Source organism: Phalacrocorax carbo, chromosome 1, assembly GCF_963921805.1.
Source record: "Phalacrocorax carbo chromosome 1, bPhaCar2.1, whole genome shotgun sequence".
NCBI lineage: Eukaryota > Metazoa > Chordata > Aves > Suliformes > Phalacrocoracidae > Phalacrocorax > Phalacrocorax carbo.
Genome location: NC_087513.1, coordinates 120,854,959 through 120,926,202, shown reverse-complemented (window position 1 = coordinate 120,926,202; position 71,244 = coordinate 120,854,959). Strand labels below are relative to the sequence as shown.

The 71,244-nt window shown below is 47.8% G+C and overlaps 1 protein-coding gene across 1 annotated transcript; it reads right to left on the bottom strand.

The window, feature by feature from the left end:
- Positions 1-60,849: 60,849 nt before the first annotated feature.
- CRYAA (crystallin alpha A) lies at positions 60,850-64,215 on the bottom strand. The gene is made up of 3 exons (XM_009509906.2): positions 64,012-64,215; positions 62,941-63,063; positions 60,850-61,856 (listed from the first exon to the last, which is right to left on the bottom strand). Exons 1-3 carry the CDS (start codon positions 64,198-64,200, stop codon positions 61,650-61,652), a joined length of 519 nt encoding a protein of 172 aa, XP_009508201.2. The 5' UTR covers positions 64,201-64,215; the 3' UTR covers positions 60,850-61,649.
- Positions 64,216-71,244: the final 7,029 nt, after the last annotated feature.

Below are 71,244 nucleotides of genomic sequence, written 5' to 3'. Positions count from 1 at the left end.
CCAAACAGCGGGAGGAAAGCTCAGGATGTCAGCAGGGTGAGCCTATCTGTGCCTGCCTGACACCCCAAAAAGCAGAGATAACCTCTTTGGCTCTTACCTGAAGTCACCGGGTATGTGTAGGTACAGCTATGACAGGGATTGAGCTGCCTTCTCCCACTTTCTTGGGCAAAGAAAGAGACTTTCGTTGGAGAAGCTGTTTTATATGCCTTAGTAACCTTTAAGTCATGGTTTACTTACATTTGATCAATAAAACGTGACTGGAAAATGAGAAGTCAGACATTCAATTCTGAAAGCACTCAACAATGCTTTGAGGTTTTTTCATTCTGATTTTTTTCCTCCAGATTGTTTTAGCAGAGAAACTCTGCACTATTTTGGTTTAAATTTGAAAAAGGTTTTGTTTGACCTAAAAAGCCCCTTTTTTTCAGTGAGTAATCCATTCAATGCAAAAGCAAAATACATGGCAGCTTCCAGGCAGAACACCGTCCTCACACTAGCACGGCGCAGTGCCCAAACTTCTACCCAGCCACCCCTTCCCTCTGCTCCAGGTCTAGCAAACTGATGCATTGTTAGCCCACTCTGCATGCAAACATGCTTTTCTCCTCCTTCCTGCCCCCAGCTTGAAAAATAAAATCCCTGCCCTACACCCCGATGAGATCAATAGTGAACACCCCCAGATTAAAGATGTTGCACCCCCTGTTTGTGGGCTGTTTTGTGGTCCTTGGACCTCCCTGAGGGTGAGTTTTGGCCCAGGGGACTGCGACAGCCCAGAGCACATCAGGACAGAAGAAAAAGCCACAGTTATACACAGATGCCAGGCTCAGAGAGTATAAAAGAGATATTTTCACCCCCTTTGCTGGCTGGCCTTGGCCTTTTGCTGCCTGGCACTGGCTGTTCTCCTCCAGGTCTGTATGGCATTGACTGGCTGATGAAATTTAGTGAAATTGTGTTTACTGACTTGTACATGCACCAGAGGAAAGGGGAAGCTGTTTTATTATCAGCTTCGAAGCCAACATTTAGTTGCATGCATAAAATATAAATGGAAGTGATAACAGACCAGGATTTGATGAAAAACCTACCAGCAACCGTCCTGGGCAAGGCCACCCACAGCCAGGCAGCTCCACCTCAAGACCAGTGAGAAGGCAGGGAAACTTGCACCCTGAGGGCATCCCTGGTGGGCTTCAGCCTTTCCTGCCTTCCTCAGGCACACATGTGCACCAACCTGCTGCATGGCTGAGGATATTTCTGGTAGGTCATCCTCTCACTCAGTTAGCTTTTTTTTTTTTGGTTGGTTGAACCTTAGTTGTTACAGACTTCAAGGATATTGCCAGCTTTGCTGGTTACCAGGTATACAATCACATTCATACACAGCAGCTTCTCTAACGCAGACAAATCATCCCAGGAGCTAAGGGAAGGGGAGAAAGACCTCTTCTATGAATCACCTCTGTCTGTTTTCCTGGGTTTCTCCATCTCTCTAACTCCTCTTCCAGGACAGTCTATTTTTTTTTCTTTTAAAATTTATTTTAAACCATCAAGCTAAGTAAATAACAAGAAGTATTTTTAAGTGGGAAGATAGGACATTCATTGCTGTAAAAGACTTGAGGACCACCACCTCCCAAGGTATCTCAGATGTTAGGTGTACAAATAAAAGGAGTAGATAAACAGACAGATCAGGTTGTTTCACCTCACATATAACTATTTTACTGGGCCAAAAGGGAAAATACGAAAAATTGAGAGGAAGCCTGAACAGTTTGGTAATGCAGAAAGAGGCTGCCAAGACAGACAAATATGGAAGAAAACATATCTCCTTTTCTGAAAAGAACATCTTAAAAAAATCATTTTAGAAGCATTTCTGCATGAGACAGCCATTTGGCTCCTCGAGCTAGAATATGGGCCAGAAGTAATCAGGAACGGCGGGCAGAGGCAGCATACATAACGAGGGAGCCTGCATGTGGGCTCTTATCACTTGGAAGCTAATAGATGATGAAGGCAGCTTAATCCATGCAAATATAGAATAATGACAACCCTGACTTCATGCGTCATAAAAATAGGGGGAATAGAAAAAAAAAAGAAGAGAGGGAGAGTAGTAAAAAGCAACAACATTTGAATCGACGTGCGTCATTAATGGATGAGGCTGGCGAGAGAGAAATAATCAATCCCAAGGCAGAGCGGAGCAGTGGCTGCTGCTCATGTGTGCAGGGAAACCTGCGGGAGGGAAGGGGAGAGGACGACAGAAGAAGCGCCTGGCCAGGCATGGAGAGATGCTGACCCGTTTGGTGCCAACCCAATTTCTCAGCCCGGGTTCTGGCAGTGCTCCCTTCAGCCCCATGTCTGCCTGCCAAGCCCAGCCAGCTGCCAGCCCTTCTCCCTGCAGCGGAGGGTGAGAGCCCCAGCGCCAGTGGCATGGTGCGGGATTGATGAGCAGGTAAATGCTCACCTTTTCCCTTGGCGGCAGAGCAAAGGCTGTGTTTTGTGGGCATCTGGCAAAAAGGCAGTAACCGAAGCCCTGCCATGGTAACTATGGGATTAATTAATTACCATTGGAACAACTTAAGAGGGGTTGTTGTGGATTTAGTCATTGCTAGGAAATTTTAATTAGCCATCAGGTATTTTTTTTCCCAGTGATAATGTGCTGCCTGTGAAGCAGTACCTCCTGCGGGCCACAGGTTGCAGGAGGTCGGGCTGGGTGGCTGCGGGGGTCCCTGACACTGCAGGCAGGGACATGACAGGCTATGAGTCTGCAAGAGACAGGTGGCCACGCAGCCAGACGCAAAGCAGCATATCTGATTCCCGCCAAGACAAGCAACGACACGGAGGTGTCTGGGCCTTCATTTTTAGTGTAAAGGCTACTGTTGCTAATGGAGAGGGCTTTCAGCGCACTCTGTAGGCATCTCATCCTTGGCCTACTCCTCACGTCTTAATTCTAACTAACCCACTCCTCCACTAACTACTGGAGGGGGGGCAGCTAGATGTGATCCACAACATTTTCTTGTCTGGAGCCTCAGCTATTTTTATCAAAAAATACATTGAGTTAGTCAGGTCAGATCTATTTTTGGTAACCTCCTTGTTGCATTTTATACCATTTTCTATTAAACTCTTCATCTTTCATTATTCCTCCCTTCAAAATTAGTTAAATGCCTATCATACTCCTGAGGTTAAGCTAACAGATCAATTATTGCCTAGATTAATTTCCCTCCCCCTGCACCGTGTTTGAAATGTGCAGCCTCAGCTGTTCTCCAGCCTTGTGGCCCCTGCTTTCTTGCACAGACTCGTCCAAATTCTGGCTGCCAGGCAGGTAACGTCAAGTGCCTGCTCTCCTAATAGGCTGGAAGGGAGTTTACTGGTTGACTAAATCCATGGACGTCCTCTGCCTCCTCCTCAGATGTCAGTGCCCCTGCATACTGATGATCCCCTTAAACTTCATGCCTTTGCTACACGTCCCATCACATCATTTTGGTTCTGGTCTGCGTTATTGCTGCACCTTTCACCTCACCAGTATCTTGGTGTACCAAAGTCTTCTCCTTGGGATCTCAGTCAGAGGCCTTCTAACATTCAGCTTGGCATTGTCACATACTTTTCTTTAGCTACTCATGGTTCATCTGGTGAAAGAATTCAGACTTACTGAAGCTCTGCTAGTTTGTTTACGTTGAACTAATATACTTTGTTAATAACTATATTTTAATTACCCTTTCATCCAGTTTTCCTGAACCTGCAGTAAGGTTCACTAGGCTGTGTAGTCACACTGGCATCTTTTCTACAGAGGAGTGCAAGATTATCTTTTTCCTTTCTGGTTCTCTGATAAAATAATGCACTTTAAAGGGAGATTGCATATATTGTTATCAGTTTAGCTATTGCATTTCTTCATCCCTTTGCAAAAACTTAACCATGTATCATTTTTTCATAGGTGCAGTTTATCGATGTAACATGGTATCCAGTTCCTGGGGGATGCTTTTAAAAGTTCGGGTCCTCGCAAGATATTATTCAACATATTGGTTTGGGTCAGTTCCCTTCTTTTGATACCTCCATTCCTGCTGAAGCCTCATCCTTTTTTTACCTGAAAATTACATATCTGGCATGCAAATACCTCTCCAAACATCCTCTGCAATAAGCTGAAGAGATCCTTTTCTCTGCAGTCTCCTTAGCCTTTTAAATTGTCCTGTCAGCTCATTTACAGACCTGTAGTTCAGCAACCCTCTGGCAAGTTTCATGCTTCCTGTGTGCCTGAAATGTTCTTGTTTGCTTCAATATCTTCAGCACTTGCCTGTTCTGGACCCTTCTTGGTCATCAGAATTTTTATATCACATTTCACTTCACGTTGCCTGCACATCTCTCCATTGGCATTATTCACTGTAGGTCACTCCTTTCTGAAGGAAGGATTTTTGGGGTCTGACTTCCTTTTAACCCTCCCAGGGCTTCAGGTGTTGGTTATCATGGGTGGCACATACCAAAAGCTGAGCTGAGGAGAGGCCTGGCGGTGTCCAGACTGCATCAGATAGCCCTGTCTGCCCCTTGGCATCCAGCAAAATATCCAACCCCTTGCTCTGCCTGGCACAGGGTCTGCTATTCTAGAGCAGGCTAAGGAGCCAGGAGCAGCAGTTGCTTTAAAGCCTTCCAGGTCTTTGTACCAAATTTCAATAATCAGAGAACTGGGGAGGAAACAGAAACCAGAGCGTTACCTGGAGACTTTAACACCGGTCATTCCCCCTGGACTTTGCTAATACCAGAGATTGCGTCACCTGTCCCATTACGCTACTACAACTTCAAAGGCATTGCGTAACAATAAAATCTGCTATTCAAACAAGCTGCATTCACTACTCAGGACTTGCACTGCAAAATCATTTTCCTGCACTAACTCCCTGACGCTGCCTCTGAACCCTCAGCGCCAGCTGAGCTGCCTGCTCTGTGCACTGAAGGCCGCGCGGTCAGACGCGGACATGCAGACCTCGCTCTGGTTTCCACACCGCACTGCTCGTGTCCTGCTGTCCCTATTGGGGAGCTGTCCCTGGGGACACAGCAACACTGCAAGGCACTGGGAGGTATTTTAGAGAGGAAGGTGCTTTGGGAACACAGACGGCCCGCCTGCCTTCTCACCGACTACTGCAGGCACTTTTGAAATGGGGAGTCATGTTCGCTGTACCAATTCTTTTTGGAAAAAACATGGTCAGGGCAGTACTAAAAATCTTTTATTATTTCCCCTGACTAGTACCGGGCAGGCAAATAACACTGTAGAAAGACAGTATCAAGACTCTGCACCATTCAGTTTGACCTCTAAATGCTGTTGTCTCACCAAATAAGCACCTGAGCTCATTTCTCTGAAAAAGGCTTGCTTTGCTTTGTTACAGTGCCGAAGAAGGGCTAATATTATCCTGTAACTTTTCCTGTTTCTTTCACCCTGTTCCCCTCCTCTTACAGAGGGGTTTGCGGTAGGCATAGGAAGGCTGCTTTTTTGGGGTGGAGGCAGGCTGACTCCGTCACAGCTGGGTCCTGCCAGCAGTAGGGTGCAGATGGCCTGGCAGAGCAACGAGTATCTCACCAGCATGTCTTTTTCTAGTACTTCAGGGCTGGGGTTGCAGGACTGAGTTTATCCACTCCTTTCCCTGCCGCTCTCCCCCTCACCATGTCAGGTTTCTCCTTGGAAAGGCCACAAGGCCAGGAGGCACATGCTGAGAGCTGGACACACCAAAGCAGACCTGCACGCTAACCCAGCTCTGCCATGGGCTAGCTGCATGGCTGTCAGCAAGTCGTTGTTCTCTTCCCTTCCTTCACTGCCTACAAAACAGGAATAATCATTCTCAGCCACTCGCCTTTGTGAATGGCTTAAGTTATTGCTACCCCACGTTGTAAAATGAGACCCACCACTAACAAGCTAAGGGACAGTGAGGGTCTTCTCAGGCTGTGGCTATCCCACTTGCTGTCCAAGAGCAGAGGTAACATCACCAGCCCTGCTCCTGGGTGAAGACACAGCTTCTTCTTGCTCCTCTGCTCTGGCCAGCGAGGGTAGACCTCAGACCGCCTGAGCTGCCCATGTCTCTCCAGCTGCAGAGGAAGTGGGGCTCCTTTTTAACGTTTTGTGGCAAGCCAGAAGATGCCCCCTTTTTTCTGCCATTGTGCCTCAGGGTGATGAAGTCATCCTGTCTTCTGGTAAGAAAAGATCGGTTTCAGTTAACTGCTCCTCACACACACATCTGCATGTGTTAAGCAGTCCTCACAGCATTCGTGAGTAATGTCAAGAGGTGTCACCTCCCAGGGGGAGCTTCTGATGGCATAGGGTAAGCCATGAAGGCAGGCTGCTGCTGGTGTGCTTTCCACCACGTTAAGTCTCACTGACGTTTCACTTCACCCTCTAGTGCAGAAAGTGGCTCTAAGGGGATGGCTGTAATAGGCAGAGTTTTGGGGCATTCAGGTTCCCAAAAAGACATATGTGGTTTCCTTTTGTATGACGAAATGCTGCTGTGAGGTGCAGACTGGTGCTGCTAGAGGGATGGGCTATTGCACAGGTGGCTCTGCCTGCACCCAGAGCCGTCGCTCCCACCTTGGCACTGAAGTCAGGCTGATTTGGTTTAGAACAACTCTTTATTTTTTCCTTATGAAATAAATCTAACAGGTGGAGCTGACTAAAATGCTTTCCCGAGGTGGTCCCACACAGTAATGGCATTCATCCAACCTCCTGTGCTGGCTCTGTCATGTAAAGTGGGCTTCAAGCTTTCAGGCTGCCCTGCTGCCCCCAGTCCCTGCAGTCCCCTTTCATGGCCGGGGATGGGGTGCCGGCTGTCTTCATCCAGCTGTGCATGGCGTGGGGGACCAGCCTCTGCTTGGCAAGGGGCCCAGGGTCTGTTTCCCTGCCATAGCGATAGTGGGAGAAATTGGGACAAGTGGCTCTCTTCTGCAGCAGCACTTGCTGGGCAGCTTCTAGTCACGAGGAGAGGGGAGGCGAGCAGGTAATCATGCTCAGGGAGAACAAATCACTCTTGTGTTCCCAGCTAGGGCTTTGGCTCTCAAAAAATGCAGTCTCTGAATAACCCATCCAAGTTTTCACTTACGCGCAGCTCATGCTCAACCAGAGCATTTGGAAATGGTTCTTCACTTCACTAGGCACGTTTGGGCAGGCTGCAGTACTCAAAACAGCCTCCTGCTCTTTACCGTAACACTCTGGCCTTAGTGCTTTAATTTGCAAGCCGGTCAGTGGGCTTAACCAGGTCTCCTCCTTGTTTGCTCTTTACAGCCAAAGCGGTAACCCGCCATGAGGGATTTTTGATCCAAAGTCTCATACACACTTCTCCAATCTTTGGACATTAGGCTGAGTACACTGTCTGTCATCTGTCTTCTGCTCCTCCAAGGGAAAAGCTAAAGCCTGAGAGAAACAGAAAGAGAGACAGAGAAATCCTATTATAGTTTCACAGGCCTAATCTTCCAAAGCAGAGCAGGAACAATTTTTAATTTTATAAGCACCCACTTTTAACCTTATTCAGTGATATTACCCTTTTCCACAATCAAATATTAGTTTAAACTATCTTGAGCTTAACACCTTACTACACAAATCTTCTTAAGAACAGAAATAAAATAAATAGTCTCACACAAAAGAGTGTAAGACCAAAAGAGCTTGTGAATGCATGGATAATTCAAAGCCAGTGAGATTTCAGATGTAAGGTACATACGTTTATGAAGGTATTATTTTCCTTCCTCGGAAAATGTTCTTAGTTAAAATTTTAATCCAGCCGAGGTGGCTGTTGGAGGGGGCTTTTTCCCTGCAAGGTGAGATAGAGAATTTTCCTCTTATTTCAGCCAGTGTAAGGCTGGAGTCCTCCGACTGCAAAAAGTGGTGTGACAGGATTTTACCCTAATTTTACACCACTTTCATCCAGTATTTACCCTATTTTTTTTTCCAGCCTTCTGATACAAATTTTCTTTTCAGAAAGGTAATTAATCTGAAACAAAGAGCTGAATCGTCCTGTAAGCTCTACGACAGATCAGACCACTTCTGCATATCACTCCAGAGATAATAAGAGCTCTGGGAGCTTTTCAGGGAGTAACTTATTGGACATAATGAGGCTCCTACTGGGGCACCTGCCACAAGAGCTATTTAAGAGTATCTGCTTCCAAATATCTCTTGAAATTTAACTGTGGGTTTTTTTCCTAGTCAGCTGACGACTTTATCCCTCAGAGACATCATTGGAAATGGTTCTCTTTCAGAGTCCTACGTGGTGTTTTGGTCCATGGCAGACAATGACCTTTCACTCTGTGTCTATGAAACTCAAATGGTCCAGGCTTAGCATAAAATGTGCTGTCCCCCTTAGCTCCCCTGCAATGGTGGCACTGGAAGTGGGCATCAGAGGCCCTGCTATGTGTCATCAAACCAAGTGCAGAGAACCAGTTAAGTGTTACCAGCTCTGGCCCTGGGTTGTGGGCTACGCTCATGCACAGGACTTGTGTATGAGTGCTGTGAAAAGGGGAAGGATGTGCCCATGCAGCTGGAGACAGGCAAAGGAGGTGAAGGAGATCCAGAGCACTTAAAAAGAGCAGACAGAAACTGCTGTTAGGTAGTCTGCAGGGGTAAAGTGCAGCGATGCAAACACCGGATGAGGCAGCACTCTCCCCTTTGGAAAGGCACCGATTTAATTTGCTTTGCAGATGGCATTTCAGGGCTTACATTAAACTGCAGGCATCTTCCAGGCTCCCTGAGCACCTCTTCCCCAGCTCCAGGAAATGATTGTGTATATGCACAACACGGCAAAAATTACTAGGCAGCACTGTTACAGAGGGGTCAAATCTATACCAATCCCAGCAACTTGTGGGTATGCGTGAGCTGAGGCTAAGGTAAATCGCTGATGGTTGTCTAGGCAGGAAGGTGCAACAGCAAAGCCTTTGTTGTTGCCTGGGACAGTCCGGGGGGACTCTGCAATCACACACAGATGCCTGCAAAGACACAGCTGTGACTTTGCAGCGTTTTGCATGCTGCATCTTGTGTGTGGAGGACAGGCGGCATGGTGGTGCAGGTTCTGGTGTGGGCTCCCTCTGATGAAATTCTCTTCTTGAGGGGATATGTTTCCTCCCTGGGAGCAGGATTTGGTCTTTGGGTTGATGTCAGGCTGCTGTCAGCATTGCCTCCAGCCCTTCTTCTCTTTGCCTCTTCCCCATTAATATCAAGGATGTCTGTTGCAAATGATGCTGCCCATTCCTCCCTCCATAGAGCTCTGAATTCTCACTCAGTAACCTCAAGACCTGTGTATCTGGCTTGCCTCTTGCTCCCTCAAAGCCAGGGCTACTTTGTTTGCAGCTCAGTGCATGGCCTCTCTCACACCTTTTGACCCCAGACATCACCCTTGATACCTCTGCAGACCTGAGCCTGTCTGGCTGCTCAGGGTTTGGAGCTGGGGAACAGCCAGAGCACGATGTTGTAATGGAGACCAGGCTGTTTGCAGGGCCACTGCACTTTGACCAGACCCTGAAGACAACAGGCTTCCCTGTACCTTGGGGATAACCAAGTGATACAGCTCTCACAAGACCTGATGAGCCCAACACTTTCCCCCACACTTCACCGACCGTGGCATCATCTCTGCCTCGACCCAGGAAGAATAACAAACACCCTTCTGGGCAACCAAACACGCTGGCCCATCTTTGTATTTGTGACTTAGTCAAACAAGTTGTCCAGAAGAGGTGAAGTCTCCTTGAAGGTTTAAAGACTCCAGTAACCATGGTTCCATGGCTGAGCTGACCTCATGTTAGCTATAACCCTGCTTTTGGGCCAGGGCAGGGGTGGACTAATGGTCTTCATGGTTCCCATTCTGTGTCTCTTTATTGTTATATGGTCTATTTTAGCCTCTCCTGTATTCCTCACAGACAGAATGTTGTAGCCCTAAGGAAAGATTTAGCAGGGGAAATGATTGCTTTTGACAACATTCAGTGTGGCCTATTGCTGAAAAGAAGACGGGTGGGCAGTAGCTCTGTCTTTTTCAGATGACAGATGGGGATACTAACATCAGTGCCTTCAGTTTGCTTCATTTTGCGGAGAAGCCATTTGAAACTGCTAGCACCTCTCACACAGCCCTGAAATATGGCAGCCATAAATCCAGATATGATACTGTCTTCTGTGATGCTGCCTGAATTGTGCGCCTCTCTGCAGTGGCATCTCAACAAAGTGAAGGTTTGCATGGAGATAACAAGCGTGCCGTGCATTCAGCTGATTGCCCTGAAACGGTCAAGAGCGAGCAAGCACATGCTCTCCACAAGAATCAAATTTCATTATGGAAACTTTTTAGATGTTGCTGCTTTCAAATAATCCCCAACTGGGCCTGTCCTCCCTTTCTCCCCACTTATTTCATATCTGGAGCAAAGAAATTAAAAAGCCCATGTCAGAGGGAGAGGAGGAAAGCCCTGCTGCTCACTCAGTAGCCTAGCATGCTAAAAACCCCTGGCTTTGTCTTCCCTTCACCTTCACCGTGGGATGGGGTTTTTTTCCAAACTTCTCATGTAAACTCATTAGCATCACTTTTCCATCTGACCCACTTAGAGATCTGCGTCACTGGTGATGTTTCAGCACTAAGCAATCTCCCTCCACTTTTCTGTTCATATCCTAGGAGGGGGAGGGCGGTGCATGTGGGTCTTGGCTGAATGGCACTGCCTTTGCGTGGATCTATATTTATACATTTAACGTCTGAGCAAGCTCAGCCTTGCAAGGGTTGTCTAGAGAGAACCATGCCGTGTTCGTGTCAACACCTAATGGGGCCCTTTCTACCTCTGGATCCTTATGTGGTGAGCCTGCGCTGCTGTTGCAACGCCTGCTCTGCACAGTCAAACAATGCTGCTTTTTTTAGACTGACAACCTATAATACCGCTGGTGCTGTGGAGAAGTGATAAAGGTAACATTTCACATCGCCAGTCAGAAACTGCCTCTCTTAGGATAACTTGGCAGAAAAAAAAAAAAAAAGGAGGGGAAAAGCACAAAGCAGAGTGCGCAATTGTGAGCAGTGATGACGTCCGTCGTCATATAATCTCTCCTGAGTCGTGTTTCAAGCAGGACTGGGTGACACTGTTGCAAGGAAAATAAGAACCAGACACCGAAGGGATACTGGGGTCCCATTAATACAGTCCATCGTCCTCCAAGCTGGAATGCTACCCTGCAAGTCACAAATGAAAAGGAAAAATATTTCTAAAGCACTAGGTTGCTGTGGAAGATAACCAGGGAACATGCATTTTTCTCTGGCAAAAATGATGCTGCTGGTGAGGGGACCAGAGCAGGAAAGGGCCCCCAAAGCTGTGGTGTTTCCCTGGCTCCCAGGCCTGCTCAGCTTGCACTGAGGAGATGCCAGCGTGCAGGAGGGGAGGCTTGGCTCTCACTGCCAGCTTGGCAAACCTGCCCTGGGCTCCGACAGGCAATCTGGGATCATTCCATCTCCTGCATTATCACCTATAATGGAGGAGCAGCTGGCCAAATTAGACCCTCTGGCTGTGGTTTTGCAAGGCAAAGCATTAGCAAAGATATGTGCCAGGAGCACATTCACCACTCCCACCCTGAGCTGCGGCGCTCCCTCCTGCTCTGCAAGGGGACACCCCGCTGGCACGTGTCAGGCTGTGCCACAAGCCAGAGCAGAGAACCGATAGCACTTTCATTTGCAAGTTTTGGTTTGGGTGTTTGGTTTTTTTTCCGGTTGGATTGACTTCCTGGACCTCCATAACATGGCTCTATGGAGTGTGGTCCTGGCATGAGTTGGGGGTGGTGTGTTTACAGCGTGGGGATGGGCGTGCATCTTGGAGAGGGTTTGCATGAAGCTTAACAGGCTTTTTTTGTTGAATGTGTCATGTGGTGAAACCACCTTGGCGGTCAGACCAGTGCCCGCGGCAGGACCTCTTAGCTTCACCTTCCTCTGCCTCCGTGCCAAGCCAAGCTACAGGGGCGTGGCAAACCTTCCCCAGTGCTTCACTCCCCTGTGGCTCATTGCTAAACCACGACTGTGTCCAGAGGGGACCCTTGGATACTCAGCTTCCACAAGAACCTCTGATGTGCCCCCATGAAGGGTTGGAGCCAAAATTCATGGTTAGTTTTGTGCTGGGAAAGTCTCTTCATGTGTCTCAATTCACAGTGAGCTCTTCCCCAGCTGCCTGTCCTGCAGGGTCCAGACAGGTCCTTCAGCCCTACACCTCCTCCTAGAGGCCTGGAGCAGCTTCACTTTTGGACTTTTGGGAATCCCACATGCAAAGGCTTCACTTTCTCTTAGAGGAACTCTATTGGATGTTAAAAAAATTGGGTTCACCTGACATACTGGCTTCAAGGCACATTATGATTTTTTCCCCTGGCTTGTCCCCAGCAAACCACCTTACTCCAACCCCATCAGTTGCACCTCTCCCTGAGTACTTGGGCTCACCTCTCTTGCTATATCACGCCAGGTTCAACAACTCCTTTCCAAACGTGTATCATTTTACTTGGAGGTTAAAAAACTTTGATGCAGAAGTTTTCCCCTGATGAGCAAGTACAGGAACACCACTTACACAAAGCTGCCTTTGCAGGTAGTCTTCCCTCTTCACTCAGCCAGCTTTATTCCCACAAGTAATCTGCTTGCAGAAGAAAGGGCAACAGAAAAAGGTCCTAAGCTCAGACTCCTCTACATTATAAAATCACCTGGGAGATTTTTTGTTGCTGTAACAAGAGCTGTGCTGTGTGTGTTCTCCGCCCTGCTAGAGAAACTACCTGCTGTACAGTCTGGAGGATCTGAAAGTTCATTGCTTGGGGGCAAGGGGAAAGGGTCTTTTGCTTGCTTTTTGCTTGGTGTTTTGGAGTTGTTTTATTTTTAATAGGGCATTTTAACAAATGGATTTCCATCCCTGGATGCTGGATGTCCTCTTGCCTCCTAGCTGTTATGCCCTTACTTTGATCCTCCTTCAGGAACCTTCAATGCTTCAGGTCACAGCAGAAGGACTGATAAGCTTGTTTTAGGCTCAGGTGTAGGAGTGAAGTTGCAGAGGGAGGCTGTAGGCTATTGATCCAGTAAGATCTGAATGAACATGATATTTGACCTGTAATTATATAGCCAAAGAGGCTCTGCAGGGCAGGCAGAGACAGCATTTTTTATCGGGTATAATGTGCTTTTTTCCTGCTACTGTAAATTAGCTGCCAGCGCACCTTTACATCTCATCTTACAGGGCTCCCTATCAGGCATCTCTGACTTCAGCCAGTGGGAGAAGAGCAGCACCAAGCACAGAGGAATGAAAAAAGGGGACAAATCTTGCTGTGTCTCCTCCGGTGTCCTGTTCACATGCCTTTCTAAACAGCATGCGACTTGCTTTTTTGGCTAGGTTTGACCGGGCTGTTAAGAGTTAGCTATGTGCTGCAGTGGTACTTTATGAGGCTACAATATAATTTAGAAGCTAATTTATGCAAGTTATGCATCTATCCCTCTCTTCCATTAGAAGGCAGCTGTTGGGTCCACCCTGTGTGCAGCGGAGCAACAGCTATGGATAATTGATGAACTGGGAACTCACCACTGGCCTCCAATGCGAAAAGGCAGTAACAAGAGGTGCAAGCAAGGGTGGGCTATGAAGGGCAGATTTCAAAACACTGCCCAGGTGTGTAGGGCAGTGCCAGGAAAGGCAAAGCTCACCTAGAGTTGACACTTGCTAGAGGTGTCAAGGGCAACAAGAAAAGTCTGTACCCCTACGTGAGTAGTAAAAGGCTGAATAAGGAAAAGGGGAGCCCATTGCCAAATGGGGATAGTGATTTAGTGACAGCAGAGACAGGTAAGGCTGAGGTGCTCATTGCTTTCTTTGCTTCAGTCTTCACCAAGAAGGTCTTCCAGGCCTCAGTGCTTAGAGAAAGGGTTGAAGGGGGAGGGAAACAGCCATCAGTGGATGAGGATCAAGTCAGGGTTTGCTTGAGAGAACATCCCACACATGGGACCCACCAGGCTGCACCCAAGGGTGCTGAGGGAGATGGCTGTTGCCCTTGCAAGGCTGATGTCTATCATGTTTGAAAGGTTGTGGAGAACAGGGGAGACCTCAGCAACTGGAGAAAGGCAAACACTGTACCCTTCTTCAGGAAAGGCCAGAAGGATGATCCAGAAGACCGCAGCCCAGTCAGCTTCATGTCAGTACCTAGGAAAATCACAGAGTGAGCCCTCTTGGAGCATGTTTCTGGACATAGGAGGGAGAAGAAAGTGGCTGGGAACAGCCAGTATGGATTGACCAAGGGTAAACCATGCTGGACCAACCTGACGGCCCACTGGGTTAAAAATCCAGAGATATCTGTGAAAGAGGAGTCAGCTCCTCCATTGCCTGGAGACTGAGCAGAGAAGGATGACACCAGTGCTCATCCCAGTTAATTTGGGGTATTAGTAAGAGTTGGTTCACTGCTAGGCCATATGTTCCTGGGGGTGCTGAACTGCCAAAGTGTCTGGTTCAGGAGGTACTCTGGTATTCTGCATTTTATGGTACTAACCCAATAAATATTATTGCAAATCCTTTGGCTTTCTTGTTCGGTGTTAGAGAGGAAAGTGAAACAAGTTTGGCAGAAATTGGTCTGATCACATGTCCTAGTATTGATGCACCTCCTGATGCGGTCCTTAGGAAATTTTTTTTCTCCTAGGAAAAGTGATGCTTTCCAACCACTATTGCTCTCCTTTCCTTCCCTCTTGGTGGCGGTGTCGTATGAGAAGATCTGGCAGTGCAGTGTCAGTGGGCCATTTTATAAGGACTGTCCATACCTCAGTCCCATAAATTTATATTTCCAAGAGATTTGAGTTTCACAGCATCTAGGGAGCAGTGACACTGTCTGATTTGGCAAGGAGGCTTAACAGGCAGTGAGCTTGTCAATGAGAAATAACAACTCTGCCAGAAAATCTAGGGCAGCGTCACACCTTACCAGGGATGAGTGCTCGTCTGGTTGTGGACACATGAGACTGCAGCTCTCGGACACTCTAGAAAGCCTAAGAGCTGGGATTTCAAAGGGGATACAGCCCTATTGTCTTTCAGGCCAAATTTTCCATGAAAAAAGGTTCATCTAAAAATAAAAAGTTCAGACATGCAAAACAACAAAAAAAAGTGGTTTCCCCAGATAATTACATATTTCAAGATCAGAAGTTCTGTACTTGCACACAAAATATGCTCCCTGCAGGTTTTTCAAAGCTCAGTTTTCTCTCAGGAAACAGCACTTTTTTTGAGATTGTTGCTGCTGGTTTCCTACAAAGGGAAATGTTTGTTTGTATACAGCTGCAGCCTTTTTTACTGGCCATTAATAACTATATGCTAATAGACTAAAGAAGGTCTTAATTTTCAGAGTATGAATATTGATGTTGTAAATTCAAGTGGGGCGTTTGCATTTATTACTATACATTATTTGCATAGTGTCTGCAGAGTGTTCTGTACCCTTGTGGTGAATCTGTATGTGAATAAATCAGTGAGCATTAATTGCTGAGGCTTAGCCCGTGGGCCCTGGATTCAACTGGAGCATTACTGTCAAATTTATGAAGGCAGGGTCCAGCCCAAGAAGACTACTGAGATTAGGTTGCAGTGAAGAATTGTTGAAACTGGCACCATTTGACACTGAACTGTAGCATAAACTGGGGTTTAACAAGCAGTTTTGACAGACTTCAAGTATCTTCCAGGTTTAAAAGCTTCCCTGCGTGTCTCCAGGAGCAGGATCAGGGCAAAAAGCTGAAAGCATGTTACAGAAAAGCCAATCTTTTCTGTTCAGGTGCCATATATATCTAGCATTTGGATAGTGCTATTGCTGCCCTTGATATATTTGCAGGAAGGAAGCTGTTAGGATTTTTTTCTCTTGGCTCTGAACTTTCTCAGTAGAATTTCCTAATAGACGAAATGAATCTTGAAAAGAAATGAGGATTTTTTTTCCCTACGTTGTATTGTCCATGGGTGTGGGAAGTTAGTTTCCTTGAGCAGCCCATTGAAACTGTTTTCCCAACAGATTTACCAAAACACGTAGCTGTGGCAAAGATGGCTCTCACAAAGCAGTGAGGCAATTCCCAGGCTATCAGTGGAGCAGGACCAGTGATGGGGTCAGTGTCTCTGTACCATCTTCCACTGCTTGCAGCCTGAAAGAGAAGAGACACAGTGCTAGAGGATGAGCATATCTTGTGCCCTATGAGCCCAACTAGGATGATTGCACTGGGGGACACTCAAATTGGTACCCAGCACATAGGAGACCGCTGGAATCATTATAACATGCATTATTATCCAAAACCACCTTCCTGAGATGCCCCATCCTGTTTGCCTTAGAAACAAGCCTTGCTTTTAAAGCAGGTGTGCATGCAGTGGGAGGGGGGAGCTGTGAAATTCAAGCCCTGCCTCTGCAAACCTCTCCACTGGCCCCTGATGACACATGGCACACCCAGTGCAAAGGAGCAAAACACTGGCCTGCAGGCTGGGGGCTGGGAGGAAAGCAAACAAAATGCTGGTGTCCTGGCGCATGAACCAATGAGAAATTTGCATAATTAGGGCAATGCTGACGTAATGCTAAGTATCTCCTTTGGGTGCATGGCAGGCTTAAAAGGATCTTGCTAGAGCTTCTGGCTTTTTGGTAAGCTCTATTCCTGTCTTGCCCATGATAATTCTTTCACAGACAGATTTCTTTGTGTTACCTCTCACCTCTTGACTGAAAATGTTTTTACCACACCTCATTGCACACAGAAGCAAAGTTGCTTCTTAGATATGATGTGCAAAAGCTGTGGTCTGCTCCTCTCCTTTGTGCGGGGGAGGCAACAGAGATGAGGAAGGCATCTCTAGCCCTCCAGCAAACCCCGGGATCCACACAAAAAGGCAGGGCTATCTCAGGGACCACCTTCCCTTTCTGCATGTCACGTCTGCCTCTGGTGGCAGCACTGGGGTACGGCTGAAGAGTGAACTCATGGGTGAGGGAAACATATGTCCCCTTTTCCCAGCTTTGTGGAGGTTATCCACAACCTCTTTGCTTTATGAATTGCTCCAGCCCAACTGGTTTCTTATGTTTTCTAAATTTTTAAAATAATTTATAATGCCAATTGCTCTGTCTGTCACAAGGACCATGAAGCTTTGTGAAGATCTTAGTCCGCCCATGGTGTTCATCTCTTCTCCAGGCTGAGGAGTAGCCTGCTGCTGTCCTGAAGCACAGTCCAGCAAGGGACGCTTGAGAGTTTGCTTTTGTGTATGCACGTGGTACACAGTGGAAGGGTCCTGGCTCCTGTCATATTGCATTACCCTGTCACTTGGCCACTTCTGACTGGTGACAGAAAAAGCAGTTTGTAGAAGACAAGTCTCGAGAGGGATGATGATGGCATTGAATGCACAGACAAGCCAGTGGTACGGCTGGGTTCAGCTGCAAGTAATGTGAACCCTAAGAGAGAGAAAGAGGAGATGAATATGGGGAGGCCATTACATTTGGGCTTAGCCACCAAAGCTGGGACTGCAAGTCTAAGAGCACTGCAGTAGCCACTGAAAACCCCTCTACTTACTTCCACATGAAACCCCAGAACTCTGGGCCTGAAGATGTGCCACATTGGCTCTGGATTCATGTGCTACATGTAAGAGCAGAATAGTTGCATACCTTTGCAGGTGCATACCTTTAGCATTTTGTGTCTAAGTGAACAAACTAATTAATTAACTAATTAATTAATTAATTAATGTGGCTAGGCTAATGCCCCTGTCCTACTCCAGGACTTGTGGGTCTCCTTGCACAGACAGCAGTGGGCAGGGTGAGAGGAGGAGGAGGAGGAGGAGGAAGAGGAGGAGGAGGATGGCTAGCCAGCCCCAGAGCTGGAGTAGCACTCAGCCAGCCCCAGGCAGCGCCGGCTGCATGCTGAGCCCTAGAAGTGGTGCAAGCCGGGGCAAGGCAAATGCTGATGTTCGTCAGTACTGGGCTGTGTCCTTGGGCTTCCTGGTGCTCAATTTGCTCTTGAGTACACTCAAAACCAGGCTGCCAAGGGTTTATTGTTCCCCCCCACGTCTATGTAGCTTTCCCCCACCTGCTTCCCCCTGTGGGAGCTCAGACAAAGCAGGAGGAGGGCAGGGAGCGAGGCAAAAGGATGCTCACGACCTGCATGTGACCAGTGCCACAGCCACTGAAATCAGGTTTTCACTGACATCAGCAGGCACTGGATTATGCCTGTGGCCAACTCAGCAGTGATGGCTAAGATGGGGGTGATTAGCTGGGTTTGTAGAGGTGTGCTATCCAGACTCTGGGCTGCAATAGCCAAGCAGAGCCCCTTCAGGCTGTGCTGTTTGGTATTCAGCCCCCTCCAGGAGGATTAGAGCACATGGCAAAAATTTTTGGCGTGTGATAAGATTTTCTTCCTGAATTTCATGCTGAGTTTGAGCTCGCTAATCTTCACCTCAGAGCACGACAGATGACTTCTCATACCACTGACACAAAATTTTAATCCCATACCCAGATCCGGCTGTGCAGTACCCACTCATAACGCCCCTCTTATCATTCAGGAGGCTCCTGGGGAGCCTGTGCACCCCAGCCTGGAGGTGGAGGCGACCCCGCGGCCCCTCCTCGGCAGCTGGTCCCTCTCCTCCCCATCCTGCAGCCACTGACATCAGCAGACATCGGTGCAAAGCAGCTCAGGAGGCAGCATGAAAGGATCAAGGAGCAAAGCTGAAAATTGAATTAGCGCGTATTAGAAGGGCGGCTGGCAAAGCTGCGGAGCGGCCACGTGTGAAGTCCTGGGTCTCGCATGTTGCACACAAGCAGCTGCAGCACACAACGGACAGCCAGGAAGTGTCCCTATGCCTCCCACGGGCTGCTCAAACCCAGCCAAGGCACGAGAGTGGGATCCAGCCCTTCTCCTCCTCCTCTTCCTCCTCCTGCTCTGTGAAGGACACACGTCAGGGACAAGGCGGTGGCGTCTGCATCGGAAATTCTCTGCGTGGGAGAGGCAAGGCAGGCGATGGCATTAGTGAGCTGAAATACCCCGAGCAGAGGGGATCTTGGCGTCAGAGAGGTGGTGGCCGTGCGTGTGCCCCCCTGCCTCCGCCACTTGAGAGCAGCTGCTGATGGCTCTGTAAGCAGGTTTATTAACCACCAAGCATGTGTGCTAATTGCATTACTAAGCATGGGCAAAGCCCTCATTAAACAGGAGGCCAAATGGGAATATCAAGTTAGTGTCAAGCCTGTATTTGGGGAAAACTTACATCGACATCCATATTTAATGCTCCAGCTGTGGCATGTTGCAGACCCTGGGGTGAGCAGGATTGATCTCTATGTGGATCGAAGCAATCATCATGGGAGACATCTGCATGATGTAGCAAGTCCCCAAAAGCACATTTTTGTCTGCAGCCAAGCCATGCTGCCATGTCATGGGTGTCAGGTGCCAGAGCTAACGAAAAGCCCATGCAAGGGCTGGCTGGGCTTGCCTTATACTGTTAAGTTTTATTTCTGTTGCCTTCAACCCCAGATGGATTGACACATCCTCTGTAAGGAAGCCCATGCCACAGGAGCAGTTTGCAGCTCCACACTTAATGAAAAATGCCTGGCTACTGTTAATCCTTCTAATAACACTGGGTCTGCTTCTGGAAGTAAGTGCTAGTTATTAATTCAAGGAGTTTATTCTTTGTTCAAAGGACATGAAGATCTTCTTCATTGCTTTGTACCTGCTCATCCTCCTTGCAGGCACTTTGCTTGGTGAGACAAGAGTGCTGTTTCACTGCGTCCCATTTGTTAAAAATGCTGCCTGTCCCAAATAGAGCATCCTAATATTAAATATTTCACAGTGCCACATGGGAACATGCTGCCCCAAAAACAATTTCGTGCTTGATGCTTTTGAGACTGAATAGTTGAGAGGGCTCAAAACATATGATCATGTGGCAGAAGCGGAAGACTGCTTGGGACCAGAGTGGGACCTGGATGAGGTCAGCCTACCTGAGGAAACTACTCCCTGGGACAGGGGCTGTGCATGCAAGGGGAGCACCTCAGAAGCAGACTGGAGCCCCAGACACACTGCCCTGGTCTCACATTACTCCTGCATTTGTGTCTTGCAGTTGTGCTGGCGGGATCTTAGGTGGGAATGAACTCTCATGGAGTTTCCTCTCCCACCAAGACCCGTACGGGGTGGACTGACATTCGATGGAGCTGGTGCAATACCAACCAGCTCACTGGCATGATGGCTCAGCATGCTGCAGAGCCTGCGGCATGTTAGCCCCAGCCTGATCCCTCATGCAAGGCTTGGTGGCTTCTTGTTGGCTTGCAGAGTAGGCTATCCTCATCCATCCCTCTTGTAAACATCAGCACGCTGCTTGCTCATCACTGGCTTGGCATGCACAGTTCCAGCTTTACCTACCACCCTGCTGTTTGGGAGGGAGGCTGGAGGCTGGTGGGGTGACAGGGATGGGACCACAGGCAGGTGCATGTGGGTTGGAGGAGAGGGATTCTCAGGGCTCCTCAGGGCACAAGGCAGCCTCCAGCCCTCTGACCACCAGCCAGTATTTACCTCAGTTTGACCATGCACATGTAACTCTCAAACTTTCTAGCACACCTTATCCTTTCCCTGCATCAGTTTTTTTTTTCCCCATGCACTGAGCACTAGTTCAGAAAACATATTGGAAATCTTGCAGTTTCAAGATTTCCCAGCATATACTGGCAGAATGTTGCTATTTCCAAGTTCTCCCCTCAGGGCACACAGCTCCAGGCTGCGTCGCTGCTGGACTTTGCTGGCCATGCCAAAGAAGGGGAAGACAGTGTCACTGCGAATGGATGCAAAGGACTGCCTGTCTTCTTTGGCAAATGAGAAACCCTGATGACTTCAAGTCACTTAAAGTATTCAGTCTGCAACAAATGCTTTGCAATGCTTTGCTTCTGTCTTTCTCTTTCTCATCTTTATCCTTTCCAGTGATGTTGGGGAAGTTTTGAAATATCCCAACAGCAAACAGTTTTCTTTAAAATGTCAAAAAGAAAGTGCTTGGATTTTCCTTTGGGCAGAATATTTGCACAAATGTACTGCCAGTTCTTTTTCAACCCAGGACTGCAGGGTTTCAGGACCTATAAAATATTTGTTTAAAAAATGTGGACCAGTTTTGTTTGTCGGGCTCAGCTCCCCATTACTCTAACAAGAACACTGTAGCTAACAGGAACCTCTCGAGCTTAGTTATACGGCTATTAACATTTATTCTGCTGTGACGCTCACAGCTAGAGATGATAAGCGATTTTTTTCTATTTCCAGCATTACCTTAGCTATCCTGGTATCCACGGGGAAACACTAGCACATGGCATTTTGCACTGAGCACCTTTGCAAACTTTGCTGTATTGACTGACGCAATCTGGCTCCAATCATCCAAACGCAGCCCTGCTACACCTTTGTTTGACAGGCAGGGAGTTTCTATAGTTACTTACTGCCCTAAGAAAGCTCAACCAGTCAGTCAATTACTTCTTTTTACAGTCAGATTTAGTGCCCAATCCAGAACCAAATCATCAGCAGAATCACACTGTACGAGCCTATTAATTTTCAACTGCACTTGGCATGGAGCTACCTCCTACCGCACAAGTTTTTAATGTGTCAACCCTCTGCTTCATGCCCACCCTTTGGCTTGTTGGGGCAATGAGAAAAAAGGAGAGGGTATCACGACCCCTCCTGCACTCCAGCGCTGCAGACGTAGGAGAGAGCTCAGACATTAGCATTGGGATGGGGAGGGATGCAGATCCCACCACAAACAGGGATAAGAGAATCCCTGTGGGGGACTGTCAGGCACAATCCTTTCCCCAGCACTTGCCAGGGACCAGGAGGGAGGACTTGGCAGCTGGCAAGGCAGGAAGGTCAAAGGGGAAATTTTTTGACTGGAGTCCCAGGCAAGTGACTCTACCCCCGTCCCCTGCTTTTTTATCACCTGGGTAGAGTGGGGACAAAGAACAGGCTTGGACTACTGGGGAGCTGTTGGAGCTGGGTGAATAAAAATATTTCTAGATGCTCCTGGTGAAGAAAATTGCTGACATCTTCCCCATTTCAATGCCTTTTTACAAAGATTTGTGCAGAAATCAAAGAAAAGAAGAAAAAAAAGTAGAAGGCTCCTACGTGCAATTCAAGAGTTCCTGCACTATCTGTGACCAAGCTCTAGGGTGCCTCACAGGGAGCAAAAAGGTAGCTCAGTTTTGCAAAACCCCTGACTGCAAAGCATTTGGCTAGTAAACTGAAACCCCGGATAAAATCTTTGTCCCTGTTTTTGCCTGGATAAGCTAGAAAAGTGTGTCTTTCTTTTCAAGAGATGGTACTGCTACAGATTCAGCTGTGCCTGTAGGCTGCAATTGGCTTCTTTGTTTCTTCTTTCAATTTCCCACAAATATAATCTATTACCAATGCCATGCTTTTCTTTTATCAATATATTACTGGGCTTTATCAGCAAAGCTTTTATTGCAGCTCTCCCTGCGATGAGCCGGTGAATAAAGGTTAAAAAGACCAACCCCAAGCTTATCTGCGAATGTAGCTTGCATAATCGGGGAACGCTGCTGGTGCAGGGCTTCACTGACGTAACCGGCTGGGGAAAATTACCGAGATGCCTGCTGAGGGACAGAAGTGACTAACTCTCATCAGCAGAGTCCCGGCGTCTGAAGGAGCTGCTGCTAAGGCAATGGGCTAAAATAGACCCAGAGGGAAGCTGATTTTGAACAGCAAGGGCCTTTTTATTTATTTTTATAAAGAGCGCTCTGTGCAGATTGCGTGTGGATTCTTTGTGTGCCTCTGTAGAAATCAGAGGAATAAACAAACCTGGAAGCAACTGCTCACGCTTGACATCCTTTTGTTGGCATTTATCAGCCGCCAGCAGGATCCCCATGAGGCTCCCAAGGGCAGCTGAGCCCTGGCCAGATTGCAGGCAGTCCTGCTCTAGTCTTGCCTTAGATAAGCAGAGCTGTCCTCTAGAGCATCACTCTGCTCTTAAAAAGAGCAAAGTATTGCGTAAGGAGCTGGAGCTGTCAGCTGCAGGTCACTCACCTCCAGCCGGCTGCATGCTGCTGGGGATGCTGAGTGATACCTGAGGCTGTGCAGCAGCACCCGGCTGGAAGCCACGAGGTCTCAAGGGTGAGGAGAGCTGGAGCAAAGCCCCGGTGAAAGCCTCAGGAGTATGCCCAGGGCCAGGGGTTCAGGGTTTGACACTCGATCTAATCCCAGAACAATCCCGCTCACGTTATATGGGGTGGACTGCACCTGCTCAGGGCTGGAGGAGGGAAAAAGTAGTTTTCCAGCCTTGCCCCACGGCCTTCATGCTTAGTTGTGGGCCAGGAGGGCCCTCCAATTCTTCCCACAGAGCAGGTGGAAGGAGCCGTGAAGAGGGGGAGTCCTTGGCCGCGAGCTCCTCTAGCTCCAAGCTCCAAAGCAGGGGTGTCCCCATTCTGTGCCATCCCCATAGACAGAGGTAAGGCGCACCTCGTCCGCTGGCTCTTGGAGGGGGCCATGCCGGCAAGGTCCGCATCTGTGCCGTGACACCGAGCCCCACACCTGACCCTTTCATTCTGTGACTTCTGGGCTACAGATGTGCCAAGACGCTTTCCTCACTAATGGCATGCAACTGAGAAAACCCATCTGGGCTCAGATAAATAGGAAATCAAACCACGTCTCATCGTCTGCCAAGGTGGAAGCTCGTTACAGACATAGAGCAGAAGCCTCCTGCCCTGATTTCCTCTGGAAAGGCACAAGGGGCTGGACATAAGGAAAGCAGCAAATCTGTGCCACCAGAATTGGTTACCGTGGGGAGAAGGATGCTGGCTTGTCCCAGCTGCAAGAGGTAGTACTGACAGCTCTTGCTGTCACTGATGGGGACAGGAAGCCTGGAAACATTTCCAAGGCTTCATGACCTTCCTCCAGCTACTTGGGAGGTACAAAGCTTTTGCACAAACATTATCTGCAGTACAGGCCAGTGTAACAAACAACCACTTTCTACCAAATCCTGTGCACAAACTATATTATACTACCATATGTACAGAAGCTGTAGCTGTTTTTATAGAGTATTGGCTGTTGTAAATGTACCCACATAGGTTTTAAATAAGGCTGTTAACCTGTGCCTGGTTTTCTGATGATTGGTTTAACCAGTGCTAATTGGCTGAAAATTAACGAAGCTGCTCATCAAATGCTTCTCCTGATGAAATGTGCTTTTTTCCCTCTGGCAGATCAAGAGATGCCCTGGACGGGAAAGAAAAGCCCTGGGAAGTGAGGGTAGCCCAAGCCACAGCCATGAGTCTGCGGGGAGCCCTGGGGAGCCTGGAAGTGCCTGTCACAAGCCCAAGGGCTGCACAGCCACTGGGGCGCCCTGGGCCCTCTGCTTCCTGAGTGGTACTGGCTGCCAAAACACCAAGAAGAGAGCCATGGAGCTCTCCAGGTGAACCAGGTCAAAAGCAAGTTGTCCCCCCCATATCTGTGGCTGTAGAGAAACAAAGACTCTGTGCACCTCTGCTTTGTGTTCATGTAAATCTCATCTCCCCAGGGGAACTGGGAGCATCCCCTGAATGCACCACCATTCCTCAGCCACAAGCAGGTAAGGCTACAGGAAGACATATGGTCATGGGGTCATGGCCCTGCCCTCAATCCTACCACATCTGTGCCAGTCCGGAGAAATGTTTCACCTATTCAGAGAGCACCCAGACATGTGCCAAACTGCCAGGCTGGTTGGCATCCCGTTTTAAGGCCAACATGAGGCCTTTTGCTGTCTGCCCATACACAGTAGCTTGCTCCTGGTAATATACACACAGCAAACATCTCTAAGGTAGATGCATGTCATATCACAGAAAAATGGTGATTATAAAGTCCCTTTGTTGGTGTTTCATGGCAGCAGCTATCACCAGCTTGTGCTGTGCATTATAAGAGTCTTTGAAAGGTGTATTCATGTGAAGGCGGTGTGGGAAGTACATGTCGTGGTGCCATGCAGTGGCTGAGTTAAGATTTAATTGCTGAGATAACTCACTCAAGTGAAACTGAAGTAGACACCACTGCAAACTGGAAGTCAGAGAAACTGTCTTTCCCCTCTCTATAACTGAATGATCTCTTCTACCCATTTTTAACAACACCTACTGCCAGGAGCGCGCAGTACTCCAAAGAGGTGGAGAACTGGTGTTTTGGAAGAGTGTCAGCCAATCCTAAGGGTACCAAAATTTGCCCAGAGGTAAATGTTTAGGCAGTGGCTGATTGCATTTTGTTCTATTGACTAGGCGAAGACTCAGAATTAGTGTGTGGGGAAGCGCTGCTCTGTTACAGTCCTTCTGCATGACCTTGTGCCGGTCGTGTAACTCACTGTGTCTCATTTTCTGGAATAGCACCACCCATCACCCAGATCTGCTGCCAGCTCACTTGGTAATTACTAGTAAGGTGTTTTAAGAAGCTGTGCTAGCATTCTAGAAAGAAGCCACTATTGAAATTATTTCAAAGCCCAGCACCTCAGGCTGGCTGGAAATAGTTCAGGACAAGAAAAATGGACTTCCGTGATGTGGGGTCCCTTTAGGGCACAGGATTTGAGCTGGCTTAACAGCGAAGAGAGGATTTGTTTGGTGAGTGAGCACAGGTGTACTTTCCCCTGCACTGAAAAAGGTCTGTAATTACTTCCTACAAAACAGGTAGAAAGAGACTGCCATATATTTACTGTATCTAATGCCACTTCTTGTGCACCTCGGGGTGTTTCATGCAGCCTGCAAGTTCTCATCCATTCTCGTGGTCTTGTGCATCCAGCTGATGTATGATCTACTCTGCAAAGGGAATATATATTAGGAGATATACTCCATAACAGCAAAAAAAATGTCACCATTGGTTCTTTTTATTTTATTTTATTTTATTTTTTAGATCAGGCTTATCTTGGGGGCAATGTGATGAAAACCAGAAAGATTAGATTTCTTGAGAGATCACATTCCATCCTTCTCTCAAGCAAGTGGCCTGGGTGCCTGTCCCACCACAGCAGATCTGTTTCTCTACCTAGCTGCATCTCTGGGGAATGTTTATGCGGGCAGATGGAGCTTGAAGCACAACCTTTAGGACCCCCATCCACCCACCCCTGACAGCACCCACCTCTTTTGCTGGAGAGTTTGGGCACCATACTTGGCATGGATTATTTTTCCCAAGCAGCAAGTGGCAGTCACCTTAGCAACTGCAGGAGGTATCCAGCTTGGAGCTTGAAAGAGCTGGTATCTCTCAACTTCCCAAGAAGTGTAACAAGAGAGCAACTGGCTCTGAGTAACCCCCAAACAAGTTCAGGAGGGCCAGAACAGATGAATGTCACAGAGTTCATTTCCCAGCAATATTAATCATCTATTGCTTTTGTTCTGTTTCCCCACTTTCTTTGTACTCAGATACACAAGCATACTCTGACAGTAAAAGATGTCAGAGCTCCAAAACGGGGAGGACGAGGAAGGCAGGCTTTTCCCCTTGCTTAAAGTTTTAAAGCCACCTCCATCTGAAGGAGCCAACTGAAGGAGCTTTGAGTGTGGGAAAAAAATAAAGATAATATTGCAAAAACATTCTCAAATGTAAGAATATTACACCCATAAAAAAGCCAGCCTGAGGTTATAAAACTTTAACAGGGTAGTATTAAAAATGCAGAGGGGACCAACAGAGAGCAAAAGAGAGAGCAGTAAAGAAAATAAGAACCTGGCAGGAAGAAATACACAAAAATATGTGGCTTAGCTCCGGTACTCTAGGCATCGGCCCAACACAAAAAATATTCGGTCACCCCAACATGAACTAAATGTTTTGTCTCCTTTGTCAGTGGCAGCTGTTGGGAACAGCACAGTTCAAAGGGAAATGGGTGCAAATGCAGAGAGAAGCAGAGATAAAGAGCAAGCACATCAGGTCAAGGGGACAAGGATATCTCCAACCCAGTGCGCAGAAAGGACCACCATTTGCAATTGCAAGGCTGATAGCGATGGCTTTTCATGAAGCCACCAAGCCAGGGACTGTGGACGGGGATGGAAAAAGAACCGATGTCACAGATAGGGTCAGGGAAGAAGGGACTGGGGAGGGCAGTGGAGGTAGCCACGCACCAGTTCATCTGGCCTCCGCAAGAGAAAGGTGTTGGGACAAACTCTGCAGGAAGGATGTAGAAATACAAGATGGCGCATGATAAATCTAACAGAGGAGGGGATAATTTTCCCAGCTGTAGCCTGTGCCTGACTTGCCTTATTCAGGACACAGGGAAGACCAGGTCTGCCTGATTCCTTGCTGCAAAGCAGGAATGTGCTCATTAAGATGAGGTGTAGTGAAATAGATTTAGTCAGGGTCAAGAACTAGCCAGTGGGTAGAAAACAGGCTGTGCTGAAAGGGGAATTAAAATTTGGCAGCAAGCTCCTGGTGGAGTGCATCGAGGAGCAGTCTTGGATGCTGTCTTAATCCATGTTTTCTTTAAACGACCCTAACAGAGAGAACAGGAATGATGTGAAGTTGGGATTGAATTCTGGTACTGATAACGGTTGGAATATTATGTAGGAGGAGCTGGGTGCCCTTAAGAATGAGACTGAGACAAATGGGATGTAATTTAGCAGTAAAAAATGCGCCGCCATGTACTCGGACACTAGAAACAAGAATTTCTGCTATATGCTGGCAGCTTATCCACAAAGCAACAGAGATAGATCATTCAGGCATGAGATGGCTGTGAGCCACAAGCATCTCATGGCTAAGAAAAGGCAAATGCAAATGGAGGCAGCATCAGCTAGAATATTTCCAGAAGGGCCTGGAGAGCAGGACCAGGGTATAAGGACCTGCTGAGACCTCAGCAGTGCTCAGGACCGTGCCTGAGCTGCCAGAGACATCTTCTTGTGCCAGTTCAGCCGTTGGCCCTGCGCCCTGATGGACCCTGGCAGCTCCCTGCAGCTTGGCGGGCTGCATGGGGATGTGGCCACTCTTCGTAACCGCTTCTTTTTCCAACATGTCCACTAAGAAGGGAGATGAGTTATTTAAGCTTGAGGATAATGCTGGCCATTGAGCAAATGCCTCTAAACTATTCCTGACTATGTTTAGAAGAGAAATGACAGAATTAATGACTGCTGGAGGAATGAGATTCTGCAAAGGCTTTCCTGCAGGAATCCTAGGAGCAAAGTGCTGCCTAGCTTTAGGCTGGAGCTTTGCAAGCCTATGAAGGAGATTGCATAACATGACTATGTATGACAGAAGACGACACTACACAACAACCCAGGAGATCCTGTCCAGTCCCATGATTTTAAACTTGGTATCTGTAAGCAGAGCTATAGACATCAGTAGAACAGGGGCATCCAGCTAGGCACTGGTATTAAATCTGCAGATTAATCATGGCCAGTTCTTTGGGGCAAATAAACAAAGTATGGTTTATTTCAGACTTGTCTTTGGAAAGCCCCACTCATGACCTGAGAATTTAGAGTCTCCAGGACAAGGCAAGAAAAGGAAGCCAAGGTAGACAAAGCCACTTCATCAAAATGCCTCCTTTGAAGGCCAGTCCAGATCTCTTCTGTGCTCCTAAAAAGGCAATATCAGGACAGACACAGCTCTTACCTGTGCCAGCTGTCCCACGGGCTTGAAGGGACCGCTATTCTTGCCAGGCCTGCCCAGACTAGAAAGCCCAAACCCAGCCCATCCTCTTAATCCAACTCATTAGTTATATTAGTGGGCAACAAATGAAGCCCTAACAAGAATTTACCTGAATGCTACCCTCTTCTGTGGTCTGGCCTCAGCACATAGAGAATTTTTATGGTGCTCACCTGGAGTCAAATAGATATCCAATATATATCCAATGTCAAATAATCCCCCTACCTGATTCCCATGGTCCATGCTGTCACATCCCAGACCACCCAGCCCTGCTGTAGTTATTCTCTGTACCCTGTCTCATGATGACCTGACAGCAAAGATGTGCATGCAGTCTCTACCACCCCTGCACTGAAGACCCAGGCTGCACTGATGCCTCCTCTGCAGTGACTTGCCAGCCCGAGGGACATCTTCATTGTGCAGGCTGACAAAGCCACCCATCCCTCTTTTCAGGGACCAGGTGGCACTGGAAGACTTTTCTGAGCAGACCTTCAGCAGACCTCCCAAGGCTGTTCCGGGGGAGTGACACCAGGCATCTGGTTAAATTCCTCACTGATCCTTTCCTTTTCCTACCATGACTCATGCCTTGAGGGGTGCTTGCTGACATGACAGCCCACCAGTGTAAGACATACCCACCCTGGAAATCATCTTGCCTCCTTGAATCACTCCAGGGGGAAGGGCAGGCTGGAGTACAGGAACAATAAGCAGAACTTGTCAGACCCTCTGACTAGTGTTAAACCTGAAATGTGGGTGATGAAGGATCAGCTGCTGAACACCGAAGTACCCACAGTGCTCCATGCTGCAGCAGCTGTGAAGATGCAATGACTTCCAGTGAAAAGATGGAGGCTAATTCTACTATCTTTGACCTTTTTAGAGGAATTTGGGTTTTTCCCTCAAGAGTGGAAAGATTGATTTAAAATCTAGCAGCTGATTCACTCTGGCCTCTAGATTGCTTTTAAAGCACTGGTCCTGTGAGAATCCCCCACTTAAGTTCACCTTCTGCCCTCCCCAGTGCAAGGCAGACTCCTCCGGTTCCTTGCAGATGAACCTGGCAGCTTGAAGTAACATTCCCTTCAGCGGTTTATATTCTGCCACACAAAAGAAAATCAAACCCCTTGATCCTTGCCCAGGAAATGAGAGCGGTTCTGCATAAATGCTAGGTGTTAACAGGCTCTGGCCCTGCTAAACCCAGCTGGAGGAAGCAATAACTTCCACGGCAGCCAGCTCCTCTCTTCCCATGGCAGAAGGACTTGTGCAGCATGGAGTGGGCTGGCTTGGGGAATGGGTTGGGGTCACCCCTGACTGAGCTGGAGAGGGATAAAGTAATGTACTCTGCTTCCCCAGAGGTGACTGGGTTGCAGATCTCAGAGCCGGCCTCTTGCTCACGCCAGGGGAAGTTGGCAATAGTAAGATGGCAAGCAGCAAATGCCAGCTAGCCAGATCTGCAGCTTTCTGGTGAAGGGTATTTACTGATTTTGACTATACTGGATTTTTTAGTCCAGACAGGCTTTGGCCATCTCTCAGAAAAGCTAATGGTCCCCTGCTGAGAGCTTCTGCCTGGTGTGTGGCACACGGAGATCTGGGACTGCATCTGAGCAGGGCCACAAATTTTGTTCCCCCACATTCTGAGCAAGGAAAAGCTGCCAAGAGGGAGAGGCTGATCCAGGTTCTGGCTCTTCGCAGCCTGGCACATCCCATTTTGTTCATCCCGAGCTCTGGCCAGTGAACTGGGGAGGAGCTGGGTGGCAGCAACAGGGGGGTCCAAAAACTCAGGCAGTGCATTTTGCCCCAGGGGAGCTGCAGAGGGGCAAGTGGAAGGCAAGATGTATGGAGATCTAGCCCCTCACCAACCAAAACACAGACTACACAGATGCTCCTGCAAAGCCGTCAGGTGTCAGCACATGAAACAGCTCCCCAAGATGATGGGATGATGTGCTGGAGTCCATCTAGACTTACCAGGGACACAGGAGTGTGCCGTGCCCACTGTGTCCCAGCCTGTGCTGCCTGGAAGAGGCTTTGGTTTTCACTGTTTGCACAGAGCAGAGGTCAGACCCTCCCCAACCCGTCTCCAGGGCAGGAGCCTCATCCCTTCGTCCAGGGTGGAGGTCACTTAGCTCATGCAGCCATCAGAGAGGTTCTAACCTCTTTGATGTGTTTTATTTTGGAAAGAGCGACCTGCCAGAGGGTCTCTTATCCTTTGCACATTCACTCCCTTCCCTCCCAGTTGTGATTTTCAGAAACACTGCTTTCTGCTCTTCCTGCTTGAGCCAGAAAGTTAACCAGAGGGGACGTTTCTCTTCCTCCCATGGGGAGTGCTTTTGACCCACAGGTAATGGTGGGCTTGGGCACCCACCTGAGAGCACGGGCACTGGCGTGGCGTGACTGGCAAAGCTCCTGATCCCTCTTCCACTTTACATTTGACATGGACCCCTGCAACATCCTGATGCAAGAGACATGCTGCATGGAAAAAAATCCATGTAGTTGCATTACGCCTCTCAGAAGTGAGCTGATCAATCACTCTAAAGAAATTCAATTTGTTTGGATTGTCAGAGGGAAAATCAGGTGACTTGATCATGGCTGACAATCCCTCCCCTGGAAGAGCTTTGTGCCCAGTGGATATGCTGCTCCGGTGAAAAGAGGCATGACACAATGCCGCAGCTGCATGTGCACCCCGGCAGGCCCACTCGGATCAGGAATAAAGGTGTGCATTCACACCATGAGGATAATTAACCACTTCAACAGCTTACCCAGGGACATGGCACAATGGCTTGCAGCCTTTAAATCAGGACTGACTGCCTTTCCCAAAGATTTATTAGATCTCCAGAGAAAGTCCTGGGCTTGACGCACAAATTATGCTCTGTGTTATATGAGGGGTCATGCTAGCCAACCGTAATGGCTCCTTCTGGCCTTGGAATTTATGGCTGGTGTCAGAGGGACAAATAACTCCTCCAGCAGGCACTGCTGGAGGAGAGAGAGCTTGCAGGGCATGGCCATCTTCAAGGAGAGTGTGGCAGAAGTGCTGCCTAGGTGGCCCCGTCTATCCTGCATGGCTGTGTGACAGAGGCACAGTGGCCACTGATGCTGTGCTGGGTAGCAGCGTGGGGACACAGCCCGAATCCTCCTCCAGGCTTACTGTGGAGGGGGAGAGTCCTATGCGTCTGAAAGCCCTCGCTGAATCCAAGAGCGTGAGTTGTCAGAAGGAAAGGGATGATAAATGTTCTGCTTATCTTTTAGGCAGATTTTGTTTTGCAAACGAGGTTTAAAAATAAAAGATAAAAAAATTTCTTCTGCCAATCCTGTTTTAATACCTTCACAGCACAAGGATCTGCAGCATCTCAGCAAACGTTGCCTGCCTTGGGATGGCACAGTAAGACTGGAGGGGGAAATTTAGACTCCTCCCTCCCCATGCCACCTGTCCCTCCTGTAACACTCGCCTGATGCAAATTTCCATTTCCTAAGTGAGCCGCTCGTTCCTCGTGTGCAGAGACTTCCAATTTTCTCTCCACAAAATGATTGCAGCAAAAGCTTTGCGAGGGGGAGGGGGAAATCTCTGTAAAATGGTAACCCCAGGGGTAAATCTTCAACAGGATCTGCACAGTTTTAGCTGTGCAACTGTCATTTACATTCATGGGAGTCACGCAGCTAAATAAGCGTACTGGAAATACCCTGGTCCCCAGCTGCCCAGTCTAAATAATAATAATAAAAAGAAGAAAAACCAGAGGGGGAGGAACAAAAAGGTTCTGTTCTCCCACCACAGGAGGTCAAGAGAAGTCCTGTGGCAGAAGCAGAGATGTCACTCACTCCTTACCCATCACAGTGCAAGGCAGCAGGGAATAAGCATTCATGATGCTGGGAGAAGGCCGGCAGCTCTCTGGGCATATGTTACTGTAAATTTGAAATTAGAGCCTCCAAGGGGATGCAAAATGACAAACCCAGCTGCCAGTCGGGGTGCTGGTTGCCAGCAGAGTAAAGTGTCAATTATTTACCATTTGCTAAAGGACACCACTTTCTGCAGTCACGCTGAAATATGTGTGAAGTGCATCTTAATCCCTCCAGTATGCGGGCTGGTGGAGGTAGCCCCAGCCCTTCCCTCCGCCAGAGCAGGGCTTGAGGCTGGGACATCCCAGTGTGACTCCTGCCCATGCTGGCATCCGGCACTGCAGGAACAGTTAGAGCCACCCAGGAGTGTTGCTTGCCTGTGCTGGGTCCCCCTGGTCAACCCCAATGGCTGTGAACCCCCTCAGAGGGCAAGACAGAGATGGGGGTTGCACAGTCAGCAGCACCTCACATCCCAGCTAATGAAATTGTAGTTTGCCAGCAAGAGCAGAGAGCAGTAGGTGCTGCATGCCACTGCGGGGCTGCACAGGGCAGGGCAGTTGTGCAGGGACACGGCACACCTGTGGTTGGGACCCATGCTTGGGATAGCCCCAGCTCCAGTTGCTGTGCTTCTCCTATTGCCCCAGAATGTGTGGCTTGCAAAAGCTACAGGGGAGAATTGGCATTTTATAAAGACTGTGTGTGTGTGTGTGTGTGTGTGCAAATAAAACAGATGGTGAGGGTGTTTACATTAGCACTCATGCTGGAAGTGTTTAGATTATCTTCCTTCTTAGCTAAATTAAGGCTCAGTTTGGGCCGGGACCATCACTTTAAAAAATCACTCTTATTCCTGCTGTTGGTGAACGTGGGCTTCCATGGAAATCTTCATTCATCAAAACTTTCCCCCCATCTGACCAAAACCTTCTATATTTGGGGCCCTGACAAGTCAGGGCACTTCACGAGTGCTGGTGGCTTATTTAGTCATCCTAAATAAGTCACCAAGACTGTGAGTCATGTCACAGGTGGGCTCCACAGTGATTCAAGGATGAGATGCTCTATCCTGATTTATTTCATGATATCATTACCCAGGAGAAAACTTGTTTAAAAGAAGCATTTCCAAGGTTTGCATCCCAACTCTTCCACTTGAGCAGCAGTCCCTCCTTGCTGGCTCCTCGGACAGCTGGCTGGAGGAACAAGAGAAGCTGGTCCAGCATTTGGGCTTGAAGGGAAAGGTTTTAGTGGAGGTCTTATTGGACCTCCACTCACTTGCTGCCTAGCCAGGCTTTTCTCCAAGGGCTGGGCACGTGGCAAGGCTTTTGCTGGCTGGGTGGGACAGCATTACCCTTTAGGGAAAAATCAGGACTTGCAGCAGTTGGGCACAAAACGAGGACTGCTTTTTTGATGATAAGCCAAAGGGGACGTACAAAGCCCATATAAAACTATCTGCTGAAATGTCTCAGCTGCAGCGTCAGTACCCCCAGTCCTGTGTCACCACAAGGACAGCCACACATGATTGATGCTTGGCTGTTGGTATCAGTGGATCATTACCACTGGCTGCAAGCAGCTGTTTGAGAGCTGTTTCTGTGCGCCTGGTATGCACTGGGTAATGTGGCTGAGGGTCAGGAGGAGCTTTATGACGAAGCTTTCCATACTTGTGGGTATTCAGGCAAGGGACTGGGTGCCTCATGCCTGTTTGCAGTGCTGGATCTCAGGGGCAGCAGCCCAGAAACATGGGTGAGCCGTGGCCACTGGCAGCGCATGTGCACCTCCAACCACAGCACCCTGCTCACTATGTGCACACCTCCATTCTTTGAGAGCCACATCTAAGGTGAACAAAGTGAAGACATGAGCTTTCTGCATGCCCCAGTGAAGCAAAAATGCCCAACTGTTCATCTTCTGGTCACAGACACGCAGTTTGTCCCTCCTTATTGATCAGACTGAGAATAAAGGAAACATTTCCACCTGTAATCTATTATCTGAAATATTAGTGATAAGTCCTGTGTCAACATTTCTGGTGAAAATTAAAATACAGGATTAATGACCTGGAGTCAGCCTCTTTTGTTATAAAATAAACAGGCATTAAAATAACTATTTTATGCTCTGTGTGTCCATATCTGGATGTGTGCGTATGCATACGCAAAAGGAAGAGACCCGTAAGATGAACAGCAGGGATAAATGAATCTCCTGGGTATAATCTAGGTCTGCACCATGATCTGTAGGAATTTTATCACTGATTTCAGCATGGCTTTACCCTATGCTGTAGCAGCATTTGTGACCTGCAAACTTTGTAGTGCTGAAAAGGGAAAAATCTCAGCATAAGGATCTGGCATTTGCTTCTGGCCTCAGGAGGATGGAAGATGTCAGAGGCTGCTGTAGAGTATAATTCATTTTATAGCACTTGTACGACTGCTGCCATCTCCCAGTGAGCCCTGCACATTTGGAGCCCAGGATGACTAAGTCAGCTGGCTTTGCAAGCAGCAGGATTAGAAAAATTGTTCCATTAAAAAAAAAAATTAAGATGGTAGAACTTCCCTGCAGACAGTTTTCACTACACCGGAGGTTGCCTCCAGAGAGGCATGGGGAGCTGCTCTCTCAAAAGCAGGAGCAAGGAGCTCTCACGGTCCTCATGCACAGGGCAGAGAGGAGCTGCAGAAAGCCACATGAGAGCCAGGTGACCTAGGTGAGCAGAGTGGGAGGCACCTGCCTCCTCAAGGTACTCCAATGTACAGTTAGTTTCGCAGTAGCCTGGCAGAGATGGAACCCATAGCCCAATGTCTAGGGCCTTGCTGGCAGCATGGCAGGTAGGACAAAATGCCACGCTGAGGAAATCTAATCTGTATGACATCTGCCCACCCAACTGGCTCTAGCCTTTCTCTCCAAAGCAGTGTCTTGCCCCTGGAGGGCTGCTATCAGGGACTCCAGCAAGACGAACACTAGGTCCTGAGGGAGAGCAGGGACCAAAGCATTTCTTTCCCTGCTCCCCCACGTACCATTTTTTTCTGTCAGGGTGGCCACATACTATGCCTTGAACTACACTGATTTTATTTGTAGAGACATCTGATCTGTGGAGGTCTTGAGCACAGAAAATTTCCTCTAAAAACTGGTATCATGAAAGCAACCTGAAGCAAGAAGAATCAAGTGCCAAGGCAGTTCCCAGAGAAAAATGAACATCAGCACCACCAGAATAAGAAGGTTAATGGATCACTTGCAGCTGAGGCCTCTCAGGGTTTATACCTGTTCCTTACATGCCTTTGACATGACATCTCACGTGGACTGTCCCTACTTGCCAGTGACACTACCACAGTCTTGTTTGTTCCCTTTGTTCCCTTGCCAGGTAGGAAGGTTACTGAATCTGTGAAGTAATGAACAGGTGTCCCATCTGAGGTGTGTTTGTGCAAAAAGGTGGATGGAAACACCCGTGTTTTGATAAAACCTCAGCCAGTGGAACATGGGAATTGTGCAGAAGACAGTGATCAATGGGAAAAACCAGCGTCTAAATTGTACCCCAGGCCTGGTGGTGAAAGCTGCTGCCACCCTTACTCCTGGTCCAGCTTTCCAAACAGAGCAGGGAAACTCCTGGAGGGTTGATCCAGATAAGGCCAAGGTCCGTCTGGACTTTCACCAGAGGCTCTTTGCTCACAGAAAGTGGGAGCTGGGGAGGAGGCCACAGGGTGGACCTTGGCGACATCTCTGCATGAGGGAGATGGTTGCCTGGCCACCTCCATGAAAGCTGAATGCAGCTCCAGGTACTGCCTGTGGTGCTTACAACACCACTGGCACAAGGGTGAAGAGGGCTGCACCACATACCACAAAATCTAAGGGGGCTCTAGCCCCTTTGCTGTTCCCTCCCACACTTTAAGCAGCCAAGGGTAGCAAGATGGCTACCAGAAGCCAGAGGTCTGTGCTCAAGCTAGTTAGTCACAATATTCTTGATCTTCCCGGGAATTTTCTTGAACTTTTTTCTTGGTCAAGACAAGGAAGCATTTTGATCCGGTTTCTTTGATTCAGTCTCTTTATTTTGTAGATGACAATGTTCCTTTTATATAATAATTCATGAGAGCAGTGGGCTCAGTAGAGTGTGAGGTGGCTCCCTCCCCTGCCTCCTCACTCCCCTCCCATCCCCTTGCCAAACCCATGTCTTGGCACCCATCAGCTCTGACTCACAGCCGGGCACGGAGCAGGCAGGCAAGCAGTATCCAAACGGTTACTGCATCGGGTGAAATATCAAAGGTGAAATGTTTGGTTATTGACTGAGAAACACACAGGCAATCTCACAACATTTGACTTTCCCCTGCTTTGTATTGACTTTCATTTTCTCGTTACGATAACAGGTAAGAAATCACTCCCTGCATTTTCACTGAGACAGCTCTTCTGTCAATAGACCCCAGTTCTCCTAGTTTCCTCCTCCCTCCCTTTTCACAGATTAGCTTCTCACCGAAATGGAAAATTATCTTCAGACGATGTTGGCAGAGGCAAGGCTGACAGGAAGACAAATCAGACGGTGGGCATGAACCATAAATATTGTTAAATACTTATTTCAGCTTGTGTTGCTTGACTTCTGGGAAATTATATATAGCGTTAAAAAAACACAGCTGCTGGTGAGTGTATGTGTTAACGATGTCAAGAGCACAGTGCCATGTTTACCTCTCTATACCAAACTAACACATAGGCACCCCGGCAAAGAAGAACTGAAACCCACCAGGCAAGGGGTGCTCTTCTCCAAAGACCAGCATCATATGGTTGGTGAATAGCTTGTATAGTAAAGACAGGGACAAGAATGGGGAAATTACAGGTATATCAAACTGATTTCAGTCACACATGGGCTCAGAGTAATTGTTTCAGGAAAAAATAATTACAAGTGTGGTAGTAAAGGAGGAAGATACATGGGTCAGCTGTCATCCATAGGATCAAGCTAACCTCTGTCTTTCACAGAATTAACTGATCTTAAAATGTTTTTAGGTCTATCATAAAATGACATTTCCATTAGAGGAAGGCGAGACAGTCAATATTGTTTTACCAGTCATGTCCGAGAGTTCAACAGGAATATACAGGGCAAGCTGCTGGTCTTCCAGTGAAGTGGCTTTACTTTGGCACTGGCACACAACAGACTTTTACAGTGACCTCCTTACGGGAGGAAACTGAAAGACCTGAGCATGTGCCTTTTCCTACATCTTCACACTGAATACAAGAGAAAAATAGAACTTCTCCTTGTGTTGGCCTTATTTTCTAAAGTGAATGAGTTAAGATAACCAGAAAAACATGTAGGCTAGAAGTTAGTTTTGAAGACTGAACATTTTCCAAAGTGCAAAAGAGGCTGCAAGACCCCCCTGCTGCACTTCAGCATCTGTAGGCTGCAATCTGGTAAATTTATGTACAGGCTTATGTGACTTGGATGTCTGCCACAGCAGGGACCCGAAATCAGCAACCCAGGAGTTTCTTTCAGCTCTGTGCTTTGTATGTGCCTCTGACACACAAAATTGTGACAGCCCTCAGAGCTTGTAGAAATACTTCTGTTAATCCATTAATAAATTCTGCTTAGTGCCCACAGTGCAGGGTCTTAAAAGCTCTGCACTGCTGAGGTTTTCAGAAGGATGTTGTGCTCTGGGCTCAGTCAACAGAAGGCAGCAAAACCTGTAAGAGTCAAAGATCATTCATTTTTGCAGGGCCTAGCATTTCTGGATTGACTGTCATGGAAGAGCTTCCTTGATTCATAGATATTTATATGAACTGAAACGATCCTGCCCAGTGGTCATATTTTGTCTAAGAACTAGGTTTGCTCTCTTTGTAAAAGATAACCAGACACTAGCAAGTGCCATAAAGGCACAGAGGGGAAAGAGACACCAGGAAAACTACATTACTTTTTAAAGGGAGCATGTAAATGGGGAAGATGGAAATCAGACACCTTGTCATTGCTTAAAATGCCTGCCTTTGAAACAAGAGAGCAACAAGCAAACTAGACATCAGTACTACTAAGCCAAGAATGGCCTCTTAGGAAAGACACTCAAACTCAAATCCATTGCTGTCATAAGCTAAGCAAGGTAATGAATCATATTTTGTTATTGAGACTCTATATTAGAGAATTTTATTTTTCTGGGAAGGCCATGTAGGAATTAAAAATGAGACAAATAAACAATGCTTTCAAATGCACATTTTGATGTGAAAGACAACAAACTCCAAACTTGGCTCTTTCACTTTTACTTAAGGGTACAGCCTTTTTTGTCTTTGTAGTGGCCTTTGCATATATGCTCCTCTCTACCAACCCTCCTTCACGCCTGGCAGACTCATCCGTCTGCTGCCTTTGTTTCATTCTGCAAAGTTAATGCATATTCTTGATCCCTATTTTTGAAGACCCCTTAGGAAAACATGGCTTGAAGGAGGAATAAAAAGCTGTAGGAAAGGACTCAATTTCTAGGTAATTTCTTCTAAATCCTGCTTTCAGTTTATTACCCTGACAAAGAGTCTCTCAGATGCAGAGCAGAGACCTACCTCCCGCAGGGGATATATCGAGGATTATCTACCCTGAAATGACAGTCTGTTGACCCAGGGAAAAAAAAATTTACTAAATAACAGCGGTTGTGAATTGAAGGGACTTGTGGGGCATTAGACACGGTGTAAAAGCAATTTGAATGGAGTAAGGAAAATATGTAGAAATAGATTTGGGTAGGAAACCTAGATAAAGTATGTAAATTAATACTTTTGTGGGATGGGTAGAAGTTTTGCAAAAGGAAAACACACTCACTTTTTCCACTGCTGCCCTCTAAAATGACAACTGAAGAGGTACTCCAACCTGAGCAGAGTCGCACAGCCTCCAAAGGGTGTTATCACCCAGTGAGAGGTGACCTTGCCCCACCACACTTCCCACTCTCTGGCAGGACTCACCAGTCCCCGCAGATCCCAGGATGCTCCCTGCACTGCCACAGCATCTCTCTGCCTCTGGTGCCTAGGGATGTCATGCCTGCAGGCATCGCTTTGTATTTTGGATCTTCATGAGAGATCTTCATGAGCTCCATGACAGGATATGGTCCCTGTCACATAATCCTAGATAGCCTTGCCTTGTCCAGGAGGCTCCATGTTTTCAAGGAAATTATGAAGCCACCCATGCTTGAGCTATACCAAATTAAAAATAGAGGAAGGAAAAAAACATGAAAACTACTATTCTTGAGCTTGTCTTCCCAGCCCACAGCTGGAAAGTGACCAGTGATGTTAACACTCCTCAGATTTTGGGGAGCTTCCTTCCAAGAGCACTTTTATTTTTTAAAACCTGATTTTATTTTCCCAAATAATACCGAGCAGCATCTGTGAGAAACAATCCCCTCTGTATGCTAGATGTTGTTTGAACCAAAGGTTCAACAACTAATGGCCAAGACTTGATCAGAGTCTTTATATACATATAAATATTTTTTTTTTAATGCCATTTAAGAAAAGGATGAGACTGCAGTGCTGGTTACACCACCTCCCTGGCAAGGCTGGTGAAAAACGTACTGTTATGCCCCACTTGTCCAGACTAAGGATGTGTTACTGACCTCTCAGCTGCCCCAGTAAAACGGTTTGCATGTCCATTGAATGCCTTGGGTTAAAAGGAATGTATATAAATGTCTCTTGGAGAATTTTGTATTTTGGGTTTAGGTGATGCAATGGGATGCCTGCCCCATAAGCCTCTGCTATGGCCAAGCCACCAGGTGCTAAGTGGCGGGGCAGGAAAAGTTTGGGAGGTTCAGATCCCTGAGCTCTGGGTGCATCTTCCAGCCCTGACTTCTGTGAGCTGCTTGTTGCTGTCCTTGCTGCACATCCTCCTATTTGGGACGATTTGCATGACTCAGCCAGGGATGGTTGGAAAATGAATGTCATAATTTTGATCCAGTTAAAAATATTCTGTCTGGTGCTTTCTCTCTATCCTGCCCCCCTCCCCTTTTTTTCTTTCTTTTCTTGAAGAGAACTATTAGCACATATTTAGAAAGGTAAATTGTCCCCTGAGTTAAATTAGCACCTGATCAAATGTGCGCAAAGTGCTAATTGCACTTTGCAAGCAAAAACAACTGAAAACAAGCTTTTAAGGCTCCAGCAAGCAGGCATGAAAATTGAGACCATCCCAAAGAAAGGGGAGCCTTTTCAGACAGCTGACTGCAATATTACTCAGTGATAAAAGTCAGACTGCTTCACCCTGAACAAAGGGGAGCATAGGGGTAGTCATTTCTAAATAGGTATACCGGGCAGCTCTTTTGGCTAGCACTCTCCACTTCCAGGTAGGACAACATTCTGCTTGAAGGGAGAAGGAGATCCATATGTTTGGCCCCAGGCATTAGGCACGCTTATTTCTCACTGCCTGCATAATCTCAGGGAGCACATCCTTGAGGAACAACACCAGTTGCTTCTTCCGCACTCACTCTCCCATCTCTGGTCGTCTCGGTAGGTGTGTAGCAGGAGCTACAGGGGGGGCACAGGGGATGGCAGCAAAGCTGCTCCCTAGGCAGGAGCCCACTGGGATGCCCCAAAAGACACTGGAGGAAACTGCGAGGACCCTCCAACACTCAGTTTCTAGCAGAACTATATGTCTGCATTTATTCACAGAAAGAAATCAGATGGTTTGAAGGTAACCAGCTGTGACTTTCTAAGAAGAAGGGTATCAAAGCTTTCAGATGAGAGCTGCCTTTGAAAACGTGGCATATGGGGAAAAGATGGCCCCATGCATTTAGAGGGCACATGGCACCACTGGGGACAGCAGAGACCCTCCCGGAGGCAGGAGAGCTGAAGGCTGCTCGTCCCAGAGGGATGGGACACCCAAAAAGTCAATGGGGCTGGGCGTGCCATTCATTTGGGAAAGAGGAGCAGGAGATCCCAGCGCTGCAGCAAGCAGCTGAGATGTTTGTTGAGTTTCACCAGGATGGCAACTGCTCAAAAGTTGATGTTTCTTTTCTCCTTCTAACAAACTGTAACTTTACCTTAACTTTACCTTAAGGAAAAAAAGAGCAACAGAAACCTTGGGAATTTTTAATCAAATAACAATGAAAAAAACCATTGTTTAGATTGCAAAGCCAAACACTCTGAAGGTAGGCGGGGTGAAGGCTGCCTGTACAGCCTACTACATACACTTTACGAAACAGACTTATTTCTGTGAGTACCTATGATTTTTTTCCCACAGCACTTCACATCTTTAAATGTATAGGATACACACTCAAAGGGTTAAAGTTCGTGGTCACTCAGGCAAGTGTAGATCTGTCATGTCCCACTATTAGCATTCCTGATGCTACCCTCTTTCTCTTAACATCATTTTTGTGTGTATCACTGGAGTCTCAGGCCTCCCTTTCCACCAGAAACAGCCAAAGACTTCCTTTTGTTTATTAAAGCAAAAAACTAAAACGGTCTCTTTAGCCATCTGGAGGCAAGCAGCCTCCTCACTGGTACCAGTGGCCATACAGAAGAGCTACTGTTTGTGCCACCCTTATGGCAGTTAGTCTATAGGATTGAATTGATACATAGGTCTTTTTTTCAGTCATCCTTTCTCCTAGTTTACTTGCATGAATAATTAGCCAAATGATGTTAGTACTTCTCTCCCTCCAAGTAATCTTCACCTTTGTGCAGGAAGCATGCTAATTTGCCAGAAAACTACACAGCATTTGCATGTTTTTCCATCTAATTTGGCGGTGTTGGCTCTTAAAGCAGGTGTAATGCTAATAAAGCAACTTGAGCAATCAGCCCAGGTAGAGATTTGTGGATTGCACAAGAATTTGTCTGGAGTGTCTTTCCATGTCTGTGCTCAGTGCTAATTATAGCTGGGGGGGGGCGGGAAGGAGGGAAGCTGAGTGAGTAAAGTAGGCTAGTGGAAGACCATGGCATCTAAGTTCTCTGAGAGCCTTTGAATAGAGGGTATCTGTGCCTCAACTCAGCCTGAACATCTCCTCCAGGGCCATGCTCAGAAGCAGAGGTGTTCCCAGGGGGAATGGAGGGTCCTTGCTGCCTCCTGGTTTGGTGCTGACCAGAGCGCACAGATAAATAGGGCCAGTGATGGAAGAGCTGGGAAAGCTACCGCTGTGAGTTTTGGTATCTGCAGTCCTGCAGGCCCATGTTTCTCCTGGCCCTTATGGACATTGCTATTTACCTCGTTAAAACCCTAACCTGCACCACATTGGTCTTGCAGGAGTTTCTGGCACGTGAAGGTGGGAGACCAGCAGCTGGTCCTGCTCTGCTCTGGCAGTCAGTGTGATGAGCTTGAACCAGGCTTAGACCTCATGGGTCACCTTGGCAGAGTGCTGTTCCTCAGCTTCCTCCAGCCTGAGAGCACCCAGTCCCTCCTTTCACACCCCTCATTCCTCCCCTGCTGTTCACCCCGCTGAGCTGCCTGGCCCTGCAGATGCTTGACCGTGCTCTGGGGTAGATGCGGGGTTTCTCCCAGGGGAGGGACGTGTGCTGCTTCACCAGGCTGAGAGCCCAGTGTGCCACCCAACCCATTAGTTACAGCATCCTTTGGGCAGGCAGGCATGTCAGAGCTGTCTAGGTAAATTAAAATCTGTTCAATCTTTGCTGTCGCATCAACTCCTGCTCTGCCTTGCTTGCCTGCTTGCTTTTCTTCTCACTTGGTTTCTGTTCGCACTGGAGCACTTAAATTAACAGATACCTTGCAGTTTTGTATAAGCAAGATTTCAGATTGCTCTAGGCAGAAACTGCATTTCTTAGGTTAAAGAGATTGATTTTTCCCCCTCAACTCTATTATTATTGTTGTTGTTGTTGCCATTTATATCATTACTTATACTATTGCTATAACTATTACTACTCCTCTTACTTTATTCCATCTATGCCAGGCTGTGAGTTGAGAGAGCATTTGAGGGTAACTCCTAACTGCTTTTTGTCTCCCCAGGCACTACAGAGCTAGGAATCTGGGTTTTGTGATAGAGCAATCTATCTCAGGACATGGAAATGAGATTTGAAGATGGTCCTATTGCGTTGATCTGAATATCCCTAACTATTGACGATGGTGGTGGCATCTGAGTCAGGCCTGAGTCACCCAAACAACCTCTGTCATTATAATATTGATGAAGTGGATCAATCTGCTCCTCCAGTTCCTAGATTCCGATCCTACCTTGAACTGCAGTGTTTGCCATCTGGATCTACTAGCACCATATATCAGACATTAGCAGAGAAAATCTGAGGAATCACTTGCTTTCAGACACCCCCTGGGGAAACACAGCTCATGTCAAAATCCTTTTGCACATCAGAAAATGCTCTCATCCTGTATAAAGCTGTGGAGCAGTGGGGCACTCTCCCATGTGTCTCCCTGTTCTCTTTTGGACCAGAGCAACGACCCCAAATCAGCTAGAAAAGGACCTTTTTCCATGGGATTTATGGCTTGATGGAAAGCAGGAATAACTGGGTGTTTCATGGACAACTCCTTCCCCTCCTGCTATCTCCCAGTCTGTGCTGGATCAGGGTGAAGCTCACCCCAGAGGCAGGGGAGGGTGTCACAGACATCGTGTCCCACACCACCAGCGCTGTAGATGCTCCCACTGCTCCCAGCACTACTCCACAATTAAATATTACTTGACTTAAATTTCCTGCCACTGCAAACATTTCCTTGAATTAATAGTTCCTCAACAATAATCAAAACACTTGCCTGTGTTTTATTTTTAAATAAACCAGGTGAGGGTCAAAAGCAGATAGAAAACACTGATTGATGAAAGGGGGTGTTGGGTATTTTTTAACTTTCAACAGATGGAAAAGCAATTAATTTTCAGTCTGATTCTGTTGTTTTGATTTATTCTTCATGGGAATCCTTATAAAGGCTTCCAGCAATTTGTGGCCCTAGTTAAAAGCACGGCTGGGAAGGAGGCCACAGCCCAGCTCGCTGCAGGAGGGCCAGCACAGTTCCCTGGGGAGGATGAGATGTGTCAGCTAGTTGAAGCAAAGCAGGAACCCTCATTTGTTTCAAATACCTTCTTTAGACAAGTAAGAGGATCCTGGGTAGGAACACAATGAAAAGGAATTTCTCTCTCTCTCAAGGAAGCCAAATCCTGAGGACTTTCACCTCTATCCAGCAAAACTTCTTGCCCATGTTACCTTGAAAGGCTCGCCTTAGCAAAGGGTAGGCAGAAGACCTGGCAGAGACCTGGGGCTTGGGGCTCTGGCCCCACTCCAGCAGTGTGTGGCCACCCAGCCTGTACAGTGACTCCAGAGTCAGTGGCAGAAGCCCTCAGGGTGGCCCATCCCTGGCTTTATACTGGGAGCTGGGTTTTGACTGGGAGCCACCAGCCTCCACTTGCAATTGTACACATGCTTAGGGTGGGGTGACTTTCCCAACATTTCACTTGGGAAGCCCAAATGCATATATTTTGTCCGCTTCGATTTTGGTGGGGAATAATAAGCTTGAACGTTTCTGAGCACAGGTGTTTTTAAATTGGAAATATTTCCTCCCAGTTGCTTCAGCCAGACATACTGTTGCACAGCTCAACAGCAGCAGGGCAGCATGGTGAGCAGGGGCTTCTTTACTTAAAAAATCAGCTCGCCGTAACTTCTGCCCTTCTTCAGAGAAAAGACAAGCTCTGCTGTTAGTGTGGTTAAACTCACAGACCTTAACTCAGCTGACCATGCCTGTGACCTTGAGCCAGAGGAATCTCTGGGCTGTTCCACGTGATATTTGTGCCCATAAACACCTGGATTAAGTGACCCGTGCCAAACATGAAATGACAGCAATGTGCTTTGCTCAGCACTCACCCGTGGCCACATACTGCAGCCCCTCCCAAGCAAGAAGGAGGTGGTGATCAACAGGCAACCGCCCGTGACCGCACTAGCAGACCTCAGCAGTGCCAAGCCTGGATCATCAAAGGCAGAAACAGCTGGTAGGGGTCCTCCCTGCACTGGCAACTCAAGAAGCACTAGTTGATCCCAGCTTTCAATGGCTGGTGATATGAGCTGGGCTCATGCTCCCAAGCAAGGGTCAGTGCTGTTCTTTTCCAAAGAGCACGCACTCACCGGTGGGTTGTCACAGATTTGCAGTAACAGGAATTAGGGGCATTTTTTTAATGCTAACACAATGTTATCTCATTACGTGTGTTCTCAGGGCACCGCATTATGAGGAAAGCAATGAAAATATCTCTCCCCCTAGGGCAAGGCGATTTTCTAACTGGGACAAGAAAAGAGTTGTCCTGGGCCAAAGCCAGGCAGAAGGGATCGCTGGCCAAGGGATAAGCTTTAGTCCTCTAAAGTCTCTCCAAAATCCCATTGGCAAAGCTGAGTTACACCGCTGAGAAGTAAACATTCGCATTTTAAGATGAACAGCATCGAGCAAAGCTGTAAAAAACACAGGCAATGGGCACTGGCACTTGGCACACGTCTCTTGCATTTGACTTTGTCTCAGTCAGAAACAGTTATGGACCTTTTGCCTGGCTTGACCCAAGGTAATATTGCTTTCCTAAGATCCAGGGAGTTTTCTTAAACTTACCATAAACTTACCCTTCATGAGCCAACCCTTTGGTAAGGCTAAGGGACTCCAGGGTTAGTAACTAGACCTGAAACTTGGGGACTCTTGCAGAGCATGGCTCAAAACAAAAATGAAAGCTTCAGCCTGTCCACTGGAAGAGTCCCATCAAGACCTAAGGCTGCGCTGTGGAAACACACTAAATAAATCTTGCCTGTGCTAAAGTCACAATGCAGACGAATGATCTGTGCTGCTTTAAAAAATGAATATATTTTATCCCTTTAGATTACAACACAGGAATATGTCTTTTCCTATCAGTGAAAAGCATCCTACTGTTTATTTTAGTTGGCAGACTTGCTGCCAGAAAGGAAATGAGAATATTATCTCTAATGAGTCTTCTCATAATGGCAATTTTGTAAAAGAGGTACCAATTCTAGGTTTGTGTCGATAGTCCCTCATCTGCAAGCCATGGAATAAACCTCCCAAGCCTATTACAGTATGCAGCCTCACTTCTCCAGAGCCAATGTGATAATGTCTTGACAGAGCAGCAATTCCTATCTTAACAGCAATATAGATTCTTCCCATGTGTGTACAAACATATCTAAGGCCAGACTGTGCCTCCAGTCTCCTCTAAACCAGTCAGTCTAACCCACATTCCTCTTCCCCATTTATCTGTTCTTTCTTTGCTACATTTGGTCTGCCCACCATTTAAAATGCAGCCCCATAGAGACGGGATCCTGCCTCATTTCTTTGAAGGCGCCTCATTTTAAGTCATTTGACCTATGTCTGACAAAGAAATTTGAGGGAATTAAGGCAATGTCTCAGGAGGTCTCTTTCTGTGGGAGGCACAAAGCCACAGCAATCCTCACCACATCTACAAGTGGGCCAAAGAGTCCACCTGCCTCCTTCTGGATCTTGGCAGCTGCTGGGTGAATAAAGCCCTGATCAAACAGCCCTCTGGTTTTCAGGCTTTACAGAACCAAGATTCATCTCCTTTTAAGCCTGTTTCCAGGTGTGACTGAGATGTGTCAAAAGTCTTTGATCCTTACACCAGGTGGCAGGTGAGGTGAACATGCAAGAACAAAGTCCACAAACTAATCCCACTGCTTTGAGTTCATGTTTGGTAAGATTTTTGCAACCGCAGCTTTGTGCCTGGCCATTGCACAAAAAGGTTGTGGTGAACTGAGTGCCTAATTGGTTCAGCTGCTCTAATTTTGATCACTCTGGACCACTTTTCGCCATTTCTAAAGTGTATGTGTGTTAAAAAACGTAAGAAATGCTGGGGAGGGTACTCAGAAAGTTGGAGGCCCTATATGCCCCCATATGGAGAATGCTGTTTAAAATGAGGCAACACTGTTAATGGTAAAGGTGTGCAGTGGAATAGGGCAGCGTTTTAACAGTCCACTAAAACAGAAACTTCAGCCATGGAGTACATACTGAGCACACATTATGCTTGCTTGTTTATCCCAGCATGCAAAGACCCCAGCAATCTATCGAGAAGCCAAGGGCATCTGAAACCTTTGCAGGATGCCCTTCAACAGGACTTCAAAAACAAGCACTCCTGGTCAAGGACATGCTGGTTAAGTATGCCCCCAGGGAGCAATTAATTCCTGTGCCCTGGCAGTGACTGCAGACCCAGGAGGTACTTTGAGTTGTCCTGTGGTGGCAGGATCCAGAGCTCCCTCCAAGAACACAAATGGTTCCCATCCTCCCTTGGCCAAAACTCTCCATGGACACGGGGTCACAGTCGTGTGTTTGGCTGTATCACCCTCAACTTTCAATCTGCTCTTTGCTTCCTTGAAGACAATTGTCATCTGTCTAATCCAGTTTCCCGCAGTTTTCCCCTCTGTGGCTGAGGAGAGACAACCTTAGGAAACTGTGGGTTTCTGTCCAGGTTGTCGCTCGGAAAATGTTGAGCCAGCCTCAGACCAAAGCAGGAAGGTGCCTTTCCTATGGAAATCTGTGCTTTAAACCTTCAATAAAAAAGAGATTCAATTAAAAACTGGAAGCCCAGAGCCAGGCTCTCCATAGGGATGGGAACTACAGACAAAGGGGCTGCACAACGCTTCTGCAGCGGCCCGAGTGTTTGAGACCCACGTTTGCAAATGTTGTGCTGGCATACGTGTCTATACACATCAAAATGCAGCAGTGAATTACTTGTACTTCATCATAAGCCTATAAAATGAGTGAGCCAAAACTGAAGGCTTGTGGAGGTTCGCAGATTTTTCAGTCAAGCCAAGGCCAAGTCTCAAGAAAACCTGAGCCAATGCCTTTCTCTTGGAAAGTGCAGGGTAACCTTAGACTCTGATAGAGCTATCAGCACAGAAGGGTTATAAGTCCAAATCTGCTAGGTTGTTCTGAGACTCTTTCAAGCCCAGAACAATGTGTCCAACCCCATTTCCACATCCAGACTTGATTCTCACCTGTAGGAATTAGTGCTACAACGTGAATAGGAATGCAAAAAAGTTCAATGCCAGACCTGATGGGGAGGAGGGATCTATTTTAAAACAAAATTAATTTCACTCCCTCATACTGCCATATCCACATAGCCCTAAGCACTGAGGAGTGTGCATCCTCCTGATCTGGCCTGGATTCCTTGTGCTGGCACAGAGGACCAGGAACACTGGCTAGCCAGTCCTCCCCGAATCTCCTGAGTGACACTGTCCAGGTTCAGATATGCTATTTTTTACCCATTGAGAGCTGGCAGCGGTGAGTCTCTCCATCCCACCACACCTCTCTGTGAGTCATCAGAATTTTGTCTTCTGAGTCCTTTGTCTCCTGATCTGGGTGTCCTGAGAGGCTGTGCCTAAATGTGCTTCTCAAACACCTGCTAGCTCAGCTGCTACAAACAACTGCCATCCCTCCTGTCCCCTGCCTGTCAGCTGCTCCTTTTGGAGTTTTGCATCCCAATATTTCCATTCATTCTCCTTTCATAGCAATCTTCACATTTCTGTCACACCTTTCTCCACTGCCACATGGGTTCCGCATGAGGCTGTGCTTGGGCACACCTTTCAGCTGAGCTCCAAGGTACTATCAAGAGGGAGAGCCCAGCTGTCACTCAGTCCACAGGAAAGGTTCAAGGGGCTCAGATGAGAAGTATGCTCCAGCCCAGTCCTCCAGCAGGTCTTCTGAACTCAGTTCTTCCTTGGCTGGTGGGACTTGCCGTCCACAACCTGGCCGCAAGCCCTTCCTCAGCTGTGCATGACACATGCAGTTTGAGTCTCGCCACACTTCCTACAAACTTCCTAAAAGCCTGAGCAACCCAAGAGCAGGTTTCCCAGCGTTATTCCTCTGCAGACTTCTCCCTGCATTTTCATCTCATAAGCATCCTTCTCCTGCCAAGCTGCTGGGATGCTGGCAAGGCCCTTGAGCGTGACTGCTGTCCCCCTCTAGCGCAGCAGTTTGTGGCTTTTGATCTTTTGCCCTATTGATCTAAGTTGGCTCAAGGATGGCCAGGAAGTGCTTTGTGGTCTAGGGTGCATTGAGGCATGGGAAGAAAATGTTCTGCAAACACTGCTGGGCAGGACAGGCTTGTATGTGGTTGCTCATAACAGCAGTGGACTGGATGGGGTGATCCAGGCAGTCATTACCCACCAACTTTCCTATGTGCACCTGTAGGACAGGTCAGCAGCTTGATAACCTCCAGTTTAACTACCCTATTGACATGCAACCACCTTCTGATTTTTGCCCCTGGCTTTGATTTTTAAAGGACAAGTGAGGGAAATCTCACATTACTGCTGGCTCCTCTAAGCACGTGTGAGTGTTGCTGCCAAGCAAGAACAAACTGCATGCAGAGTAAATGTACAACCAGGGTCCAAGGGGAGCACTGAATGCCAGCCAGTAAGTTTGCGGGCTCAGGAAGGACGTTGGTTGGAAGTGTTACAGAAGAACTTGATGACTCCAGACATCTCTGGTGCATGTGTACACAATGGTTACCTCAGTAACAGGTGTTAAAAAGTCCCAGCTTGCTCGGGAATAGGCTTTGCCACCCTCCCTCTCCCCATAAAATCCTATTCTCGGCATGCTGGCAATAAATAACCCCCTTGTCATGCACCGTGGGCGCACCAAGTACTCAAAGAGGGTCATCCTTTGGAAGGGAAGGTTATTTTCAGCAGTGGATTTTAGCTGAAAAGGGGAAGCTCTGAATAGGGGCCCTGGCATTTTGCAAGGCTTAACTGAATTGTTCGTGCCTGCTGGTTCCCACAGTCCTCCCGGCGTGGTGGTGTCACTGTATCCACACGAACGAGGGTGAAGTGATAGTTTGATTAATGTCAGCAGTCTGGCACTGGTGAAGGTGCGGTCTTTGCTCTTTCCTCAGCTGAAAAACAATACCGCTTTGTCACTCTTCAGCAGTCGGCAGGGATGCATCCTGAGAACCAGCTGAGCGCAGCGACTTTGTGAAGGGAAAGAAAGGAGGGGGAAAAACTGCTTATTGTTTTGACAGAGAGATGCTGTCTCTAAGATGCAAGGAAAAGGAAGAGGCAGATGCCTTGTATGGTTAATGGTCAACAGCAAGTGCAATTTCAGTCTGAGAGGCATACCAAAATGGCCCTCTAAAAGATTACCAGATCAGTCTCTTCTTCCTAGAGGGGACGTGTTTCTTGGTTGCTAGTTGTAACCTGAACATATTTCTTCTGTATTTGAGGCTTTAATAAACCACAGTGTCTGCAGGGCTATTTTCTTGCCTTGATTCAGTTAGGATTAACATGCAGCCAGTTGCTTATTCACCATCCTCTTATTTTCCATGGTTCCTGTACAGCTCCACCCCATGCATTTCTGGAGGGAAGGCTTTCCGCTTTCCAGATGGTTTCCTACAGTCTGGTCTGCATTGCTATGCCTCTGTCCCAGCTGGCATGGTCCCACCACAGGTACAGCGTTAACCCTCTTGGCGTGTGCAGGCAGCTGGAGCCCTGGCTGCACTTGCAGGCAGGCTTTTTGTGTGAGCTTTGGTCTGACACCGGTGCTCTGGGGACCTGCAGAGGCATTGCAAAGAATGCCCAGAGAAACAAGGCTGGGCAGAGCTCTGCACAAGGACAGATACATGGCTAAAACTAGCCTTGCCTCCTGGACCTGGCGGTATTTAATGAGCATTCTGCTGCATAGGCACAAAGCCATCATGGCTAGGGAGAATCTAAGTCCTTTGTGGGCAAGAGGGCAGCAAGACTGTGGATTTCCCCTGGAGATACAACCCACCAATGCAGAGTGGAAATGCATTGCATATACATGTATGTACATCCATGCTATTTCTATTACTTCTTTGGCATTCCCACTGCATGGGTACAACATTCAGATCAGTGCCTTCCATTACGCACACCAGATGTGTCCGTTCACTGCTTGCCATCATTCCTTCCCAGCTCAGAAGGAAAGGCTCTAGTCTTTGGAAAGAACTGCTGCCAAATTCATCCTGTGGAGCCATTGCCCCAGGAGTGCAACATCAGGAATCAATACCACCAGGTGAGCAGGAGCAAGCTGCTGGAGGGCAGCTGGGACCTGGCTGCAGAAGGGAGATGGTGCAGAGGCAGAGTGAGAACTGGACTCAGAAAGGCTGTGCCAGTTTGGGTGCGGGGCAGGACTAGGGACTGGTGGGAGGGTCAAAAGGCAATGGCCTTTAGAAGGAAGACACTGGCCAGAAAGAAGGTTCAAAGGGAACCCAGTAAAAAAAGAAAAGTCCCTGAGCTTCTCTGGAACAGGGAAAGTTGGTGCTTTGCTGTGGAGCAGGTAGCATGTAGTAATTTTAAAAAGCTGCTGTTGTTCCCACTCTTCGTGCTCTCTCTGCAGGAGCCCAGCTGATGCGCTGAAGATGGCCCAGGCATCACTGTACCCCAACCGACAAATCCAGCCCAAAGTCAGGCCCTGGGCCCTTCCCCTGAGGTGGGTAAGGGGGTTTCCACCTATGCACAACTTTGTCTTCTATCTTGAGGTCTCTTCTCCACTGCCTCATGTTGGGGATAGTTTGGGGGTTTCCAAGGGAGTCTCTGAATTTCTAGCTACAGGGACTTTCCCCAGGAGCTATTTCTCCCCATCAGGAGGTGTCTAAAGTTTTGTTCACCTCGTATGAGCAGATGCTGGCGAAAAGCTGACAATAACAGGAGTAACAATGCCCACACTTTTTCCTGGGGCACCCACATTTTTTCCTGGGGCACCCACGCCCCAGGTCCAAAATACCCCGAAAGCCATCCACCAAGTGCAGATGTGCTTGGTTCATGTGTGCACAGCAAAGCCCCACAACCATGGCCAGCTGGTGTTGGTGCCAGTGCCCCGCTGGTGCTAATGAAGCTAATGGTGGAACTTCAGCTCAGTTGATCTTTTTCCTTAATATTCTCCTGGGTGCTGGTAACCAAATAGCTGTTCCCCACCTCTGGTACCTTCCTGGGCGCTGGGTGCCCTTGGCAAGAGCTAACTCGCAGACTGGTCCTGTAAGAGAAAATGCAGCTCCCAGGAGCCCCCTTTCTGCCAATGCACTTGCTCGTGCAACTCCTTTTCTCCCTCTCCACTGGCTTCTTAAATCTTGTCACACTTAAGCTTTGGTCCCTACTGTCAAGGGGCTCTATAATTCCCTCTCTCCAGCTCGACTCTGCCCACGCAGGGCTCGTGCAGCTGCCTGAGCTCCAGTAATCTCTCTGAACAGAGCCATCTGAGCAGAAGCCCTTCATGCAGTTTCTGTGCCCAGCACTTTCAGGCTTAAAGCAACCCCATGTACAGAAGAGTTTTCTCTCCAGCACCTGTATATTGTACATCTACAGAGCACTTTTTAATATAAAAGATTATTTTCACACTTATCTTAAAATAAGAAGTAATGCAGAAGTCATGCCAGTCTTTTTTGCCCTCTGTATTCTCCAGACTTTCATCTTCTCTTTCCTTAAGATCTATCAGAGAAGTGAGCTAGTGATTAAACCAGATTTTTGCTGCTGTTGCATGGTCTCCTAATTCTGCTTCCATTTACTGGCCAACACCTTGTGTTACCCAAGTGTTGACAGTGGCTGTGAACCCCTGGAAGGGCTGCAGCATAGGCGTTGTGCAGGAAAATTTTGGCAGGTAGTCTGGCAAATCTCGCTGCTGCCGCTGGCCGCCCGTGCGCCACCCTGCCCTCTGCAGAAGTGAGCGCTGCGGACGGAAGGTTGCAGCAGTGGAAGGGGGTAATGTCTAACGCACCATAACAACCATGGTCAAGGCTCACCTCTCAAAGCCCTCACTGACTTGTAGATTGGATTCAGTGCCCAAAACCTCCTATAATTTTTCCAGCTCTGTTAGCATCTATAATGAAAAATATTCCCTCTGTCTACAGACCTTTGACCTGGCTGTGTCCTGAGACATTGCAGCTACAGCAAAATATGCTGGAGACCTCGGTGCCTGGTTCTTTTCCAAGGGCAAGAGAGCACTTCACCTCAGGTGCTTGAGAAATGTGAGCTCACATCTGATTTATTGGGGGACATGATTCTGCTGTGGAAACACACTGTGAGTAACTCCTCTGTGCCCTGAGCGCTGTGGGGGTCACAGGGACAGGGGTTTTCACCACAGCAGCTGTTCACCTCAGACTGACACCCTCTCACCAAAGCAGCCCTGCATACAAACCCCTCCTGCAACAGCTGGCAATGATAGGCCCGTGCAAATGAAACCACAAATGCTATGGATATGCATTTTTCTTTCCATTCATGCTGTCTTACTCCAAAATTTACAGGTGAAATGCTGTCAGACTCTGCTGTCTTGGATTTTTTTGTGTTTTGTTTTCCTTTTTTCTTAATCTCTCAGTTAAATGAATGCATTTTCAGCTTATTGGTTAACAATCTAAATGTCCAAGTCACATGGTGAGGCTACCTTCTGCAATTTGCCAGGCACCAATTTGCATGAGAAGATTAAATGACAGTGAAGCCCCCATCAGTGGCAGACTCCGAGAATCAGCTGCAGGGAGGGAGAGCAGTACAGTCCAGCTGCACAATGATCACATGCTGATTTCTGTTATACTCTGCTGCAGAGCACTTACAAGTATTTCAGATGCTAGGGTGGCTCCTGCACTTAATCTTATCAAAGGAGGAACGAGATTGAAAACGCATATAACCTCTGTTGTGGGGGTTTTTTAAAGTTTGTGTTACTGAACCATAGACAAGTTGATCTATACTTGCTACTTTAGCAGAAGACTTTGTCTCCAAGTAATCTATCTGCTCTGCAGGGGAGAAGGTGGAATGTGGCTGGGCTGCTTTTGCCGAGGAAGGTGGAAATCTTTGTTATAGCCAACTTCACCAGTTCACCATTGGTACCATTGCTACCATTTCTTGTTTGGGTCTTCCATGCATCCCAGTCTATATCTCTTTTACTCTATGCTCCTTTTCTTAATAAGTTAAAAAGATAAGGCATTAGTAGTTCCTGGAAGAAAAAAGCCAGCCTGGCAGGCTTACAAGTCACCTCTGGTATGTACTGCTAGAGAAACTACTGCCTAGCAGTGAACAATGGCTTTTCTTTACAAAATCCTTCACAGACCCTGCTGAATCACCCTGCCATTGCTAATTAAGTTCATTGTATTCCATTTTGTCTGTGTTGGTGTGACAGGGTATTTGTTTTGCATTAAATTCAGGTGAGACTTTGAGCTGACATGTTGAAAATCAATGAGAAGCAGAAATCATCAGGGGAAGCCAAAATGCTGGAGAGCTGAATGAGCCTGTTGGGCTTCCTGGGTTCAGTCCCACGGACAGGGTCATATATTCTGGAGTCGCGAACCTCACAGGGGAAATAATGACATATCCAGAGATTGAAACAAAGCTATGTATAGCTTTTCTTACCCCTATGGCCCACTGAAGCACATAAATAAGTCAGGCATTTTGCATTATTGTTTTTTGGACTGTTTGGAAGTAGTTCATAAATTATTGGAGAAGAAAGGTCAAGCTTTTAATGAATGCTTTGGAAAATCAGCATCTTTGGGAAGGATTTGACATGCTTTGTTTACAGCACGAGAGAGTTCAACATACAAAGCCTCTGAAATGCCCAAGGAGCCTTCCAGCAAAACCAGCGGAGACAAGGTTAGACATCCCAAATACTTCTCCTTAAGTAAAAACAAACAACAACAAAAAAAGCAGGAAATTAAACCCCAGACCTGTCTTAGTCAGCACCGAAAACTATGAAGCAGGCGTCTTTCAAAGGTCTTTGCAGCTCACCTCTGAGCTCTGGCAACAGGCGCCTGGTGCGTTATCGCACTATAAACACCACTGGGGCCAAATGCCGCTCCAGTGTGAGACCTCAGCTGGGTGTCCGGGATCATGCAAGGGCCAACGGTGAATGAAGAGGGACCCCTTTGACTAGAGCCTCCTGCATGGCAATGGCCTGTGTGTGGGCAGAGCAAAACAGTTTAGGGGACATTTCTCCCCTCAGCTTCCCCTTGTTTCCACACCAGCAGCTCGGTAGCAGGGTGGCCATGTATGCCCCATCCTCCAGGCACAGCTTGGCACGGCTCAGCACAGGGAGGGCTCAATGGGGAGGAAAAGGACTGTCAAAGGTGGGAGCGAGGCTTTGGCTCCAAGAGACCTCTCCAGTGAAGAAAAAAAAAAACCCAAAACGGCGTTGCAATTAGCAATTTGGAGGGCAGACAGCAGTGCATTAAGTCCTGCGGCGAGGGGCTGACATCAGCCTGAGTGGGTGGAAAACTGAGACAGCGCGGACAATGGTGCTGCTCTGCTTCCTTTTGAGCACAAAGGAAAAAGGAGAAAGAAAACTGAAATAATTACTGCTGGGGGGAGGGGGGGGGGGGGGAAGAAAAAGAAAGAAAGAAAAAAAAAAGAAAAAAACCCAACCAATCTCTGGAGGAACATACAGGAGATGCTCAGAAAAATACGGAGCGTGACCTTTCGGTTGGGTGTTCCCTTCCATGCAGGGGAGGCCGTGCATCCCAAAGACGAGGGGTTGCTGCCACCTCCCGGCGCTCCCGGCCGCGGGGCTCCGGGGAGGGGAGCCGGGTCCCGGCCTCCCCGCCGGGGCCAGAGGTGCAGGGCCGGCGCCGGGTTTTTTGAAAGAAAGCAGGAATGGTTGGACAGAGACATCAAAATCCTTTGGTACGGTACCTCTGAGCGCAGCATTTAAGGCATCAAGGAAATAAAACTGGCTGTGTGCAAATATTATGTTAGCTATGCAAACTTTTGTGTACAGTGAAATACGTTGTGTTCAGCTCTTTACTACGCTGGCGTCCTTAATGGCAGAGCAGAGACTCTGAATTGAGCTGCGTGCCTTTTCCCCTGAATCGGAGGCTGAGGAAATGGTCAACCAACTAGATACTTTTCACAGCAAAAGCACTGCAAGCAAGGAAGTCCCTTTTTCCCAAGAGGGACCACTGACTGCCAGCTGGGTCGTTGGTTCCCCTGGGACATACCAGTCCACCTCACGTGATGGCACGCTGTCCATGAGCCCCTCGAGAGGCTGCGTGCTGAACCTACCCCCCACAGGGCCTCCCTGCCTCTGGATCCTTACACAGACCGACTAACCATCCCAAAATAGCTCCAGCAAGATATGGCAGCACACTTTGGAAGCAATGAGTGCTTTAAGGAGGAGAGGTGCTGTACTGGTCCCCAGGGACTTGCAGATCAGCCTCTGCCTGTACCCCAGGGGTAGCTGTGTCTCTCCCCAACCCCAAAGCAGCCTATTGAATGGGGCCGGTGGCCCTTGGACCTCCCGACTACTGTCACTGCGGTTTAGGTAGACCACCTCTTAGCATGCTGTGGTTTGAGAGCAGGGATTGGGCACAGCAAGAAGCACTGCTCCTTTGCGTCAGGATCAAAAAGAGCTCCTGTGGTAAAGCCCCCATCTTTTCCTTGCCAGGCCAAGGAGATACATCTAAGGCTGTGTGCTCTGCAGCATGCTGGAGGTGGCAGCCACCCTGCCAGGCGTGACAGACGCCTCTGGGTGACGGCTGACGGCTCTCCTAGCGGCCCATAGCTGGTGGGTGGTGTGTGTCCCCCACCCTGCCCCCCTCAATCTGCGGGCTTTCCCCCCCTGCCCTCGATTTACAGCTCCCCCAGCACAGCAGTGGTGGTGGCAGCGCCCGCTGGCACCCAGTCCCCACGGCATCTGGGCAAATGTGGGCTGTGAAAAGGCAAGCTGGGCAGGACATCAGGCAGAGCCACAGGGCGATGTGCAGTCACTGGCAGGGATTTCCCCAGCAGCATCAGGTTTTGCCAAGCCCCTGCCCAGCTGTCAGCACCTCTGCTGAGGCAGGGCAGCTCCTCCAGGCCAGGCTGAGCCCACCCTTCCTGAGCAGAAGGACTATTCACTGTAGAGTTCAAGGCCCTCATGGTTTGTGGTAGGTCTCTGCAAGACAGCTGGAGGATGGCCTTTGAGGCGGGGACCAGTCTCCTGAGTTTTGGTTGAGTTACGTCACTCCATTATCTTGTCTCAACCTCACCGACCGAGATTTTGTTTTTACCCTGCTTGTGCTGCGCTGTAAAACATGTCACAAATATCTTCGCCATGTCCCAACCTCACATTTCTCCATTGAAGTGCCAGTTAATGGCAAGCTAAGCACCAGCCACTTAACCTGAGCTAGGAGAGGACTGCCCCCAGCTCCAGCCCTGCTGCGTGGGCTGTGTATGGACCTAACTGCCCTTACCCTCAGCAAAGCCTCACGGCTGGATCAGGCACTGGGAAACAGGGGACTTGGCAGTTACCTGCTCTTCTCATGCAAGCCGGTGGTTTTCCAAGCCTGTTCTGATAAGAGGTCACACCAGAGGACAAAGTCTGGGTCAGGGGGGTTAGAGCCCCCATCACTGCCATCTCCGCTGGCTGCATTTCCCAAATCTACGTGACCAACAGAACAGCAATATACTGCAGAGGTGTGTCAGTGTTACGCACTTTAGAGAGAATACTGGGATTTTTTGGATGTGTTTACAGCCCTTTTTATTGCCAACAGAGGCAGTTACTACTTTTCTAAGTCAGATTGTAGAGACCTGTGTTGCAGAGCCCAAATCTTGATGGCAACGCCAAGGAGATGAGGGATTATAGTGGTTCCATGGAACAGAATTTGCTTTAAAGAAAAAAAAGGGGGGAAATGCTGGCAAACTTTCAGACTACTCCTGATCTTTATGTAATGCTGGCTAATTTGCAAATCAATCAGAAACCAAGAAATGCCAGAGCTGTGCAACCATCATTGGGTCTAAGTGCCTGCTTGCCTTGTGCCCTGGGTTTCGGTCTCTCTGGGGAGATGCTGAAACAAGGAGCAGGGGGGCAAAGGGAGCCCTTCCGCGTGCCAGAGAGCAGGAAAGGCTGCCACCCTGTGGGGACTAGGCTTTGCCAGGAAAACCCTCCCTCTCTGTCCTTCCAGAAGCCAGAGGACAAAAGTCCAAAACTAATGGATAGCCGGGGCTGAGAGGGGAGAAACCAGCATCTGCTGATTTCCCAAGCCCTTGCAGAGGGTGCTGTGTGAGCTCTCTGCGCCTTCTCCTGAAAAGGACGAGGAGGGTCCTCCTTATACCCCTGCCAAGAGGGGTGACAAGGGGAAAGGCCTGGCCTGAGGTGCTCAGGGATAGCTTCCCGGCTGGAAGCCAGATCCTGCCAACCCTTGCTTTTTCTTGGAGGAAACAAGATCCCAGCAGAGTTGACGTACCCTGCCCAAGCAGTGCAATACCAAGGACGGGAGGAGGCAGGTACAGCACCAGGAGCTGCTGCTGTCCCCCACACTGCTGCCACCACCACTGGGCCACTGGGACCTGTGGGAGGAGGGGGAAGTGCTTGGAGTACGATGCGTCCCCCTGGACCACTGACTGATGCCTCAGCCCTCAGGACCCTTTAACAATTTATCTGGAGGTGAAGCTGAAGTAATTTCTGCTTTTCTGTAGGCAAGCAAGGTTAGCTCTCTGAATGGAAACAGACAGCAGGTAATAAAAAAACAGTGCAATAAGGATGAATAGTCACCCTGGGCAGAAACCCCTAGTTACAAGCCACCCAACACCAAACAGCCCCAATGCTGGAAGCTGCCATCAGTGCTCTGTGGGCAGGGTCCTCGCTGCCTTTTTCTCTGTGATGAAATCATCAACTGAGTTTCTAACCAAAAAACTTCCAACAAATTTTGTTAAACCTTCAAGAGTGTTAGCAACATCTTATTAACAGGTGAATCTGTGTAGAAAGCTGCAGTGAAAAGCTTCCTCTTGAAATCATGATCATAGGCTACAAATGACAAAACTTTCTTTAAACAAAAATTAATCTCAGCAAGTGGAAACAATAATTTTTGCAGAGACAAGGACACAAAAGAGGAGGAGGAGGAGTATCCTAGAGCAGGGGAGCCTTTGGCAACATGTCCCCCCTCCTACATAAAACACCACCAGCTGCCCAGTGTGTCCACACACAGAGGCTTTTAGCAACCACTCATGGTTTTAATTAGGTGATGGATTAGAAGGGGCTTTAAAATCTGTACAGCTCCCAGATTGCCCCAAACGTGCCCTGATTTCCTATCATCAAAATTTTCACTTTCTGCTGTCCAGACAGAAAAAGGAGCCCAAAAATGGTTCAAATGTCGTTTCATGGGACAGACAGACACACATGCTGCTCAAACACCTGCAGGTAATGTCTGCACACAGATCACGCTCAAAATATGCTTCCCTATTTTTATGTCTCTGAGAGATTTGGATGGGGGCTAAATGTTTGGGTTTTTATTCCTCCTGGCTTTGCTGAATTTGTGTCAGGAAGGAGAGAGATGTCAGCACAGGGTGGGAGGCACCGAGACTCTTGCAGGGAGATGCCTCCGAGGGGAAAGGAGCAGAGGCCAGGGGCCTGTTAGTGCCAGGCAAAGCAGCGAGAGGCAGCTTCTGTTAAAATGCCCTTTCCCTGCTGGTAGTAACAGCTCCCTCCTGGTATAAAATTGCCCTTTCCCCAAACACACTTATTCATGCCTTTCCCCTGGAGATGGAAATGCAACAGACTGCACATTTTTTTGATAGAAAGCTTTGGGATTGCCCAATAATTAATTTCAGTTAAAAAAAAAAAAGGTTTAAAATAGTGTCAGATGCCAAGGGGATTCCTTGCTTTCTAATTACCAGACAGTAATCTCCCTCCTTTCCCACTCACCCCTGCTTCTGTGGCTCTTCCCCACTGCTGCAGCCTTGCCCCTCTCCCTGCCACCCTGTTCCCAGCAGGATCTGCCACATTTGCTGTGATGTTGGTCTCAGTAACAGTCCCAGCGCCCCTGGCCTCAGAGGGTTCAGGCAGGTGACAGGGCTGAGCCCTGCAGCACTGCCACTTTCTCCAGATAAAGGACAATGTCCTTGCTCCTGACTCCCAGCTCTCCCTGAGTTTTGGCCTAGATGTGGCAGAAGAAAGTGCTTTTTAATTTTAAATAGGCCCAGAGCTTCTGTGTTCATGGCTCATATTAACATTTGAACCCACGCCATGAGAAAAAAAAAACCTGCATGTATTTCCTCTCTTTTTCACAGCTAATCTGCAGCCAAGTGGAGGAGTGTGGTGGGCTTGTCTGTTTGGCAGAGCAAACACTCTTGCTCCACCTGTTCTCACCTCCCATTGAAGGCATGGACCTGTGCTCTTTCTTGGGAAGGATGTACTTGTTTTGTTGCCACCCTGCTATGTTTTGTAGGCGTGATCCAGGAGCCCCAGAGACTCTACCAAGAGGAGAAGTACTTGGTGCCCAAACTGGTTTTACTTATGGGGTTATCAGTGATGCCATGCTTTTCCTAAGCACCCTGGATTTCCATCCGTGTGGAAAGCTATTTGAGTCGAGTATGACTGCTGGGACCTTCAGTCTTGAGCACTCACATCTATGCAGGCTTGGGAGCCATGAATTTCATGCATGGCAGTTGCGGGGAGAACGAGTACCTACACCCTTCCCGCCCTGCCATCAAACAGCTCTAATCATTCATTTCATATTAAATCCTTCATATCATGTCATGCAAATGAGCTCTGCATTATTGTCTTTACTGACGCAATGAACTTAAGAAATGGCGTGGTTGTTGGGCTGTTGAATTTGTTTCTTGTTTTTGATCCTTTTGTTTTGCTTGCATAAAGGATAATAGGAACATGAAAGAAAGGTCAAGTCATCATCACAAAATATACTTCCAGCAGTGGAAAGCAGGTCCTCCAAGCAGCGTTAGGCACCGTGCTAACCTTTCAACTTCAAAAGCCTTAGAAAGGAACAAATGAAACCCCCAAAGCCAATTGCGTGTTTCCTATATCTCTTTATTGACCGCCACTGACTGCATTCTCAGGTTGAGTGCCAGATACCAGTGGAAGAGGTGGAGCTACCCTAGAATTACAGCGAGAGTAAGGGAGATGGTGTGTTACGCATAGGCTGGGGAGAGTTGGCTGGGGATGTGAAGCCTCTGCACAGTGGTGACCCCCCTCTCTCCCCCGAGGGCCTACTAAAACAGTGGAAAGACGTGCTAGTCCTCATGTCAGTTGTCCCTAAGGGAAACGACAGGGTAGTGGTGTGAACAGATACACTTAAACACTTTGCTGAAAAGAAATATATGTTGCAACCCCCGAAGGTAAGACGTTATTATTTCTCCTGTGGTTGCAAGGAACTCGTGGCACATTCATCACATGTATGCAGGATCTCAGGTGTGGGGCTTGGCTCTGTTGGCTTTTTTTAAGAGTAACCAGTTTAACTCTGTGTGGGGTAGAGCAAGTCTGCAGGGCTTTTCCCCTGCTCCAAGCCTTGCCTCAAGACTTGGTGCACCAGGAGCCAGTGTTACTTGTGCACTCCCTCCTACCTGATGGTGGTTATGGACTGCAGCACTAGACAAAGACCCTTTCAGCAAGTACAGCAGCGTGGCAGCATGCACCATCCATCCATGCCATCCCCACAGCACAGCTCACAGGTTTAAGCTTCAAAGTCCACCAGCCGCTCACCCAGCCCCTCGTCCCGTCCAAGGGAAAAGGGGGGAAAAAAAGAAACAAAAGGGGGAAGGGGGGAAACCAACAAAATAAACCCCTCTAGATATTCACTGATATCTATGCAATGGCTCTGGGAATGAGACCCGCAGACGGTGGCAGCCTGTGTACCGCAGCGGCAGGCGGGCTTAGGAGGAAGGCGCAGAGGTGGGCTTCTCCTCCCGCGACACGGGGATGGGCCTCTCGTGGCTGGCGTCCATGTTGGAGGGGACCTTGGGGCCAGAGAAGGTCAGCATGCCGTCGTTGGACAGGGAGCAGGTGATGGCAGCCTGGTCCACGTTGGCAGGCAGGCGGTACCGACGGTGAAATTCACGGGAGATGTAGCCATGGTCATCCTGAGAGGCAATGGGGAAAGGGGAGAAGGCCCGTCAGAAACCCCCCGGGCACCGTGCCACACCTCCCCCTGACCAACCCCACAGCTCCATTGGAGGCGGGGTCCATATTTTCCCTGGCTTATGGCGACACTGTACTGCCAGTATTGCCAGGCACATCTCTGCTTTTTATTCTGTTTCACAGCTTTGTACGGGCAGGTGCCCCCCGTGACACCCCTGAAGCTGCGAGAGCTAAACAGAGCAGCAGGGTGTGATTTTGGCCATATTATAGATCAATATCTGATTTGGACAGGGGCCCTGCCGCAGCCACTGATTTCAAAGGATGCTTGAAGAGAAAGTCTGGGGTTCTGTGAAGGCAAGAGCAATGTGCACATATGTGCCCATGTATTTCCTTACTAGGCAGCAACCCTGTGTCAGCCAAAGTATACAATCCTGCCCCCCTTTTTTCTGGCCAAAAGAATGAGAAATGCAATTTATTTTTTTTTTAAGTCAGCCGTGAAAACGGCTGCTCTCTTCCTCTGGAAAAAAGAACTATATTAAAAAATACATACTGTTACCAGGCTAGACCTTTGTCTGGCCAAAAAAGTATACAAGAATTAAACCCCTGCTGGTATAATTCACTTTTCGACCCCCACAGATATTTCCATGACATACGTGTTAAAAGTTTCCAAGCCTGAGGCACTCAGTTGTTTTTCTTTTTTGTTTGCTCTTGCTTTTCTCTCCCAGATCAGCATATGAAAACTCTGTTTTCACTAACAGTTCTGGCTTATGAAAACTCAGCCACGCTTCGGCAGCGCCAGATGATGTTCTTTGTCTGGTCCAGTGTTGTTAGTGAACAATGGGCATCATCATCTGACAGTTATGGAAGATGATGATTGAAAATAAAAAAAAGAGGAGTGGATTAGCTCATTATTGTCGGTTACCAGATTGGGGGTCTATGGGAATGGGCCATGTCAATAATGATAATCGATAAATAACTCCTTCTGATATATTATTTTTTTTCCCTCAGCTGAGGATCCATTGGAAAGAAAGAAAGAAAAGAGCTTGACTCCCCCGTCACTCCACCATCACTGTCATGTCCACCTACCTGTCTTTCACTGTGCTTGCCATGGATTTCCACAAAGTCATCAATAATCTTCACACTCAGGTCTTCAGGGGAGAAGTGTTTTACATCCAGCATGATTGTAAACTTGTCCCGGTCAGACCTCACCTGAAACGAACATTGTTAGACAGTAAAACCTGAGCTCTGAGCACAGAGGCAGTGCCAGCATCATGGCAGCTTAAAAGCCAGAGAAGAAGTGATCTAGTGGCAGCATGGCTTCTCCTTCTGTTACTACGGTCCTTGGTGGGTTTCTTCCCATTGTGGGGACCCAGGGACACTGGAAGGCCACAGTAGGCATCTGCACCATTGCTATGCTCTGGGGAGAAGTGCCACTTCACACCACTATTCTTGTGCCGGGGACCCCTTTGCACTCAGCAATCTCCCAGATGCACTGGGCATTCGTGCTCAAGGGGTAGAAAACAGTGTAATATTCTCTGATAGCATGTTTTTCATCCTTTCAGCAATGTAAGGTTTATTTGTGGCCTTAGCTCTGGGAGGAAACCAGTAAAGAGAGGGCTAGAGGCAGCACTGGTCCCTTGGCTTCAGACCACAGCCCCCATGGCTACATGCTCCTCCTACATGCTGCCTTTGGAGAATTGCTGCTGGGTCCTCCAGTGTGGGCTTGCAAAAACCACTGAGCTCCTGAGGCAGAGGAGGGGGCCGGAGGAAACTCCTGCTCACCAGGATCCTCTCCCACGCTGAGCTGCCCTCACGGGCGCTAACTCCGGGAGCAGCCTAGCTCTTCCCTCACCATATGGACAGTGGGCATGAGGGCAGCAAAGGCAGCCTTTCACGTGTTGTAACGAACCATCAGGAGCCAAAACAGTTTCCATTTCTCGAAGGGAAGCCTTCTCCCCAGTGAGAGCTTCCCTCCATGCCCAAGAAGGGGTGGACGGGCTCTGCTTGGCAGCGGGCCGGAGGTCCTCCTCGCCCCCTTGCACCCCAGCATGGGGCTACAGCCGCTGGCCCCTGCCGGCAAGCTGCGGGTGGAGAGGAGTAGGCGGAGGTATAAGAAGGGAGAGGAAGGAAAAGGAGAAGAAGCCAAAGAGCCCTTACCTCTGAAATGCCCGACTCCAGCACACTGCGGAAGAGGGACTGCCTGTAGTAGGGGCTGATAGTGGAAGAGAACAAAGGCAGGAGATCATACTCGAGAAGACCCTCTCCAAAAAATTGGTCGAACAAACGGCTTGGAATGAGGGGTCCCAGAGCACGCTTGAACCAGGGGTGCTGGATGGTAATGTCCATGCTTGCTGCTGCTGCGACCTGTGGCTGCAAGGGGAGAGCGGTGGGGGCAGTGCAGCTGCTGGGGAGACAGCGATGCCTTGGCTGGACTGCGCAGTGAGCCCCAGGGAAGCTCCCCCTATATATACTGGTCTTGCAGAATGAAGGCATTAGTGGGATTTCTCTGGAAAGACATGATCTCATGATGGAGGCAACGTGGTCAGCAGAAATGCGGAGACTGACCTGGAAATGACAGTCTGGTGGGAATCGGTGCCAGATCTCCGAGGGACGATGCCATGCAGCAGGCTGTGAGACACAGGGTGCCCAGGCGTACTGGCAGGTCCCTTATGGGATGGAGTAGGCTAAACAGGACACCCTGGTGGGCGTCTCAAGGATGCTTGTGAAGAAGGTCTGCTCTGTGGGACTTTGTAACCCATCCTTGGCTTTTCATTAATTTGCTTCTGTTTCTGCCCCTCCTTGAAACAGAGCCACAAAGTCTCTTCCAAACAAATGAAACCGCTTTCTCCCAAGTGAGGAAAAAGTGTTTGATTCAGGTTGAAGAAAGGGAAACTTTTTTTGTGACATGCTATAAAATGTCTCCCAGTTGAGAGGGGCCTGACACCCCTGGCACAGGGATCCTGGCAGGGCTGGCAGGGAGGCAGGACTAACACACAATGCAGAGCATGAACATGGTTTTGACAAAACAGAAACTTTCAACAAACAAATACTTTGCCAAAAGAAAGAAGGAAAAATCATTTTGGCCACTGACCATAACAGCAGTCCCAAAGCTGCTCTTAAGGGTGTCCTTGTTTTGATTTAGGAGAGTTTTGGGAGATTAATTTATCTCCCGGTCACAACACAGATCCTGCTTAACATGCATTTCTGGTTACAACTATTTTGCATTTGAGGTTCACTTAAAGCCACCTTTAAGGGGTTTTCTGCCATTCTGGTTGGACCAGCGAAGGGGGCAATGGACAGCCCACTGTGGGAGTAGCAAGCTCTGCCAGAGAGCTTAGGCAGCTGCCTGGGCAGCGAAAGGGCGGCGAGGCTGCCTGGCTCCACAGCAAGGCTCAGCAAGAGGCCACAATTACAGCTGAAACCCCATTTCCACTGGAGCCAGTGATGTAGGGACTGCATCCTAGGGGCCTTCTGGACAGCAGAAGCACCTATGTCAGGAGCCTTTGTTTCAGCACCTTTTGCAGTCAGCAGAGAGCAAGGGAGAGAGACAAGAGGCCGCCTCCAAAAGGGACTTCAGAGCTGAATCAGCCTCTCATGGTGCCAAGGACTAAAGAAACCAAGGGTGGCTGAGATTCTGGCATCAGTGCTTTGGGAGAAATGGGATCAATCCAGGCCAGAGGAGTTAAATTCAGAAAAGCACTGAGGTAAAGTGACATTCAGCTGAGCATCACCTGGCATCTAGGTGCCACATAGTCTTGAAAAGTCCCTGGCCTTGACTCCCACACATGATCCCTTCCCATGCAGTGCATGGAGGCAGGCAAGGAAAACTGGGGACCAGAGATCCCATTACACAGGTTTTCCTTCATGGAAAGCAAAAGGTTGAGCAGGAAAACACCCAAAAAGGCAGTAGAGACCACTGAGAAGTCGGGGAAGGGTTTAGGTTCAACCTCACCTACTTCCAGCAAGAAAGGCCCTGTGGTCTCACCACGGCTCTCAGGCATGAAGGCTTTTCTAAAATCAGGTGCTAAAAGTAGATCAATCCCTCCTCAAAACATGGAGGAAAAAACCACAACAGACAGACCTAAACCCATATTCACCCCCATTGTCCCAACTGTCATTCTTCTTGAGCAGATGAGGGGAAAGCAAACAAAAGTCACAAAGTGCTACCAAAAGTTTTCTTGAAGAGCTCTGTGAGATTTGGGTCTTTGCCCCAGGAGAGAAGAAAATCTCTCCTCAGCCACCCAGTACCAGAGACCTGCTAATCTGTATTTAACCAAATGGCAGCAGTGACCTGATATATGCAGAACGAAAGGAGAGATACAGGAACGGGCTCAAATCCCAAGCCACTCACTGGAGCACACAAAGCAAATTATCTATTTGGCTGGTAGAGGAGCAGGTGGGAACTGTGTCCTGACACAGAATCGGACAGATTCTGGAGTCTGACATACCAATTGGGCCCCAGCCATGCGTAAGGGGTGGATGCAATCCCTGCAGTGTGTTGGGAATATCCCCTTTGTGTTTCCCAAGCCAGGGTTTATACCAGGAGCACAGGGAGCAACGCACACAATGGCAGGCTCCTCTCTGGGCATCTTTCAGACCTTAAGAAACTGCCAAACCCTCGAGCTCTGACCTCTAGTATGTTCCCCATGCAGGAACGTGGGTAGATTATTGGGGTGAGGAGGAAGAAGGGAGCCCCGGCAGCCTGTACCACTCTCAGCAACACCAACCAGCAGCACATCGGTGCTCTTAGGCACCAGGAAAGCAGCTGCTTGCCTCCACAGTACCACTTACCTCACAGGGAAGCCCAACAGAATCCATCATCTACCCACAGTCTGAAGCTTGCTCCAGAATCTGAACATATGTGTGTTCAACATGTGATTGGAGCACCCCATATGTTCAGCGGGATGATGGGAATGGGCTGTTGAGAGAAAAACGACAAATATGTCTTCACCTAAATTTAATCTAAAATTATGTATATTACCACACATTCAAATACTTGAAAAGTGGCAGCCAACTTTATGGTTTTATGCCTTTACTTTCTTCTGGACCCACATTTTCATGGCTCTCCCTAGAATTAATCATACCCATTTTGTCTTTGACGAACATATTTGTCTTTTAAGGGTAAAACATTTCACTGAAATGTAAATTTAATTTACAGAAGTTTATTCTGATACGGACTTTGTACTGCCTGCATGCCTTTGGGCAACAGGCCGTCTCCTGGGACTCATTGCATCTAACTTCCAACAGTCTAAAACTTAGGTGCCCAGTCCAAATGAGTTGTCCAGGCTCTCTGTCCAGTCAGTGGAGAGAGACAATGCCTCCAGATGGCTCACATTATAACTTGGGTGGGTAGGAAAGGTGAAATGAGACATCTTTCACCAGTGCCTACATCTCAACTGACTAAGGAGGGAGCCTGGACAGCTGTCTTAAGGGAGGCAATTCTAATTCTAACCTCCTTCTGGACAAGCAGACTTGGTGAGATGAATCCCATCCAGTGGGAATTCAGTATGACAGGAGAAAGCAACCATTTTGCACCAGTTCAGGGGACCAGACTCCTCACAGGATGCACAACCTACTGAGCAAAAGTAGTGAGATTTGTTGGTGTTCCTATAAAAGGATGAAAAACTACTGCATATGCTCATGAGAACACTCAAAAGCAATGCATCAAAGGCAGGTTTTCCCAAAGCCTCATTGCAAATTTAGGATGAGTCCAACTCAGAAGATCTTCCAGTAGGTCTTCTGTCTATCTTACCTTTGAAAGAATCCCTTCCTAAACTATCATGCATAATTGCCAGTACATGAGACTTTTAGTAAAGGAGGTTGCCCAGGACAAGCTGCAGAAATCCTAGATCATGTTTCTGAGTAAAGCAGGCATCGGTGATCAAGCAAAGCCCTTGCTTGATTTAGCTGCTATTAGTTTGTCCACATGACTGACTGTCACCTGCCAATTTCTAGGTGAGTCCAGCACTGTTTCCAACCCCCATGCCAAGCTCTGTATAAGCCCAATATGAAGAGAAAAGCAAGTATTTAAGCGAAGCAGTGACTGGTCAGGCATAACGGTGGAGGGTTTGTATGCGATTCTGAAGTGCTAATGTAACTGGAATTACTGTTTCCAACTGGTGTGTTGCAGAGCCAGGAGAGCCAAGAAAGGCAGCCTCCCTGCTCCGATCCGCATGTCCTCTCGAGTCAAGCAGTCTCTGCTAACCTGCAGAGGGTGCAACTCTTCAGATAGTTCTTACAGAAAACAGGAATGAGTTCCAGTGCTTCTTCTTCCAAACAGACCTGTCAACCCAAAAAGGTACAACTGTACTCATTTAGATGGTCCTCTGCATTCAGATTTAAGCTGTTTTGTGACAATATAAGGCAGTGAATAATCTCTGCCAATATTTCATGATAAAATTGTTGCAACATGCTAACCAAACCAAGTTTTCCCTTTGGGTGAACATTTCTATGAGGTACAAAAAGAAGTTCATGACAGCCATACAGAGCTAAGGCAGTTAATAACGATTTTGTTGCAAGTTTTCTTCCTACTAGTCATGCTGTGGTGGAAAATACTACATAATATGTGTGAGAGAGCTTGTGAGTGGGGAAAAAACGACCGTGCTTTTCTTAATCTTACATAGACCTAGCTGTGGGAAGGATGCAAGAAGTCAATAGAAGTCAGTATGCAAGCAGTCAAGCTAAAAGAGCGGGCATTATCAGTTTTCGCTTATGAGCTGCTAAGCACTTACTAAAAGCTCCCCCTAGAAATGAACACAGAGCTTTTTTTGTTGGTTTGTTGTTTGTTTTTTTTTTTTTTAGGAGAAGAGTCCTTCTTTAGAAGACTCATTTCCTTTTCTTCAAACATATGCATGCCACCCAGGGCAGTGCCATGGTCAGGAGCTCCAAACCTTTTTACCACGCCTGACCTGGGATGCTGATGGAGGTAGGACCTCCACCAAATACCATGGAAATCGCTAAAGTAGTGATTTCTGCTGAGCTTTGAATGCTGTTGATATCTTGCTAAAGTTTATAATGGATGGGAGAAGGTGAGGCCATGGTATCTGTGCAATTTGAATTTGCACACCACAATTATCCGTGGTTGGGGCTGCAGGGCTAACGCAATGGGTGGGCTGACATGAAAGAAGGCAGATGTTATATTCTTTTTTTATTGGATGAATACATGTTTCTTGATAAAAGCAAAAAGAACACGTGAAAACCCCTCTTTGAGGATAGTTCATAGCAAGAAAGAAGCCAGTTAGTGGGACGGTTGCTCCATGCTGAGCACCTTTGAAAATCAGGCCATGTATTAAGAAGTTTCTATATAGATCTAGGAGCCTAACTTTCGGCAAGTGTATTTAAAAAATCCAAGCAAACAAACAAAACAACCCCACCAGCTTGGTTTGCTTTTCTTTTAAAGAGGGATCAGCGTGTCCCTAGAGAGCTCTGCAAATTCCCATGCTTCCCAAAGAGCCATCAGCAACCCAGCTGGGAGGAGGTGAGCAACCCACTGCACTCCAGCAGCTTGGCTTAAAGGGTGAGGGGTTAAGCCTGTCCTGGTGAAAGTCATCATAGCTCTCCCCTCCCCAGCCTCTGCAACTCTTGCTTAATGAACGGTCAACCCCTGTACCACAAGTTTTGTCCCAGGTGGTCCCCACTCTCACTCACTATAGTTTTTGTCCCCAGGGACCATGGTTGCAAAGTTGCTGAACCTGGAGCCAGGGAGAGTGATCACAGAGGGGACAAGTTGTGGAGGTGACATTTCTAGTTTTCCACCTAAAAAGAAATTTTTGTCCCACTGTTTTTAAGGCACAATCCTCTGTTTTATTGCTGGCCTTAGGGATTCTTTTTCCTCTCCAACATCTCCTTCCTCCCTTTTTTAGAGGGATGGGGTGATTTTTATTTCCTGGCTTATAGCGATCCACAGTCAGATTTACTATTCAGCTGTATACTGGAAAAGTGAAATATCCACTCTCCTCATACAAAGACTGATATTTATTTTATCTAAAGAATTTATATAATACCAACAGTCTGCCTTGGTGCAGCCAAAGAGGCTTAAAAAATTACTAGCAATCCCTTTTTTCCACCTCAGAGCCCACATCCTAAACACTGAACAAATCCCATCAGTGTTTAGGGCACATAACATCATTGTTGTCAAATCAATGGTGAATTTACGTGCTGTTAATCCTTGGCTTTTATTCAAACAAGCTCAGCAAGTTTTAGCAGCACAATGCATTTTATGTTTTCATCAACGGATTTACATAGGGAATGAGAGATGCTTTTTCCTTCCCAGTCTGCAGCAGCACGCCCAGAGAGTGGGAGATGCAGAGAGCATCTCGCACGCCCAGAGAGCAGGAGAACTGGAACAGGAGGAGGTTTGGAAATTTACAGCTGCTAAGCAGTGATGCTTCTCCCCATCTGTAGATCTCAGAGCACTTTCCAGAGGAGGTAAGTATCATCATGGTGACTGGGAACAACAAGTAAAATGACTTCTCACCCAGAAAGGCAGAGGTACAATTTGAACCCTTTTCACTCCTCTAGTCTCTTCCGTGAATAAAACCACCTCTCTTGCAACTCCACAGAGCTTGCTGCTGAGATCACCTCTGCCTTGCAACCAGATCTCACCTCCATGATCTTTACATGGCCCCTCTTAATGCAGCAGCATAAAATGTTCCCTTTGCTCTAGAAATTACACCGTTGTTTTCAGACCAGAAAATTTGAGAGTATAGGGTTTGTTTGTGACATGATGTTTTCTCATCTAAAGCAAATAATTATGGTAAGTGATATAACAGTTTGAGGAATTAGAACCTTGCCTATTTTTCAGAGGAAAGGAGAAACTATGTCCATTGTTTTTTTTTGTTATGAAGCTCTACCAAATAAATAAATAAATAAGATATATCTTCAGATTGAGACCTTTTTTTTAAAAAAAAAAAAAAAAGAAGAAAACCAAAACTTGCTATACTGTTCTGTGATTTTATAAAACAATTTTTTTTCCTTCTAGTGCTCTTGACAGTTTCGATGTGAGTTATTTCTGCATATTTCTGCATGGTCAACATGAGCATTCTTGTATTGAGCAGATCATCCTACAGCGCCTATAGCAGAGTGATCCTATAGATTTTTTTCTCCAAAGGATCAATACTCAGCCTCTGCACTGGGAAGGTCCAGCAAAGAGGGGGTGCAGGGGTATCACAGGGAATGCTCTACCACAGATATTCACTCTGCAAATAGGCAATGTGGAAGGTGTGGAAAGCAGATAAGGGCAGTATCTGGAGAGGGCAGTAAAAGAGATTGCAGGAGGGGTTAGCTAGGAAGGAAAGTAGCTTTATCTGCTCGTCCAGGGAAAGAGGGAAATTGAGCAGGTGAAGCTAGTATAATGCGGAAGGAGAATTAGGAGGAGGAGGAGGTCTGGAG

Excerpts from the sequence above, each read along its gene's own strand:
- CRYAA (XM_009509906.2), bottom strand. The coding sequence starts at position 64,200 with ATGGACATTACCATCCAGCACCCCTGGTTCAAGCGTGCTCTGGGACCC. Across the intron at positions 63,064-64,011 it reads TGGAGTCGGGCATTTCAGAG|GTGAGGTCTGACCGGGACAA; the intron begins GTAAGGGCTCTT and ends TGTTCGTTTCAG. Across the intron at positions 61,857-62,940 it reads GCAAGCACAGTGAAAGACAG|GATGACCATGGCTACATCTC; the intron begins GTAGGTGGACAT and ends ATTGCCTCTCAG.